This window comes from Pongo pygmaeus, chromosome 2, assembly GCF_028885625.2.
Source record: "Pongo pygmaeus isolate AG05252 chromosome 2, NHGRI_mPonPyg2-v2.0_pri, whole genome shotgun sequence".
Lineage (NCBI taxonomy): Eukaryota > Metazoa > Chordata > Mammalia > Primates > Hominidae > Pongo > Pongo pygmaeus.
Window position 1 is genome coordinate 35,009,588 of NC_085930.1, and position 72,089 is coordinate 35,081,676.

General features: G+C 36.1%; 1 protein-coding gene across 1 annotated transcript; it reads left to right on the forward strand.

Moving 5' to 3' along the window:
• The first annotated feature begins 12,655 nt into the window (after window positions 1-12,655).
• ZPLD1 (zona pellucida like domain containing 1) lies at window positions 12,656-55,293 on the forward strand. The gene is made up of 11 exons (XM_054483027.1): window positions 12,656-12,695; window positions 16,000-16,113; window positions 30,407-30,627; window positions 33,665-33,846; window positions 35,268-35,340; window positions 39,748-39,845; window positions 41,645-41,725; window positions 46,589-46,760; window positions 48,019-48,127; window positions 54,687-54,716; window positions 55,118-55,293. The coding sequence occupies exons 1-11, from the start codon at window positions 12,656-12,658 to the stop codon at window positions 55,291-55,293; spliced, it is 1,296 nt and encodes a 431-aa protein (XP_054339002.1).
• The last annotated feature ends 16,796 nt before the right edge of the window (window positions 55,294-72,089 follow it).

Sequence of the window (72,089 nt, forward strand, 5' to 3'; positions counted from 1 at the left end):
TACAGAAGTGGTGAATTTGAGCAAGAAGAGGTTGTTCTGATAGAAGAGTGTCTTGAAAGAAGAGCGTGGGAAGATTTTTGAAAAGCTGAATGGAGAGATGTCTTTGTGGAGGATTGGTGGGCTTGGGAAGAGCTGCTTTATAGCTGGAAGCAGTAAAGTGAGCAAAGATATGGATATATAAAACAACATTGAATTTGGGAACTGTAGCAAGTCTAGAGTGGATACGATGGGCATAAGGAATAGAAACATGAGATTGGGCAGATAAGAACTTTTTGTTGTTGTTGTTTTTTGCCGTGTCATGGAATTGGATCTTTCTCCTGAATGGTGTTGAAAATAATAAAGGGTTTCAAGCAGGGACATGACATGATCAGGCGGTCTATTTATAGGATTCATCAACCTTGGTGTGAAATGTCATGGTTATTTAAGAAAGCACAAAATTTTATATAATTAGATCAGGAAAGAGCCACAGGGAGAACAAGTCTGTCAGTGGGAAGAAGGATCCCTCCTTTTTTCCTTACAATTGTTTTACTTTTGGTCCAAAACTTTTCACTTTATTTGTAAGGACTCTATCAAAGAAATACAACTGAATTCATTTTCAGTGGGTTCACAAATGCATTATGTTGGTGATTGGCTGACTCCTTCAGGCTTAAACTGCCATGTTGTAGCATCAGGGAGTATTGGGAGTATTATCCTTTCTTGGAAGTTCTGTTTTCAGATTCCAGCTCTGGAGTCATGGTGAGGAAAAAGAAAATATGCTTACCAATGACAAGAGACAACTAGAAATGGAATCTCAAGTATAGCAAAATCTTATTCCTCTATCTCAGTGATTCGTAATCTCAAAAGCTTATTAGAATAACTGTAGGAGAAATGTGGACATTCATATTTCTTAAAACTCCTCAGGTAATTCAAATTAGCAGTTAGGATGCAGACCATTATATTATCTTAACTCAAGGAACTCTCCTATAAATACAAAATATTAATCTTCCAATTTTATTTTGGCTCCATAATGATTTTTTAAAACATTTTTTCTCCAGTAAATTTACCTTCTTATTTCCATTAAAAATTAAAATAAATTTGCATTTTCTAAGCATACACCAACTTTCAAAGAGTAGCTTTCTGACATTGTTACAGTACAAGAGGGACCTCGACTATGATTTCTCACCTAATATTCATGAGTTAGGTGAGTCTCCCTCAAGTAGCAGAGAGATAACTAGAGATTTCAACGTGGAGTTTTTCAATGGTGGCATGCATACTCTTAAAAGGTCTTATTTTGTGCTGCTCAGCTCTGTAATTGATTGGTTAACATGGCCAGTAAGCAGTGCAGTGTGCTAACCATGGAAAGGCTAGGAGTTTGCTTTTCCTGTAGCCCATTCTCTACTCTTCAGCTATAGATCACATACTCCATTCTAGGTAGCTGCTTTGGAAATAGGGGTTTTCTTACTAGAGTGCTGCAGGAGAAACTGTGTACCAATGCTAATTCATCCTTGTAAAAAGGAACCAAAGGTGTCAGTCTTAATCCTTTGTTTACAAATAGTCATTAATTACCTGCTCTATGTAAGGGGATGATTTTCTTTTATCCATCAGGAAACAGAAAGGAAACGATGGCTCAGTCTTTGTTCCCTATGAATTAATTACAACATTGCATCAATGAGCAAAAGAGAAAACACTATTGTTATAAATTGTCCTCATCTCTCCAGTCTCTTGAATATACATATTTTTTGCATTTCCTTTCTCTGCCATCAAGTTTTCCCTTTGTGAAAAAATTTCCTCTAGATACAAATTTCCTTCTAGATACCTTCATATTTTTCTCCTTTCATTCACAAATGAATGTCGTGTATCTGTTCCCTCTACTTCCTTACCATACTATATATTTATAACAAGCATCCTCCCAAGACACACACAAATGAAGAATCAATCAAACTCTATAATCTAACTTTGGGTCTTTACCTAGAACTTGGGAAATACATTTTCTCTCAACATTGTTCTTGTGAGTGTTGTCTTGGAATGCTAATTTCCTCTTGTTTGCTGTGGGTGGGGAGATTCGGCCCATGGGTACCATGTTGCTGTCTAGTTCTAAAACTGGTAGCTTTTAAACTTTTTGACTATGACTCACAGTAAGATATGTTACATAGTGATCTAATATATACACACCTATAAATGCATACAAAACACATATACATTTTACGAATACAGTACATACACAGTGCTCTCTAAGATGTTCCCTTCCATTCCAATACTTTCTATTTGCTCCTATACTATGCAATTCTATTCTATTTCATGAAAAATGCTGCTCTTGACTCATTAACCAATATTCTAGCACATTATTCATTGCAAATTATTGTTCTAGTCTAAACCCATGATTTTCAGCAGGGCCTGTGGAACAGGGAATTAGTAAAACTCTCCAGGGCTGTGTAGGTAGTTTGAAGAATAGCTGGTTTTTTTTTTTTTTTTGTTGTTGTTGTTGTTCCATTACTTTGATTTCTTTTTAGTGAAGAAAGCTAATTTATTTATAAGTTCAAATATCACATACAAGAGGAAATTCGACTATTTTATGTTTTTCAAATACCTAATCCCTGCTCTTCTTCAAGCCTCATTTATATTTCATCTTTGTTTTGTGGCACTGACCAAGGAATAGACCAAACTAAACAGCTATTGTCATTCAATTGGCAACTAGTTATGTATTTCTGGGTGACATCTTTTGTGTAAGTCTTTGGGTAGAGACAGTTTTGCCATGATGAATCCTGGTTTTCATACTATTCTTGATAGAACTTTTACCAAAATACTATGAAATGTATTATATATTATAATATACAGAAAATGTGGGGGTCTTCATGCCTTAAATATTTATGTTCAAATTTGCCAAAAATCCTGATGTATTAGTTATAATGCGACATTATCTGCAATCTCAACCAAAATAATACATCCTTCTGCTCACCTCCTCCCTGTGGCTGGTCCCAGCCTCACTAAAGTAACTTTTCTTTTGACAGAGATCCATTGCTAGAGCAGCTTACCTTGCCTACTGTAGCTCACAGCTATTTCTAGAGCTTGCCTGGTGTTTCAGATGCCAAAGAACATTTTGGTTATTGAGATAGGAGCTGAAAGTTGTGTTTAGCATTATGTCTTACATCCCCAACTTTGACTATGGTAGGGATATAATTTTCTTAGAATTATGTTCGTCTCATCTAAGACACAAAAGCGTGTTAGCTATCTTCTTAAGTAATAGTTTTCCTTCCCTTCAATGCTTTCATTCTCCAATATCTTGACACCATTTACTTTGATCCTTTAAATAACTTAGTCTTATTTCTACTTCTATGCCTTAAGCCTACTAGATGAAATATCCTTTGCAAAGTTCTATAACTTAGTTATAGTTATAGTTATTTAGTCACTTAGATGACGTAGGTCTTTATTTTACAGATAGCAAGGGAGGTAAAGTGAGTTATTCAAGGTACCACAGTTAGAATAAATTATCTACAGGTCACCTGTTTTTAAATTTCTACTACGATAAATTTCAAATATACAAACACTGAAATAGTATAATTAGCGTAATTTTAACATTTTGACATATTTCCTACACACACACACACACACACACACACACACACACACGAACATTTTTTAAAGAGCCATTTCAAAACAGAAATACTGCCACTACTTAAAAATTAGAAATGGGCCGGGTGCGGTGGCTCATGCCTGTAATCCCAGTACTTCGGGAGGCTGAGGCAGGTGATTCACCTGAGGTCAGTGGTTCGAGACCAGCCTGGCCAACATGGTGAAACCCTGTCTCTACTAAAAATGCAACAATTAGCCAGGTGTGGTGGCGCATGCCTGTAATCCCAGCTACTCAAGAGGCTGAGGCAGGAGAATCGCTTGAACCCGGGAGGCAGAGGTTGCAGTGAGCCAAGATTGTGCCACTACACTCCAGCCTGGGTGACAAGAGTGAAACTCCATCTCAAAAAAAAAAAAAAAAAATTCAGAATTCATGCTTAATTCTTTCCTTTTAATTATTAATTTCCAAGGTAAAGATTTGTATAATGGTTATCTTCATTTGTCTGAGTGATTTTATGAAATCCATAAAATAGAAGCAATTAATATGGTGCTAATTGAAGTGTTTAAATGTAAGGGCTTAAATTTTATAGGTTCTCCTAGATTTCAGTATTGATGGTTAAGTAATACTTTTGAGTATATATGCTACTTGATCCAACTGGCTAAAACTTTTATGGATGTGATTTCATCATGTCCAAAAGTATCATATTTTGTGGATGTAGTTTTACTGTTCACAAGCAGCTAAGCTATAAATTTTGGAAATTATTATTTCAGGAGATGTTTTTAGTTGTCTTCTTTTATATTACTTATGGCAATAATGCAATTATCTAAGAAAAACATTTAGCCACTTGACATCAATTTCCAGATCTAAAGAGCAAAGGCAGCTCTGTTTGCTTCAACACCTTCCTGAGTAATGTCATGAAGTTTAATATTACATCCTCCCAAACAGGTCAACAAATAATTAAAAGAAATCATGAACGTTAATGAGAACAGGGTTGAAAACGTGTTTTGGGCAGAATAAAGTACTATTATAAATTACCAGCAGGCTATTTTATTTCATGATTATTGCTTCCTAAAGGCCATTGAGAAACAAAAATGTAGACTCAAAAGGAAATAAAATAAAAGTATACCACCAATAGCGACTTATTTTTTTCACATAATTTTAATTTTACCATTTTTGTCTGGAAGGAAGGACAAAATCATCCAAAAGCAGAAGGGCTAATGTTTTTCTTTAGCAACATGGAGATAGGCTGTAAGATCTCTTGCTGATTTTATCTCTTATACAATGACCAGAGGTAGACATGAGGGTTTTGGGGATGCATCACTTGCCATCTCTTCAATTGTCATGGATAGAGCAAGACAATGGAAGATCTCTAAATCCTTTTGGAATAGTAAAGCCCACATTCTGATAAAGGCGGTGATATTTAAAGGCAGGTCCCAGGGAATGTATTACTATTTTATCCCCCAGTTGTTAAAACATCATAGTTTCATAGGTACTTTATCTCTAGGGCAATACTTCATTTCACATATGAAGTACTTGGCAGTAAGTCCTAGCATGTGACATCCCCAAGAGCACACACACAATTAGTGACAGAATGAGAACCAGAGCCCAAGCCTACAGTTATATTTATTCAAGGGCGTGCCCTAGTATGTGGCATAAATGACATGTTACATGAAATACACAGACAACATGAAGACACAAATATCTCGGTGAGCCTCCAGAAGTTGTTGGCAGGCTCAGCCCACTACTTATGGTGGTAAAGCATTTTTTTTTCTTAAAAAACTTCCACTACTCCTAGATCATAAAGACAGTTTCCTATATTAACTTCTGCAAGTTTTACTGTTTTTAATGCAATTATTATAAAGCTGAAGTGCTTCCCTTTGATTAAAAAGTTTCTGAGGAAGAAACAGATATTCTATGCAATTAGTAAAGTCACATCAAACTGGCATTTTTATTAACAAACTCAACTATACAGTCTCAGAAAAAAAGAGGGAAGTGCAATTAATAAAAACAGTATGTGTAGTCTTTCTGTTGTTTCGGTCAATGAATTTATTTATGACCCTGTATAAATATGAGAGACAATTTCAAACTGATTTCCTTCCACTGGTGTTAGTTCCCATATAACTCTTTTAGTGTGAGCATCTCACCTTGTAGTCTATGATTTTACGGTTTAAAAACGTGAATCTTACATCTAACATGGCTTCTGAAGCAAAGCAACCACTTTTTTTGTGTTCACTATGATGTTTTTGATTCCTTACATTGAATTATTTAAAAATGTATTCTAAAGTTTTAAGAATTAATATTCAAATAAAGTAGATAGGCTCAAATCTAGTCATTCCTCAAGATTTTAAGTTCGAATTCGGACTTAAATTCTAACTTAAAAAATTCAATAATAATTTTTAAGTGGCCTTTGAAAAACGCTTCATCTTATATGCAAAAGCATTTGATTGATGTACTGAAAAGGAAATCAAATATACTACATTTTTAGTAGGGGCAGTTTCATATGTTTACAGGAGTTTAATTATCTGCTATTAAAAAATCTCAAGCATTTAACTAATGCTTAAAAATTAAAAAAATAAATTTGTTCAATCTTAGGTTTATTAAATAACATATGTATATATATGTCTATATATATGTGTGTATATATGTGTGTATATATATGTGTGTATATATATATGTGTGTGTATATATATGTGTGTGTGTGTGTATATATATATATGTGTGTGCATATATATATATATGTATATAACCTTGGTAGCATTTCAGTTTTACATAAGAAGTTTCCATTGTTTACTTGTTATGCATTTTAAGTCATAATAAAAAGACTAACTGGTTACTTAAGTAGGTCAAATTCTTTAACACATTTGAACTGCTAAAAAAAACCAACATGCATAGATTCTTTAACATTAAGACATTTACATAATTGTTGATTATTTTAAACATGTGCTTATATATGCCTGGGGTTAAGTGATACTTATCCACTTGAAACACATTTGTCCTCTAAACTAACTGAAATTACTTATTAGTCAAAGGTTTTGGCTGGGACCATGGCTAGATTCTTATTTGCAGCCATCATGCAACCTAATCCTATTTATAGTCTATGTAAGGGCTTAATAAATTAGGGAAGTTCATGTCATTGTTGTTATAGCCCACACAACTCATCTAACTCATGTAATCTAAGTGTCTAACATCCCTTAGATGCAAATGACACATTACCCAATTCTCTCTGCAACCATGCAGCTTTTAATATTTAATTAAAACTTTTCATTTCTTGATTCTTAACATATTTGAATAACTTGTCATGCCACTTTATTTCTGATTTGACAGAATCTTGCATTTTCTCCCATTCTTCTGGTCTGGTAGGACCATGGAATTCTTACAGATTTAAAATGCTATCTGAGGAGGGGGAATTTCTATATTACAAGAGACTAATGAAATATAACAACCAAATGTAATACATCATCCTTTTCACTTAGTTGTATTATCCCCTTGGACTCTTTTTAGGGTTTCCTGGATTGGGTGGAAAAGCTATGTAATATATTTTTTATGAATTGAGAAAGTTTGACTATGACTTGATATCGGATGCTCTTATGAATTAATTGTGACTTTCCTGAGCTTGATAATGCCATTGTGGTTATGTGGAGAAGGGCCTTATTCTTATGAGATGTGTGCTGGAATATGGATTGAAATGTCTAAAACTAACTTCCAAATGACTCAGTATCTACCACCATCACAACAGATAGATGGATGGCTGGATAGGTAGATAGATGTATATGTGTTTGGATAAATACATAGACAAAAAAGATGAGAAATACAGTATCCGATTGGAATCTCCGTATCTCAAGGCTGTATTAGACTCTGTTATAGTCCTAGTTTCTGAGAATGTAACTTGTGAGTCATTCTTGATTCCTTTTTCATACTCACTCTGAACCTAGAATGCAACAAGTCCTGTTATTTCCTTTTCAAAATAATATTTTAAATATGTTTACTTTAATGCACCCCTAGTATTATAACACTAGCACTCAATTCAAAGGTCTTCAATGATTTTCCATTCCACTTAGGAGAAAATGTGCAGCCCCACCCTGCTGCCTACAGGGAGACTTAACTTCTGGCCCTCTCCTCCTAGCTCAGGATGATGGACTTTCTTCCAAAAAAGTTTCACAAAGTATTGACTGTTTTGACATTTGAGGACCTATGGTCATGTGATGAACGCTACCTAGTTCACCTTGCTCCAGCCTTCATCTGACTAACTTGACTCAGATGAAGGCTTTTCAACTATCGCGTTTCTCAGAAATTTTCTTGACACCTGCCATCTAAATCAGGATCTACTGTGCTTTACTTTTCTTTCATAGCACTTGCCTAAAATATTTTGCAAACATTTTTTAATGTGCTTGATTATTAATTTAATAACTCCCTCTGTCTTTAGTCTGTAAGCTCTGTGTGGGTAAAGCTGATGTTTGTTTTGCTTACTACTGACTTCCCAAGACCTTGAGTCCAATGCTTAGAAACTGCTCACCAAAAATATGTGAAATAAATAAGTTAATTAATTAACAGAAATCTCAAAGAGAGGAGTACTATAGGAAAAAGAGCTGTTTTATTCTTATGAAAGGGTTGACAAAGATGTGAAATTATATTGCCATTATTCATTGCTGGTACCCATGAACATACTTTTGAATATTGGTGAGTGCGTTTATATTCAGCCAAAAGATACTGGCATTGTGTCACTTGTGATTGATTCCTGTGCTGTGCCTTCTCATAAATATTTTGCCTATCATCTCTATTGAGAAAGAAATATTTTTATTCTGAAGTAATAATACCAATAGTTAAGTTTTAATTGGAGGGAAATGAGCAATTAAGATAACTAGTAAAATTATTATGTTATTATTAATTTGTTATGATTACACTTCATGAAAGGCGGAAGGAAGGAAGTCAATATGCTAGCATATCTTCAAACCTGCTTCAGAAGAATAAAATGTGCAAACATCTTGAAAAGGAACCTTGTGAATTATTAAGGGAAAGCTTTTAAAGTGACTTAGTTCCACCTATCATTTCACTTACTCCCCCAAAACTAAAGTACTACAATAAATGTTCTAAACTAAACACTGTAGATCATTTAAATGCTGTAGAGTACTTGAGAAAACCCTCAACAGAAAGACAAATGAGGAAGGCAGGCAAAGGGAAATAAATGAACACTCACTTTGTGTCAGAGAAAATTGGAGTAGGTTTCTCTCTTGGGAGCAGCCTTTAGCATTCATATTTCCTTATGGTATACGTCAGCATCTTAAGAGCCATCAAATTTCTGAATGTCTTCTTGATGGCTAAACATATTTCCTTCTTTGTTTGAGGCATTATTCTGAAAGTACATGGTGTGTTTTTTTCTTTATTTAGCAAGACAAGGACATTCTACATTAATGAATGTATATGTACAAAATAATGAATATTTCCAACGAAGGTCATATATTTTCATTTTTCTTTTAATATATATGTTGACTCTAATGTGCAAGTGCAAGATAAAGGTAAAGAATACAGAGCTTCAGTCTAGACACCCCATCAGAAAACATGTTTCTTTATTAAGGAGTTGTGATCCTTAGCACTTTAAAACTAATGATTTAGGGCCGGGCATGATGGCTCATGCCTGTAATCCCAGCACTTTGGGAGGCCGGGGTGTGTGGATCACCTGAGGTCAGGAGTTCACGACCAGCCTGTCCAACATGGTGAAACCCTGTCTCCACTCAAAATACAAAAAGTAGCTGGATGTGGTGGCAGGTGCCTGTAATCCCAGCTACTCAGGAGGCTGAGGCAGGAGAATCACATGAACCCAAGAGGCAGAGGCTGCAGTGAGCCCAGATTGTGCCATTGCACTCCAGCCTGGGTGACAAGAACGAAACTCTGTCTCACAAACAAACAAACAAACAAACAAAAAACACTAATGATTTTGAAGGGCGAGTTAATAAGTACTTTTCCTGGAGAGAAGACTGTGTAACATCATGATTCTTAGCTGGGCAATACAGTTGCCTACCTGTGTGGCTTTAGTGCCCATTTACCTAGGATCTATTAGTTGTCCAATGCTGGAGTAGAGTTTCATCCTTTGACTTAAACTTTGATCTCTGTTAAAATACACACATTTTTTTCTCCTTTTTCCTGAGAACTTTTAATGTTTCCAGTAATTTAAACCTTAATGAACTGTTGTGATCTTTTCTGCAGAGCAGGTTTGAGTGAGTGATACAGAAGCACTGGGTATGAGGCCATGCCCCTGCAGGAACGGCAACCTGTAGAGAGTAGCTGCTCAGTAAATGCAGTGGAGAGCCAAGAATGAGAGGACTGGGGCATCACCGATGCCAAAGAACTCATTTCACATTTTTGTGAATCTGTATGATAAAAAATTACCTTTAGTTTAGTGGGGAAAAGTGCATGAATCTCAGATTGATGTTTAACATTTGAAGAGATGATATTTAGTTTGAATTTTCTATTTTTCTTTCCAACTATAACAGCAGATCAGCCTATATCAAGGCAATGAAATTAAGGAAATTCAAAAGTTTGATAAACTGTTGAGCTCATTTGTCTCTGCAAAAGTTATTTCTTGAGAGCAGATAAAGGCACTTTCGAACATGTTCACTTTTTTTTTCAGGTCACAGGGGTGCTATTTAATAAATTACTTTTCTCAGGCACTAAGAGCCACCTTTATTCATCTGAAAAGGTTAATGCAGATTTTTAAAGTGTCCAAGTTATTCCCAAAGAGTAATTTGTGCACTAGGAAAGTCTATTTTATTTGAGAAGTACCTAAATGGCAAGAAAAAAAAGCAAGTGAGGTATACATTATAGACACATAGATCTGGGTTGTTCATAATCCATGTTCCCCCCAGCAAGCTTCATTTATATGGGTTAGTTATATATCTCTGACCACTTTATTTAAAACTTCAATATTTCTTCCTTCCACCTTAGAACTTCCTACTATTCTTCTTGCTTTATTCATCTCCATAGCACTTATCACAAATATACTCTATATTTTACTTATAGATTTTGGTTCCTTCTGACTTCTGTTAGAAGTTAGAATGTAAGTTCTATGCAGATATGCAATAAAAATTTTTCTAATTGCTGTACCTCAGCATCCCCCCACCCCCTGGAGAGTACCAGACACATATAAACATTCAATAATTATTTGATCAGTGTACACAAGAATAAATCAATACTGATCAAATTTACCAAGAAATTGCCAAATTTCCATTTGATTTAGCATTATATGCATCATTTTCTGGAAGGCGGTGCCACATAATAGTTGAGGGTGGTTTCTGGAGTCATTGTTCTGGGCATGAATCCTGCTTCTAACACTGGTTGTCTGCTTAGCATTGAGCAAATTACTTCAGATTACTGTGCCTTAGTTTTCTCATTCCCCAGTATAGGGAGAATAAATTGCCTATCTCATAGTTAGAAAACACATATAAAGGTACTTAAAACACTCTGGTGCACAGTCAGCTCTTAAAACTTATAAGTATTACATTAAATCAATTTTTGAAAAGAACAGTATTCTTTTTTTTTTTTTTTTTTTGAGATGGAGTCTCGCTCTGTCGCCCAGGTTGGAGTGCAGTGGGGTGATTTCGGCTCACTGCAAGCTCCTCCTCCCGGGTTCACGCCATTCTCCTGCCTCAGCCTCCAGAGTAGCTGGGACTACAGGCGCCCGCCACCACGCCAGGCTAATTTTTTTGTACTTTTTTAGTAGAGACGGGGTTTCACCGTGTTAGCCAGGATGGTCTCGATCTCCTGACCTCGTGATCCACCCGCCTCGGCCTCCCAAAGTGCTGAGATTATAGGAGTGAGCCACACGCCTGGCCAAGAACAATATTTTTTATGCACTCACTGCCTAAATGAAATAGAGTCATGAAAATTATGTAGATATTAAAAAATATTTTGTCTCAATCATCTAAATTGTTTAATTCAAAGCATATCTTAAGCATACATTATTAATATAATTTACTTTCTGAAAATTAGTAGGACATTAATTTTATTTGAAAAACTCCAATCAAGTCAAACAGAGTAATGTAATAATTCCAAATGTCAAGCTCGTTTTTGAATTCTGCGTTGCCATTTACTATGCCTGTGACCCTGTGCGAGTCAATTAAAATATTTAAGCTTTGGTTTTCACATTTTTAACATGAGTAAAAATTAAATCTATGTAATTAGTTGAATACTAAACATAGCATAGTGCCTGGTACATACAGTAACATCTCAATAAAAAGATTAAACAAAGATTATTTTATATTAAAATCTAAAGAACAATGTTTGTGACAGAACTATATCAATTAATATAAAATTGAGGAGGAATTAAAAGTGCATTATTTTTTTCTGACTCCAAATTTAATTCTAAGCAAAGAAATTAGAGATTTACATGTTGGAAGAAGTTATTTTAAAAAGAAAATTTAGTATGAGAAATATTGACATATTTGACAGCAAATCACTTAGCATATGACTTCCTCTTCTATTAGTAACAGTTTATGAGATGCAGGTGTCTCTTTTTTTACATAAACACTTCTGAATTTCTTAAAGTTCAACATTTTACTTATAATCCTCCTTCTCCTCCCCATTCTCATCAATTTAAACTTATGAAGACTCTAAGTAAGAAACACACACAAAACTCTTTTACACACATATCTTCAAGGCATTATCATCTCAGAATGTGGTATTAATATTTTGTATTATTGGATGTATTAGACAAGGCATTCTTGTAAACCACTATTAAATCCAAGCAGAGACATTGGTTGCTGCACTTAGATGTGGTGGAGAAGGCGAAAAATGCTTCTGCTCAGATTCTCTGTCAAGAGTTTGCTGGAGCCACAGTGGGACAGCAAGCACCTTAGATTATTCCAGAGTAAACCACAGGAATCAGTTTCTACATTCTGAAAAGAAACTCCACTAAACCTTTATAACCAGATCAGAGCTAAAATACACGTCTGGAATTGCACCTGTCTAAGAGCTAGGGAGCCTGAGCAGCCAGGATGATATGTTTTTGAGGAATGTAAAGGGTGTTCACATAATCCCCCGATCCCATACAATTCAATTTCAGAAAAGAATTTAGGGACTGTGCTAAAATAGCATCTCCAAGCTTGCTATGGCAAGATGATGCTCAGGTTTTCCATGTGCAGGGGAAATGATGAAGGTGAGGTTGAGGACGGGAAATTTGCAAGATAATAGTTCATCAGTTTGTTTTAACTTATAGTTGACCTATAAAGAACCTCCAGAAGGCTTGAAAATGTTGTAAGCCCTGCCAAGAGTATAGAAATTCAAAATAGGGATACTGCCTTTATAAGAGATAAGGGGGTCGTTTTAAAATTCCTTGCCTAATGTGCCTTAATATTAAAACACAGATCAGCACAAATATTATTGTAATTCAAATAGAGATTCAACCAATTAGGGATGTCACTAGTCCATGAGACACTTTGTATTGTAGCTTAGCTCTAGAGTACATGGCTAGTCCAAAGAAGTTCAGACCTAGACATTGTTTTCCTGCATTAGATGCCCTTGTGGAGGGTATGACCTGCACATCAATATGTGGTGGCCTTGAAACTAAGCTTTCAATGCCTTCTGTATGTCCAAACTATACTATTCTTTATGCACTTACACTTTGTAAAGTCTATGATCATCATCTTGATTTTTTTTTTTTTTCTGAGACGGAATCTCGCTCTGTAGCCCAGGCTGGAGTGCAGTGGCACGATCTCAGCTCACTGTAAACTCTGCCTCCTGGGTTCACCCCTTTCTCCCACCTCAGCCTCCCGAGTAGCTGGGACTACAAGCTCCCGCTACCACGCCCAGCTAATTTTTTGTATTTTTACTAGAGACGAGGTTTCACCGTATTAGCCAGGATGGTCTTGACCTCCTGACCTCATGATCCTCCTGCCTCAGCCTCCCAGAGTGCTGGGATTACAGGCGTGGCTCACCGCGCCTGGCCATTATCTTGATTTTTAAATGACAAATCTAGAGAATGGCTGAGAAGGGATTTATCTGAATCTACACCTGCTAACATAAAAATCAATATATTTTCTGTTAAAGAAACCTGCCTTCTACTTCCACGTCTTATTCATTAAAAAATGGTTAGGGTATTAATCACTATGAAAGTGCTGTAGGTTTTGTTAAAGAGAGTAGGACAGTGTCATGCCTTTTTGGGACAAACTGAGATGTGATTTACAGCTTTAAGGCTAAGAGTTTACTACTTGTTCTCAGTGAGCCGTTTCAATTAACACGAGTTTTTCATTTATTTTTGGTCAACACATATGTGTCCAGTTTAGTCAATAATAATTTTTTGCTGTTTTCACAATGAGAAATAAACAATTCTCTGTCTCTTTTTTAAAAATAATTTTATTTCTCATAATGCCCCATTATAAAATATATCTATAAAGAAAATTTAATTACGTAAAAATTGTTTACTCATTATAAATGAACAGATCTATTAAAAGATACACAAAGTAAAAAGCTAAAGAAAACAGCTGATGATAAATGGCAATAAAGAAAATCTTAAATTTAATAACATGAAATTTAGGTAGCTTGTTCAACAAACTTTACTATCAGAAAGACTTAGGGTTGAATTCTAGTTCCTCCACTTCATTTTCATGTCATTTAAACCTTCTGAGACTCATTCTTTTCTCTGTACATGCAGTAATAGTTGTAACCTCACCCATCACTATAAAAAATATAAATGAGCAGCTATAGGAAAGTTATCTGGCACAAAGTGCCTTCTTTGTGCAAAGTGTACATTCAATAAATGTTATTTTCTCCTGTGAAAAAATATGTCAGCTAGAAAGCATTTCAGAACCACAAAATAACTCACCAACTTAAATTCCTGATTCTGTAATTTCTTAGGATACACCTCTATGTTGGGGACAACAGTGTGGGTCTAGAGTTTCCAATGTCTTCCAGGAGTTCTTGGGACCCATCATGAGAAGGAAGTGGTGGGGCATGGAATAAATGTGGGTGCAGTGGAGTGTATTGCTTATTCAGGCTTCTTTCTTTTCTAGTGTCTTCCAAAGACTCCAAAAGAGCAAGACTGTCTTATTGTATTTGAAGTATCTTGACAAGCTAGATAATGATGGCGCAGGTATGGCCAAGAGCGCCTAGGGTCTGGGTCAGCCACTGGTGTGAGCCTTTTGCTTATGGACTGTTACAGGCAATCAGAACTAACTAGGCATATGGCTGTTCTCTCCAAAGTCTTTAGATCTGTGCCTGAGTACTGTGTGATAGTGCCAAAGGAAGGAAGCGCCTGCTGAATTAATATTTTTTCAGTCTATTTTTGAGAGTAAGCATGCCTTTCTTTCCCACATCCTCACCAAAGTGACTTTATTCACTGTAAACTTGTTATTCTGAAATGATGATTCAAAAGCAAGATGTGTTTCCTTCCTTTTCCTAAAGACTTGATTAATTATCTAAGGGCAGATCTTTAAGGACAGCTAAAACACCATTTTTCCTCCAAAACCCAAGCTTTTAAAATGCACTAAATTATTTGAGTAAACCATTTGCAATTTTATTTTCTTTTTGCTTTTTATGCATAGACCAAAACCACCAACCCAAAAGATTCTTTTCAGTGTACAAACTATGCTCTGAGAATAAGTTAGGTATTCCTGAAAGATGTTTTAACTCTATCAGGCCAATGAATGGGCATCCAGGAAAAATAATTATTAAAAGCAAAACTGACCGGTGTTTAAGTAAAAGTCCATTTCTATTTAACTGTTCAACCCACACTGATACATTTAGAAAAATCTTCCATTACTTTATCCTAAGAATTCAACGTTTTCTTATGTCTGTATCAGTCCTTACTACCCACCAAGGAGCAGTCGTGGGAAGAACTGCAATGTTGTTCACACACACAGTATTTTCCTGTTCTTCCTTTTGCTTTATTACTATGTTTCCTAAGAAAAGGACACACAAACCATTGATTTTGAAAAGTGGCAGTAGTCTGGAGTTCTTCTGTTGGGGGAAATTTTTTTCTGTTGAGGGAAAGTTGTTATTTGGTCATTAAGATTATTGAGATTCCTCTTAGAATCAAGTATTCAACATTTAAATCCCTCTGACTATATATTTGTTGATATTATAAAAAGTAGACTCATCTCCAAATTAGTTAATCTGCCTAGTTATGCTATTCCAATCTGCTAGATACTTGGTTTGAATTCTTCTTATGCATAATAAAGAATTTTCCTTTTGTAAACTTTATGATTTATACCTTAGCTCTTCTACTATGAATATCCAGCTTTGTCACCCTTAGCCAACAGAAGCTAACAATGAAAGCAATATTGAAATGTCATAACCCAAATATCTGCCTTTACTACCGATAATCCTCAGTTATTTCGTGAGCTTTGGCTGCATGGATGTAGACTGCTTATCCAACAGTGAGCTGAGATCAGCCTCAGTTTTTCCAGTCAGTAAGAGTGAAGGAGTAAGTGGGAGTGTCCACATGATAGATATCTCTTTTCCAGGTTTTGCAATGGAACAAATATGGTTGCTGCTGCTTCTAACAATTAGAGTGCTTCCAGGGTCTGCTCAGTTCAATGGCTACAACTGTGATGCCAGCCTCCACAGTAGATTTCCTGGTAAGTGTAAGCCTAATCTATTCTCTAATTGCTTCTGGAAGAGTGATTATATTTGAAGAGCAAGTCATTTAAATATATATGGAGAACGGGGGGCTATCTCTTTACATTAAGTGGATATTACCAAATGGCAAATGACAAGACATTTTTCTGGAGCTGTAATATTCATCATAGTTAATATTATTATAATGGCTGCTCACAGATATGAAGAATATTGCCTACTGTGTAAAAAATTGGGAGAGACTAATTTCATTCAAAATTCGCATCTTTTTTTTCTCATAAATTAATTCAGACTTTAAAAAACTGCTCTTAAATGCTAATATATTTATTTAGGAATAATCTTAAGAAAATGATTGTGAAATATTGTACAATACAAAAAAATGCTATTTCAATGAAATGTTGATTACCACCAAAGTACACAGGTGAGCTTCAGAATGAATTTCACCAAAACCCATCAACATTGTGACAAATATGAGATTTGGCAACATTGATGGGCATGTCCCACAGTTTTCTAAAACCTGCACCCAATGAGAAGTTACTCAAGGTTTTACCTAGGTATTCATCATTTTATATTAGCTAAAGTAATGGAACCACAGTTCAACATTTACAAAATAAATATTAGATAATTGGAAACACTTTTCCAAGTCTGCCATGCAAATGGAATCTCTTTGGCCGTGGTTTACATTCTCAAAACCTGTAGTCCTCCTGTGTTTGGAGCATGCTATGAAACAGCAAACCTGCATAGAGCAATCAGTAGGTAGTTACGTAGATAAAGTGCGATTTCTACAACAGAGCCCACATCAGAAATTGTCTGAATGTCTTCATGAACTTAGACCTAGGATGTAAGTGCTTGGTTTGTTAGTAAAATATGAAGGTCATGGTGGGAAAGACCAAAGGAATTCAAGAAAAATATGCTAAGGCAGAGTTGTTAATGGCTTTGAATATCAAAAATGAGCTTTTTTTACATTTATTATTATGGAAAATTTCAAACATATACAAAAGTAGAGGTTAGTAGAAAGAGCACTCATATTGATTATCTAGCATTATCAATTATTAACATTTATAAATTTTGTTTGATCTTTGTCCTTACCACTCCCATCTCTGGCATATATAAAATAAATGTATTATTCATGCTTTGGTGTTTATATGTGATGGAAAAGAACTTAAAAATCATTATCCTTTACGTATATGTCTAATAGGCCCAATAGCAATTTCTTAATATCATTAAATTCAGCCAAGTTGCCTCTAAAATCTTCACACAGAGTATTTGTTGATATATCTTTTATTTCATTTTGTTTTATAACAGTTCTCCTCTGTCCTTTGCTTTTAGAAAGTGCTGTTTAACTCTTTGAGCAGTTTGGTCATTGTCTTTTAGAGTTCTGACACCGGATTTGGCCAACTGCAACTCTCAGGTGTCATTGAACAGGCTCTTCTTTCCTGTCTATCCTGTAAACCAATGAGAGCTAGAAGTTTAAGTAAATTCAGGTACAATTATTTTGGTGAGAACATGTGTTATGTAGTGTAATAATAGTGTTTTCTCTTAATTTTGAATGCAATCAAGAGTCACTGAGTCTTTTTAAACATACCTTTTAAGAGGTTTGATGTGGTCACATTTTGTTTTAGGAAGAGACATTAGGACAAGTGTGCAAGATAGAATCAAGTTAGAATAGACCAGAGGCAGAGAGAAATGTCCTGAAGGCAGTGGCAGTGGAAGCACTACAAGGGGACAGTTATTAAGAGATATTTTTGTGGTAGACTCAGCAGAAATGGAGAATTGATTTGATTTGGGAGGTGAGAGAGAGAAGATTAAAGGATGTTTTTAACTGGAACAACTGGATGTTGATGCTATTAACTGACAAGAAAAACATAGGACACTTGCATGTTTTAGAAAGGAAGTTCAAGTTTGGAAATAATGGGCTTGAGGCATTTTTAGAATCTATAGTGGCAGTTTCTTTCTATTCAGTAGTAGGAAATATGGACCTGGGTCTAAGAGAGATCAAAACTGAAGATTGCTGTATGAGAGTTGATTCCCTGTGCAGTGGATAAGCAATGAGTAGAGAGTAGGAAAATAAAAAGTATGAAAATAGACTACTATTTAGATAACTTTTGTAGTTGGAAAAAAAAAAAAAAGAGCAACCTGAGCCAGGAATTGAAACAAAAGAAAGGAGCAACCTGAGGCAGGAGTTGAAATCAATTCCTGGGACTATGGAGGCCTGAGCATACATGAGTAAAGGGAGAGTATTAAAAAAATGGAAATTCTAATAAAGAATAATTGATGAAATGAGAAAAGAAAATACCGAAGCAATCAATGGTACAGATGAAGGAGTTAACCTTGGAAAAGTAGTAGTTGTTTGTTTGATTTAAGTGAGAAGGAGAGATAAAGACACAGTTGGAGAAGGTGAAAGACGCTACTTGTGTTCACTCCCTCAGTGTAGTGGGAGGCAGTGGCTCTCATCAGAGTCGCTGGAGGCCTGGGAAGGGTGATCAAGCCATGACCCTGTTATGGATGGATAAGAAGGCCAAGTAATAAAATGATTGCTCAACAGAGAAGATCTGACTGGTGTGGTAGTTATATACTTGTAAAGGTGAATAAGACATGTTAAAGAGCCCTGAAATAACTATGACAGGAAAACGAAGTATTTATCATATGGTGAATTTTTTAAAAATCATGTTAAAAAGTCTGTTTACAATGGCATCTACTGACCACCTGTATCAAAATCATATGGGTTAGTTGTTAAAAGTAGGGACTCAACCTGTTTCACCTCAAATAAGTGATGTTAGAATCTCTGAATATGGTCTTGGGAATCTGTATCTTAAACCCTGCAGATGAATCTAATGTACATTTATGGTTAAGAACAACTGATAGTGTACTCTATCTTTTTCTTGAGCCAATTATGCCAATTAAAAGCACAATTATTTGTTGTGGAAATATAACTAAAAACAAAATCTTCTCCCAACCTAGAAATCCTCTCTGCCTAGGTAGTAGAGAAATAAAAACACTTTTATCATTAAATAAGCATTAAACCGGAATGTGATGCACATCACGGGTAATCAGTAAGAGATAACAAAAACAGAAAGAAACCTCACCCTTATATATAGCCAAACAGAGACAACTCATTACATATGTTTTCAATATAGACAATAACTAGTCCTCAAGTAAGAGGATTTGACAGGACCATTTGTCACACATATGAATCCTCACTTTACCTGGTAAGTAGGGTGACCATCTGTGTTAGCTGGTTTGTTTTATCCAGAGGAAAAAGTAACTTCTCATATCTTTATGACAGGAGGTAATTCTGCAATTTGGAGCAAGGCTCACATCAAAATTAGGTTCCTACCCTAAGCACAGAAACTGGGACATAAGGCTACCATCTCCCTTGATGTTTACATTTCAAAGAGATGACTCTCAGATCCTTGAGAAAGACATTCCTAGGTCATAAAGCTTACAAGAATCCTGTCTAGTTTTCAAAAGGATTAATACACTCTTCAAAGACAGGAGAAAGTACTTCTAATTACAAGTTTTCTAAAGTAAATGCTGTCAGAAAAAGGGAGGGAGAACTCTCTTCCTCTATTTTTGATTATATTTGTGTTTTGTGTTTGTATTTTTTCTTACACACATTAGCACTTTAGGTATTATCTGGCTTAGGCAACAATCACCCAAACTTTCCAGACATATATCCATAAACATATATATCCATAAACACACACACACACACACAGTTACAATTTTAAAATTTGTATTTAAAAAACACTAAATTTGTATTTTAATAAAACAAATGTTAATAAAATCCAAATAATGCTGAAGTCCCAGGAGAGACTTTATATTTAGATGGGTATTATTTAACCCATTTTTTTGGAGGTTGTTTGCAAAAAGAAGTTCAGAGTGAGCAAATAAAGCCTAAAGATTAATTGCTTACTCCCCTCTTCACTCTCAGTCTCTTCCACATCACGAGCATCCTTGATGTCATCAGGAGCTCCACAAGCTGCTCAGAGTCTAAGCAATGGGATGGAATGAGAATGAGTCTGGCAAAGGAAAGGGGCTATCTAAATGCAAAGCAATGTTAATAATGATGAGAGTAATCATCTCACCCTATCTGACCTTTGCTGTTTCATGACATTAGAACTATTTTCTTTAATTTCCATGGCATTTATCCTGGGGCCAAGAGACGCACCATGGTCTAATTCATTTAAATTTAAAGGAATGCCATTTAATTTTAGAGGTGGTTAACTCTTGGTTATCCAAGCTAACAGCAAAAAGCAGACTCATGAACCACTAAAATTACAGTTGTGATGATTCTAGAATAAAACTCAAAGTATAGTTGAATTTAGAGTACCAAGGAATTATTTGGTTAAAGTAAAACATACAGATGAATGTACTTGGCCTTTGTGACTGGTGTATATTTTCTGAAGCCAGCCCCCCTTCTTTGGAAGTATATGAGGATTAGGCTAAACTTTCTGGCCTCTAGAGAAATCTTTAATGATAAAGCCACATCCAAGGAGAAAAATGGCCTTATAGCACAAGAAACTTTATGGCTTGACACTGTCTTATGGTGAACTAAGTAGTCATGGGAAACTGAATATGAGTCAGTGTTTCATAATGTGTGATTTCATATTATGTTGTAAATAATACTAATAAGGAAACAAGCAATAAGTTCCGTGTTTTGGGTACCAGGCACCTCACAGAATTCTTTCATTTCTTACAATAAACTTACAAAATCTTTTTAAATACCCCCTTTACAGTAGGAAAACTGAGGATATAAATTTGTTAAATATTGCAAATCTGAAAATTAACAGAGATATAAAACTAGGATTCTTTCCATCAAACAATGATGTCTAAAAATGAAATTTGAACAGTAAGTTTTAAAAAGGATGTATGTATGGAGATTCTCAATGGAAATTGCCACATCTAAGGATCTGAAAAGTCATGTGTTAGGGGAATTTGTTTAGTCTTTTCAAGACCTGCTTGACTAAGGAAATCTTTTATTCAGTAATATTTTTAATATTTTAATATTCAATGAACACAAGTGTTCCACAGGAGGTAAAATTGAGAATCAATTATTTAATCAATAGAATTCATGAGTGAGTTCAGTAAAATGAACTGTCTAATTTTGTGTTAGGCTTCGCTTAACCATGGCATTTTTCTGTGCCCAAAGACAAAGTAAGAGAGATTAGTGGAATAGTTATCCCAGGGAATATGTTCTGGTTCTCTGTGTAGAAAGGAAAGGCCAATTCTCCTTTATTCCTACTTTTTAGTGGTAGTGCTTTTGTCTCCAAGTTGTCAAGAGGATGCCTGCTTTCCACTTTGCACCTGTGACTGCAATTACTACAACAGATGAGGCAGAAGAACAGATCCAGGCAGCTATTGCTGATCACATTCTGATTAATTTACAACAATAAAGTGCAGTGGAGAAGATAGCAATTAGCAAATTCAATGAGTAATTCAGGTTCCATATTCTCCCATATTTTAATAACAGCATTCTTTATTGCATGAATTTTCACTTTTTCTGTTTTTATAAATAAAACCCATTTGCTTTTTCTTCTGCCTGAAAAAGATGACCAAACTTTTCTGGTTCCAAAGAATGTGGAGCAGTAAGTGTGATTATAAGTCTGTGAAGTTTGCCTCAGACTGCTTATGAATTTCCTAGAGCACTGGAAACAACAGCTTGCATTTGCTAACAAGAAACAGATGTTGTGATGAAAGACTGAGGTGGCACAAAACCTGTTCAATATACAGAGGAAACTTGAATTCCTAATCTACTTTAAGTTCTTCCTTAGCTGTTGGTATTTCGTGTAGATGAAATATCAATACCCCTTTAGGACTTCTAGCTCTTTTAGCGCCAAAACCTCAATCTTATATAAAAACTTGGTAAGAGCAAATTTTAACTTTCAAAAATGAATTAAAACAACATATGTAGCATCTGTTCTCTAGGCAATTTGTAAGCCCATGTAGTACCAACTATCACCACTCTCATTTTAGAGATAAAAGCAGAACTGATATCTAAATTATTATTACGGTCTACAAAGATGGTATAAATTAGTATTGGAATATTTATTGGAGCCCAGAATGTAAATTATTTTCAGCTGAGATTTTCTACCATGCTACAAAGCACTCTGCAGCATACAGAAAAGTTTCCTCCCACTATATTGAACAGATTGCTGTTTATACTATCAGTTTTAAACCAATACTACTTTTAAGTACATGCAAACCAGTACATCAATACTAATGTGATGATATTCACAAGAATCTCTGCATCTGAACCATACAGAGCCTCTGCCTGCTCGCTGTGGACTAGCCACTCTACCCCCGTCCTCTCCAGTTGCTTCCGATTCCCCAAGACTGCATGTCACACATGCTCAGGAAAGATCCACTTAGGTTCTTTGCTCTGGACTCCTTGACCACAGCGTTACAGGCACCACCACTGCCAGAAATGCTTTTTTATGAAAACACTGCCCCGCTTGGCGTAGCTGCCTTTTGATGTGGGCTGCTCTGCTTCCTCTGGGTATTAAACTGCTATGGTTTACAGAATGAGACAGAGATGGGGGTAAGAGAAGAGGCTGATCCTGTTCCCAATTTTGTTTCACACATTGCCACTGGAGCACTAAAGGAGGCTTACTTAGACTCAGCCTTACAGAGCATTTTATGAGCCTTCTTTCATTGAGATTCAAAACCAGTCAGTTCTTCAGACGAGAAAGGGAGTCAGATGCAGTTCTAACCCCTTCATGATTCTTGTCTCTCTCCCTCCCGTCCCTTTTACAACCAAACTTTTCTCTCTTGTAAGCATGTAAATCAGACAAATAGATATTTGGTGGGAGGCTTAAACTCACCAGGTGAAATCCACCTATGAGCTGTCTTCTGTCCAGTCAAAATACAAAGCTGTGACTTAGCACCTGAATTGACTGAGAAGTTGTAACATCAGCATCACCTGGAAGCTTGTAAGAAATGCAGAAACTCAGGCCCCAGCTCAGATCCACTGAATCAGAATCTGTATTTTTATAAGATTCTTTGGTGATTCATCTGCACAGTAAAGTATAAGAAGTGCTGGTTAGAACATGGTACCCATGATGGTCTGCTAGCTTTATGTTGTTATAAAACCACAAAGTATTTACACTAGCCCCAGCTGGCCATCACACACTTGCTTGCTATTAATAGTAATAGGTATCAACAAACCTATCACTGTTAAAAATTCATTTTTAATGGGGTAAGATAACTAGTCACCAAGGCTAATACACTTAAAGAGATAAAATACAAATAAACAAATTGCAAGAATCTATTAATTTTATATTATTTAATGAGTTACATTTTCTCAATTTGAAGTTAGACATTAAGGATTTTGATGTTCATTAAAAACTCTGAAAACAGAGGCATCATCTCAGGCAGCTGGCAGAATACAGATATATGAACATTCAAGATGAACCCATATCAACTGTACACATATTTTGTTTGTAAATGTTGGAACTTGATATTAAAGACTTACACACCATTGAAATAAATGTATTTTAATAAATATTTGCTGAGTGTTTGTTATACACTCTAGGAAAACCCAGAATATCTATTAGTTTGTAATTTAACAGGAAAGTAAATATCCACTCTCAGACATAATGTAAGTGAGAGAGTAGACCCACGGTTAAAGTGAGATAGGATAGAACATGAGGGGATGATTACACTCCATTGGGAAAATTACAGAAAGGCTCATCAAAGGTCAGCTTTGAAATTATTTTTCTGTTTTAAGTTTATTTCTCTTCTTATCTGAATACTCTCATTGGTAATTTCAGCTATTACTATTATTATTGATATACTGGGTATTTGGTGATTCTCAAATTTGTATTTCTTGTTTTCTGTCCCCAAATATTAGATTCATATTTCCAACTATCTGCTGTACATTTCTGCTTGAATGTCTCATATGTAACTCAGCCTCTCAAAGACTGAGCTTATCATCTTTCTCCCTGAATTTTTTTTATCTTAGGGCATAATCCACCCACTCATCAAAGCTGGAAAGCAACACATCAGTGACATCCCTTTTTCTTCATGGAGTCTTCTAATCACTTCCTTATAGAATCTAACCGGTTGGAACTATTTTATTTCTTCCTAACAATCTCTTTCAAACACCTCTTTGCTACCAAGACAAGGTTGTTTATAATGTTGTTTACAAATCTCTAGTATATTATTAGCAGGCTGTATTGTAATTGCTTACTTTTCTTCTGTCTTCTTTATTCAGTAAGCTCCTTGAAGAAACAGGGTCTTTTGTTAATGTTGTTATCTCAAAGTCTAGCACAGAGACTGGTACATGATATGTACACAATAAATGCTTTCCTGAAACATGTTGTTGATATGAAGTGGCATGGAGTTTAGATCTTGAAAATAAATAAAACCAATTGCCTCTAGACTAGTAGAAAATTTATGGTACTGATTTTTCATGTTTGATTCTTGTGCATCTCATCTTTTTTTTTTTTTTTTTTCCTTTGAGACAGAGTCTCGCTCTGTCGCCAGGGTGGAGTGCAGCGGCGCACTCTCGGCTCACTGCAACTTCTGCCTTCTGGGTTCAAGCCATTCTCGTGCCTCAGCCTCCCAAGTAGCTGGAATTACAGACATGCGTGACCACACCCGGCTAATTTTTGTATTTTTAGTAGAGATGAGGTTTCACCATGTTGGCCAGGATGGTCTTGATCTCTTGACCTCGTGATCCACCCACTTCGGCCTTCCTAAGTGCTGGGATTACAAGCGTGAGCTACCACACCCGGCCTCCCCATCCTTTTTCTTTTACACTATACACTAACCTCCAGAATTTCTTTTCATACAGATGTTTACTTTTTCAGATCAATGATGAAGAAATATCTTGAGTCATTGCACTACAGTGCTGAGTACCAGCCTACAGCCAAATTTTGGAGTGTTGCCATCTTTGTATTGCAGAATACATATGTGCAAATTCTTTGAATAATTTATTAATCTGTACTCATTATTCTATAAAATAACTGGAAAATATTAAACATTCTGATGCTAGTGAAGGGAAATGAAGGCTCCAACAGTACTGAGATGATCTGAAAATGATGCAGTCTATCAAAAGCCTCACCATTAGCCTCAATTGAATGCTGTTAGATTTAAGCAAGTTGAGTATAAAATTGTTAAAACAAGAACAAAGTTAGATGTATTATTAGATATGTAAATAATACAATGCAAATATATTTTCAGTAATTGTGTGTAAAGGAAAAGGTGTAATTAAATGTTCTATGACTAGAACTTTATTGGGGGTAAAGAAGTTGAATGAATCCTCATTCATATATATAGAACTGGATCCATACCTTCTTTACTTCCATTTATATAGTAACTACATTCTATGAACCTCCGATCAGGACACATTTTATACATGGAGAGACAGATGGCTGACAATGTGACAGGATATTTAAAATTTGCAAAATTTTAGAACATCTGAGATACATAAAACCTTGCCCGATAGATGGATGACAGAGTACAGAACATTATTTTCACCCTATTCAATTGAATATTCAATTATTGTTAATTTCTATGAAAAGCTTAGCTTGATTAATATCAGGGGAAAAAACATTGCTGTTTTGGCAATGTAACTGCACATAAACTCTGTCTGCAGGCCTGCCATTTGACATACTTAGTATCTTTAAACATAAAACATTAAAAATCAAACTCCTAAAGATATCTACTCATTAGGTTGTTTAGTAGTCTTGAACATCATAATTCAGGCCAGGGATTGGACAGTAAAAGGCTTAAAAAATGTAGCTGTTGAGAGCAACTGTTATTCAGTAACTCTAAAAAAACTCTCTCTCCTTTCGGCAGAAATTGCCCTTTGGCAACTTCAGGTAGCCTTCTTTTTTCCTCCTCAAAGCCTCACAAATGGTAAAGTTGTGCTGAATGGATGTCTTTAGTACCTACAACCAGGAAAAGAATGTGTTTGTCTGAACAACAGTGAAAAGTCCTTAGAAAACTGGGTTAGGAAAGATTTGGACAGATCTCTTTTCTTACACTGCAGAAAGCCTTTAGTTTGTCATCTTATCTTAAAGTGGGATAAGCTTGTAGCAAATTCAGTTTCATTGCAGGAGTTACAAATTGGTTATAGGAAAACAGAAAAGAGCACTACATCTGGTCACAGTAATCATTTGCCATTTGTTAAGATATTCTAAGCATTAATTAATCCCCTTAAACAGAGCTGAGGAAACTGGTCTTTAGTTGGTTTATGTTAAGAAGAATGATGCCTGTCTTTTGTGACATATTCATTAATAGGTATTCACTTTGGTATATTTATGGTATATCAAGGAGTGCAATGATACTTGTTCTATTTCACCAAACATAAAGTGAAGTTGTAGTGAACTCTCTAACAGCTGAGGATTTGATTTCACATTCAGGCAGATGGTATCTCAGGCCATTTGATATATAAAGGTTCCCTGCAATCTCACCTGTGCCTAACACGTGTCCTCATTGCCTGCTATTTCCTCCTTTGCATTTTAATTACAAATGGATGGGAACTAGCTGGCTCCCAGCCAGCCTGAGCATATTTCATTATTCACATTTGTCCCCTCTGTGTTATAAAATTTCCACTCCTCTATCTAGCTAACTCCTACTGATACTTCAAGACTGAGCTAATGCCATCTTCTCCAGGAAGCCATTCCTAACCAGCTGGTCTGGGCAAAGCTGGCCTTCTATGCTACTCCATAGCTCTCCACGCAATCTTTCTGTCAATGTGGGTCACGCTAATGTGTCTGTCTCCTCTAACGGACTGTAATATAAAGGAGTTCCCTTGATCTGCAGTTTCATTTTCATAGTTTCAGTTAACTGCAGTCAACTGTGTTCAGAAAATACTAAGGGAAATTTCCATAAATAAACAATTCACACATTTTAAAGTGTATGCCATTATGAGTAGTGTAAAGAAATCTCATGCTATTCGGCTCCATCCTGCCCAGGATGTGAGTCATCCCTTTGTCCAGCTTATCCATGGTACATTATCTATTAGTCACTTAGGAGCCATCTTGGTTATCAGATTGACTGTCTCAGCATTGCATTGCTGTGTTCAAGTAATCCTGATTTTACTTAATAATATTTTACTCATAATAATTATTAGCATTATTGTTAATTTCTTACTGTGCCTAATTTATAAAATCAACTTTATCATAGGTATGTATGTAAAGGAAAGAACATACTATATATAAGTTTAATTATAATCTGTGGTTTCAGGCACCCACTGGGAGTCCTGGAATGTATCCCTAGAAGATAAGAGAGGACTCCTGTGCTTGGGAATATGACCACTATGTTTTGAATCCTCAGTGCGCTCTGTTGCTCCAGTACCTTATATGATCAATTAGCTAATTACTCACTGGAGTACGTTGGTTAATATAAAACCTTTCCTGCCTATGGGACTTACAGTTTATTAAGAAAAATATACAAATACATATATGATTCTAAGGCAATACAACAGCATAAAACAGAGTGGCATACCTTAGACTTGGGATCAGATCAAGTATTTGGGTAAATAAAATTTGAAACCTGAAGAATGAGTAGGAGTTACTTAGGCAAAGCTTTGGGGTAGGCAGAGCATTCCAAACAGAAGAAAGAGCACTGATACACGTAGTTGTGTGTGTTCTTGTATTATGTTTTTAAAAATGCCCACAGTACTTTAGTAAGGAATAATTTACATATAATAAGATGTGCCAATCTTCAGGGTACTGCTTGAAATGTTAACACTTGTACATACTTATATACCCTCCACCCAAATCAAGATAGAGAACATTTTTATCTTTCCCCCAATCGTTCTCGTGCTTCTATTGTAGGCAATTCCACCCCAGGAGGTAACTACTTTTCTGGTTTCTATCACTCAAGGTGATGCATTTAAAGACATGAAAAATGTTCAGATTCAAATTTAGGAAGCAAGGTTGACAGAAGAGACAGAGAGGGAGGAGCATGCAGAGGTAGGCAGGTAACAGATTATGGAGAGACTTTAGCACCTAGTTCAAGATTTGGGCTTTTGGCCTATGTCAAAAAGTAGCTGTTGAAAATCTGAGCATGAGGATGACATGACTGGATTAATATATTAACAGCTGTACTAATTGAAGGGCATTAAGACTGGAAATAAAGGAACCAGTTAGGAAGCTAGTACAATAGTCCAGGGGAGAGAAAAGGATGGCATGAGCAAAGGAATAGCATGTAGATAGAGAAAAATCAGTAGATTTAAGATGTAGTTCATAGATACTCATAAACATTTATTAAAATAAACTGTATTATTTTAGAAAAAAGGATCATTTAGAAATTATCTTTGCATTTAGATAGTTAATGTTGCTGAAGGCTGTGAAGATAGCCCCTTGATTTTAAGTAGTGTTTATTATTTTCTAGGTTGGCAAAGTATACTTCATAATTAATTTATCATTTTTCCACCAACAAAGGAAATATTGCATCGAATTTCCTATAACACCTAGCCTTTTGCCTTTTGGCCATGAAAAAGATTTTTCATCTTTCTTTATAGGTAATTTTAATGAGTTTAAACTTATTACAAAACATAGACATTTCCATATTGCTTATTCACATTCCCCAAATATGACTCACTTTGCTAGGAAAAAAACCCAGTATGTATATAGAATAAACACTCTAAAGGGATAAGGCTATTGAACATTTCTACTGTTAAATTAGGACTGAATTATTTAAGAAGATTAATTCTATGCTAAAAACCTTGAATGAAATTTACATACTACTTAGGTGAACATGCCATCATTCACCAAAAATATGTGTTATTTTGTTTGGTTTTCCTCTTTTGAACAATCAAGATCATTTCCCCATTGAAAAGCATAATCAGTTTTTGTTTGTTTCTACATGTTGAAAACTTGAGACTTGTTTCAGGCTTTTTATCTAATTGGTATAATAGGGTGATAAAAAATGGTAAAGTCACTCTCTTAGTTTTCTAGGGCTGCTGTAACAAAGTATCACAAACGATGTGATTTGAGACAACAGAAACTTGTGTCCTGGGGTGATTTGAAACACAGAAATTCATTGCCTCACAGTTCTGGATGCCAGAAGTTCAAAATCCAGGCAGGGCCATGCTCCCTCTGAAAGTCTGGGAAGAATCCTTTCTTGTCTCTTCCTAGCTTCCAGTGGTTTGCCAGCAATCTTGGGTGTGCCTGGGCCTGTAGATGTGTCACTCCAATCCTCTGCCTTCACATGGTCCCTCCCTGTGTCTCTGTCTCTTCATTGGATGTTTCTTTTATAAGGACACCAGTCATATTGAATTATGGGTTCACTCTACCCCAGTATTACCTCATCTTACCTAATTTAATCTGCAAAAACCTATTTCCAAATAAAGCCTAAGGCACTGAGGGTTGGGGCTTCAGCATATCTTTTTTTTGGGGGGACATAATTCAACCTATAGCAATTACCAAAAGTGATGAATGTAAAATAATCTACCACTAGAGAATTACCTACTAGCCACTCTCCCCATTTCCTTTTTACATTTTCTACATTACATGTAGAAAAATAACTAAATAGAGATTTGAAGACCTTGTGTGTGTGTGTGTGTGTGTGTGCGCGTGTGTGTGTGCTCACTTCTATAGACATGGACTAGACCCCATCACAGATAACCCATGGAGTCATGGAGAACCATGCAAATTGTGTTTTACATTTCCGTGTTTAGGTCATTTTTTTTTTACTGAGGCATGCATAGTCATTGGCAAAATTTTCTTACAGTGAGCTGTGCATTTTTGTTCGTAATATCAACACTATTTTTCATTCCGTTTCTCTCTAGTGTGATTTAATTTAGGCAAAATAAAATTGAATTCTGATGGATGGATTTTATTTATACAACCCATAAGATGGGTTACCAAATACCAAAGCGCTTGACAATTCGGTTTAGGTTGGATTTCAACTGCTTTCTCCTTATACTTGGGAATATGCATCATTTGTAGTGATTTTCACTACTCTTGACAGGTGATCTGAATAATCCAGTTGCTCTAGTTCTGAATTTCCTCAGTAACCTGATTGGTTTCCACTCAATTCTCTGGTCATTTGGCAATACTTGATCAACACTTAATGTACATCCACTGGACATCAAGCACAAGGAAACAGAGGTGAACTGTAATCTCTACACTCAAAGATCTCTCCTGAAATAACTAAATAAAAGGCTATTTTTCTTGTCTACTTTACTTAATAGTTGGCACATTGGATTATGGCGTATCAAATATAAAAACGAGTTAAACAGACAAAGGAGATGAGTAAATATATCAGTGGGATGTTAATGTTATTTATCTTTCTGCTTTTCTGACTTATGTTTTTTTTTATATATTTTTATTTCAGCTGAAAGAGACATCAATGTCTATTGTGGAGTGCAGGCCATTACGATGAAGATTAATTTTTGCACGGTACTTTTCTCGGGTTATTCGGAAACAGATCTGGCACTGAATGGAAGGCATGGGGACTCCCACTGCAGAGGGTTCATTAATAACAACACCTTTCCAGCAGTGGTCATTTTTATCATCAATCTCAGCACCTTGGAGGGCTGTGGAAACAACTTGATGGTAAGATTAGTGTGACATTGTGTGCTAGGTCTGGGGTCATAAATAAAAACCTCCCCATTTCATGAAAGAATAAGAAGCCCAATCTATCTCTTGAGAAAAAAAATAAATTGAACAAATCACTTTCCTTTGCCTGCACTACCAAATATACAATTCTATCTTCCAATAATGGTTATGTTTATAGTAGTGGGGCAGTCAAAGGGCCTGAGGTCAGCTGTGCCCCTCTAAGCAGCATTATTTTGTGTGAGTGACACTGATGGATCTGTCTCTACAGTTTAGCATTAGCCATATTCCTCAGGCTTTATAAGAAAGTATCTGACCATTCAAACAATGTTTGTTCCAGTGAGTCTGGCAGTGAACCGCTTGGCCTGTTCTTTCAGTGACCTCATTTAGAAAGAAAGACGAAAGATAGAATGGGAAGCTTGTAATCTTCTTTCATGCTTACCATTGAATGATCAGCGCGAGTGCTTTGTAAAAAGGGGCTGTCAGTATTTCTGGTATAATATTCTTAAGTGTGTGGGACTGTGCTTTGAATTTCAAAATGTTTATCATATCCAGTCTTACCATGAAATCCCAGTAGCACACTTTCTCTAGTCATTGTGAAAATTGAAACATCTCTTCAAACATTTCCACCCTGAATTAGAAATACGAGTTTGTAGCATTCATTTGTTTATTAATGCACTGAACACCAAAAATAGAGTTGAATAAGGAATTTACTCTCCAGTGAATTAAAATTAATAGAAGTGAATATATTGTGATTTGATGGGAGTATTAGTTAAATAGTTATACTGAAATTCACTTAGTACTATTTTTTATTTTGCTTATTTAAATATAATCTTATTGGTAAATTTGCAAATATAAAAAGGAAGTGCAATAAACATAATCACTTAGCCCAGGGAAGGAGATATTGACTTTTATTCTTCACAGGTTATTATTTTGTATTAAGGAGAAAGGATTGATTATTCCAAGGCCAGGGTTTCTAAGACTTAGTGGGAGATGAAGACAGAGAAAATAGATTTCTTTGAATCTTGTTCTTTATCTTTTCCCAGAGGGCAGTTAGAATATTGTGCCCGTGACCATTTCCAAGCCTGCAGCTTGAGTATTGTTGACTCTTTTTATTAAAAACGTTTATTCAACTCTCTGAGTTGTGGGCAGAGAGGTTATGAAGTGGGCCTAAGGGAGAGTGATGCAGGTTGATTATTACAAGTCCCTGTTCTGTGTGGAAGGAAAGAGCCTATGTGGAGATGAGCAGCATTTCCCCATCTCCCACCATGCCCTGAAGCCTTTCCTTCCCTTACTTGTCTGGATGTGTCACCTTGCCCTGCTGCCTAGAAAACGATTCAGGAGAAAAGCCAGGAAAAGTGTGCAATGTGTGTGCTGTTTACCTTTTTAAAAAGCTGAACAAGTCCGCTATAAAAATTGCTAGGCTGGGCACAGTGGCTAACTCCTGTAATCCTAGCACTTTGGGGGACCGAGGTGGGCAGATCACCTGAGGTCAGGAGTTCGAGACCAGCCTGGCCAACACGGTGAAACCCCACCTCTGCTAAAAATACAAAAATTAGCTGGGCGTGGTGGCGTGTGCCTCTAATCCCAGCTACTTGGGAAGCTGAGGCAGAAGAATCATTTGAACTCAAGAGGCGGAGGTTGCAGTGAGCCGAGATTACACGACTGTACTCCAGCCTGGGTGACAGAGTGAGACTTTGTCTCAGAAAAAAAAAATTGCTATATATATGTGTGTATGTATTTTATTTTCATAGACAGAATTGGTTTGTTTAGCTATTCAATCAAGCAAGTAGTGGGAGGAGGGGAAGATTTGCTTGTCTTTCATTTTTGCCTTAGGTGCTACCAGCTTTGGCAACTGCTCTAAGATCATTCCTTCATGGGAAAAAAATTAAGTAGGCTACTAAGTCTCTGGATTGGAATAATGATGTTTTCACTCATAAAGATTCTTGTCCCATTTATAAATTAACTAGATAATTGCCACAGCTTTGCCCATGTGCTGTTAGGTTCATGCATAAAGTTTACTCTATTGTTGAAAATTATCACAGATCTTAGTAATATAGTAGTATCTGCTCAAATATTTATTGAGTGCCCACTTGTATTTGACAAGGTCGAAGAAGCTAGAAGAACTCTCTGGTATTATGAAGGTCAAAAAATTATTGATTATTCCTAAAGTGGTGGATCTTAAATTTTAGTAAGACTGGAGAATTCAACAAAAGCTAAGCAGACCCAAGAAAATACAGATGGACAACATTTTTACATAACTTCAGAAAGTTCTTGAACCCCCAAAACCCATCTATAAACTATTGTCCTAGAAGTAGATAAGTATCTGTATGAACTAGAGAGGAAGACCCTGAGAAGATTAATCCTCAGAAAATTTATAATCTTCATTCATTTGTTTGAAAATCCTTTCTGGGGCCCAAGATGCTGGTTGCTGTGCTATGCTGAGTTTGCAAAGGTGGACAAGATGGTCCCTGCCCACAAAGAGTGTCGATGATGGCTGAGGGAACTGCCCAGCGAGCAGGCTGCTCTTGCTCTGCCTACTAATATGATGGAGATACACATTGCATATGGGGAGTCAGAGGAATTTCCTAGGGAAGGTGAGATCCTGGGGAGGAGTAGGATACATCATGGGAAAGTGGGGAGAGTGTCAGCATTATCATCAAGAGTTGGAGCCTGGAGGTATGAAGCTAAAGGGAAAAGGATCAGATTAACAGGGTTTTTTTCAGCCATGCCAGAGAATTTTGGCTTCATCCATGAGTGTTTTCAGATTACTTGTTGTAATCCTCCGAACCTATAATCTCCTTTCTTTTTTATAAAGTATGAGTAAAGTGTCTTTGGTAAATATGAAGTTTCATTTACTTACATGTCACTTATAAATTGCATTTCTCACTTATAAACTTGCAATTTCAAAACCTTCTCATTTTATAGTTGAACTAGACTCTAGAATAGATCTTGCTTAATGTTTTATTTTGCATATGAAGTGCCTAGATGTATATATAGCCACTTAATCATTAAACTGCATCTAACATTCTAACAGGTATCCACAATTCCCGGAGTCAGTGCTTATGGAAATGCAACTTCAGTGCAAATAGGAAATATTTCAGGATATATTGATACTCCAGACCCACCAACAATCATCAGCTATCTACCTGGGCTTCTTTACAAATTTAGTTGTAGTTATCCATTGGAATACCTGGTTAATAATACCCAGCTTGCCTCGTAAGTTTGCATTTTATTCCTGCTTTCTCATATTGCATTTTTGCTTCAGCCATTTTGTATCTTTCAGGGACTTAGAAAGATAGCAGGATTTATTAAAAATAGTTAAATTCAAACAATGTAATGGGAAGCTTATTATGTCTAATATATTTACCTCTATCTGTTTATCTATTATCTCTATCTATCTATATCTATCTATCTATCTATCTATCTATCTATCTATCTATCTATCTATCTCTAATTGTTATGATCCATAACAGACCCAAGCCATTTTTTTCCCCCAAATTAAGCTGACTCAAATTAGCCAGTTGTCTGCCTTGGGTTCTCTTCACTCCTTTTGCCCAAGAGCCTTGGGTGTTTCATGGCCCTGAAGGCCCTGTGGTGTCTCCGGTGTGTATGACATTTGGTAACTACATTGCTGAATTTTGCCTGGCTTCCCTCTTGGCCATATGCTTTCACTGCTGGGCTGTGCTACCCCAGATTCTGGGATCTCCATTCCTCTGTTGAGCTGTCACCTGGAAGGGTGCTCATGATTCTCCCACAAACGTGGCATGGCCTATAGGCAAGGAGCTCCAAATACAGACTGAGGGTGTAGCCTTTTGTTTATATTCATGTATTCATTATTTCCAAAGCACATACTCCAGGAGAGGGCTATGTCCACATTACAATATAATCACCTGGATTTGTTGAATATTTTTGACAAAATGGGATGATTAAGAGAACGCTTTCTCCAATTTTAGGATTTGCTATTATTAAGTCTTAGTTATTGCTTAATCTTAGTTATGAGGAAATGTGGAGGCCACATTCTACTTCATTGAAAGAATATTCATAGCTGGTTTTAATAGCACAGTGTTATAAGCACCTTGGGCGGAAGTAAGACTTTGATGTGGAAAATGAGAAAGGAAAAGCTTTGAGTCAAAAGAATATGGGTGTACAGGGAAGCATCTCTCACTCTGCCCCCCCACTCCTCAAGCTGAACACATTCCTGAGCTTCAATTCCATGGAAATTCATTGATTATTCAATTTATCACTTACCTACTATTTACCATCCAATGTTCTAGCAATGAACAAAGTAAAACAAATTTCCTGATTTCATGAAACTTCTATTCTAATGGAATTGATGAAAGTGTATTTGCATCAGATTCAAGCCCTTATCTGCCAAAAGTCCCTTAAAAGTAATGCAAAAAAAACAAAAAAGATTGCTTTAAAAATAAAATGATCATAAAGAATAGCTTGTCTTTACTTGTTCCCTCTTGCTTTTTTATTATTTTATCTCTTCAGAGATTTAAACAGTATAACAACTCCGAGCATAATTAACAGTATGTCAAAATTATTCAGGGGTTTTAGTGCTTTAAGTCTAACATCTAGGTATCACTTTTACTTTAAATCTCATCAGTGCTTTCCTTTTTCTAAATGTGTTTTAGGTCCTCAGCTGCTATTTCTGTGAGAGAGAACAATGGCACATTTGTCAGCACTTTGAACCTGCTCCTTTACAACGTAAGTTGATGGGTGAAGGATGTTATTTTCTCTTTCACTGTTGTGAGGAGTCGTTTATGTAAATGGCTTTTATATAAAAATCTACTGAAAGCCACATTAACCCTGTTATGCCTTGGTAACATTTACGTATTTTTGCCGCCATTTTCATATATCACAGTGATAAAGGTATAATAACATCTCCATTAAATTTTCTAAAAGTTGATAAAAGATTTAAATTTTATATCATAAGTGTGATTTTAAATAATTACTTCAAATGTCTACCTGCATTTACATGTATTTATTTGTTTATTTAGGTAGGGGTGTGTGAGCAGCTACAGTTAGCTTCAAGATTTAGGAAATTTTTTTTTTATCTGTGATACAAAGATTTTAACGGTACAAATGGTGTTTCCCTTGGAGGCATCCTTGGTGATGAATGTGTTAATATTTTCGATATGGGTTTTGGCTGATGACAGTTCTGTCACATCTGAAATAATTTGGATTGACTACATAGCATTATCTAAATTTTTGTCATGTAAATATCGACATTGGCAGCAAAACGTGAAAAATACATGGATTTCTATTTATAACTCTAACATTAATCCCCCAAATGATATTTTCATGTTGATTAAAAATTTTTATTCATACATTTTAAATGCCTGATTTAAATATCAATTTTTCAATCTATCAACCAACATTTTTGTAAATTATGAATCGGATTTTTGCATTATTATTCATGTCATCGTGGCACTGAGTTATAATTCATGCAACTGATTTAAAAGTCAGTGCTTTATGCTTTGAATATAATGAGCTATAAATATTGTAGTAGGACATTTTCCAAAGGCATTTAAAAAAATCATGTTTATAAGTTTGTAGTCTGACACCACAGAGTTCTAAACAACAAATTAAAATGTGTTAGAATCAAGATTGCCTTTCTGTCGTTTCTAAACTTTCTTCTGCAAAGAGAAGCTGTCGGCTGGGTGCTGTGGCTCATGCCTGTAATCCCAGCACTGTTGGAGGCTGAGGCGGGCGGATCACGAGGTCAGGAGATCGAGACCACCCTGGCTAACACGGTGAAACCCTGTCTCTACTGAAATTACAAAAAATTAGCCGGGCGTGGTGGCAGGCACCTGTAGTCCCAGTTACTCGGGAGGCTGAGGCAGGAGAATGGCGTGAACCTGGGAGGCGGAGCTTGCGGTGAGCCGAGATCACGCCACTGCACTCCAGCCTGGGAGACAGAGCGAGACTCCGTCTCAAAAAAAAAAAAAAGGAAGCTGCCAAGATACTTGGTTCTACAATACTCAGCAAGCGTGTGCCAATATTCACTTTTGATATGACCAGATATTTACTATTGTTGTTAACAATATTTATATAACTTTAAACTGGAAAATTCCCATCTGTTAATTTATATGCATAAGCTCTCTGAGGTTGAGTTGAGATTATTTGTTGGATTTAATATTATTTGTTATAATTGAGTGAGACAAAGATGAGAATTCCTGATTCTAGAAAACTGAAAAATATGATCCATATGACATTTAATGATACTATTATTTTCTGTGAAATTAAACTATTCTCTCAGTGAAATAGCAGAAAATCAAAATTTAGAAGTGTGGATTTCAGGAAGGCTTTGTTATTAAGGTCTTTCTTTTATCATTAAGAGATGGTACTGTAGTTCTGTTGCTAACAAGGTATAATCCTTCAAAGAATCTCTGAAATTGTAATGCTTAAAAAAGCCTATAATTAGATGATAACCTTAATATTTGAATTATACGGTAACCAATTTTTTGATATTAGACTACAAGTGAAATAGATGGTGCCAAAATACTTCTCCTTTTAAATCAATTATAGAGCAGTTTTAGTTTGACAGAAAAGTTGATTAGAAAGTACAGAGTTCCCACACGTATCCCCTCCCCTTGCACATATTTTTTTTCTATTATTTACATCTTGTGTTAGTGTGAAACATTTGTTACAATTAATAAACCAATATTGATACATTATTAACCAAAGTCCATAGTTGACATTTCTTTTATGTTTAGGTTACTCTTCCTCTTGTACATTCTATGGGTTTTGACAAATATAAAGTGGCATTTGCTCATCATTGCTGTATAATACAGAAGAGTTTCAATGCCTCAAACTAAAAATTTTTTAACACAGTGTCATCATAGTATTTTGCCATTTTACAGGATATTTAAAAATCAGTAATTTACACTAGAAAAAAGTTTGATATACTGTCATTAGTTGATCCAAAATCATACTTATTATTTTTTGAAATATTAACGTGTAGCTAGCCAGAGGTAATTTTATTGTAGCATTCCAAATAAAATATTATAATCTTTTGAAGCCATTAATTCCTATTTCATGTGGAACATTTTTTATTTCTAATCCTTGAGGATAATGAAATTTTATAGTACATCCCTACTACTTTCATTTTCTGATCTGTTGTTTGGAGAGGAAAAGTTGTACTCAGTTTGATGTAGCACAATTGTTTATTTTTATGTGCTCTGGAATTCAGTAAGTATACTGAGGGGAAATTATATTTAGAAAACCAATGACTTCTATCAGCTATGTGATTTTCATATATGCAGATTACTAGTTGAACTGTGGCTTTATTTTGTGCAATATAAATATGTCAGTTTTGTTGATTGTGGAAATGGAAAGTAAGGATGCCTTTGTGTATTGGAATTCTACCTAAATGTTAGATTCTTCTGGGAGGGTGGAGAGTCAGCAAATATTAGATAAGGTTATCATAATTATGAACATTTTTTAAATGTTGGAGAAAAATTAAAATGGATATAATTGATTTTAGGGACAATATATTACTAATGCGTAAAAGCCACCATACAAATTAAAGTCAGAAAATTACCTCTTAGAAGCAATTTCAGTAGGAAAAAATTGATGATTCATAATTAAATCACAGCTGGATCATATGTAATTTGCAAAATGACTCAGCAATATAACGTTGTAAAGAAAGTTAGCATTCTTCTGCACAATACTGATGCAAATATAAGATGAAAGGGCTGTAGAGTTAATGAAGTGTAGATTATTTGGAGAAGTTGGAAAAGGGAGCCTGAAAGATAATCACATAAAAATACTACCTATCAGACATGGTTAGAGGAGCTAATCATTTATCACCAAAATATAGAAAACAAAAGACTGGAGAGTATCAGTTTTTAAGTATATCTCATATATTTGGCTTTATTTGGCAATAAAATGTTCCATATTAACATTTTTTTCAAAAGTGAAGCATCCAAACTATTACTGTCTTAAATTATAAAATTCAAAATATTTCGCTTTCTTCCAAGCCTTCTAAAGATATTATGGTTGATATGTTGTCTTTCCCAATGATTTTAAGATTTTATAATGAACATTAAAAATTTTTCTGCCAAACAGCAATGTCTTCAGAATTACTAAGTTTAGGGAAACAATTGGCCTCTATGTTAAATGATGTGACTGCTTAAACGTGGAGGGTGTTTTTGGTTTGTTTTTTGCACTCTACTTTTTCTGGTTTTCTTCATTATCAAATTATACCTGCTACTTCTTAATTTCTAATCCAATGCTTTAATCTACTGTGGATTTGAGAATGATACAAATAAGCTCTCTAGAATTGGTCTAAAATAAGGGTAGAAAAGTAAAAATGAAATCCTGAGATACCCTTCTGTAAGTGACCTCTAGGGAATTTGTGCAGGAACCATATGGCATGTATTTTAGCAGCTTGGAGTCTGTGTTTGTCTCAAAAGCTGAATCTTGCCCTATAAAAAATGTAATGTGTAAATGTCTCATTTTGGTTTTCTGTGTATTATTATTTAAAGCTTGCATCTTGAAGATATTGATATATTCTAGAAATTTGGTTCTCCTGTAGTTTCTCCCATTCTCCCTAGAAGAAAATTTCTCTTCTTGTGTGACTTTAAAATGGTCTTACTTTGGTTTTCAATTAAATTTTAACAATTTCAAGTTGCCAGGTAAGTGATTTTGGGTAAATAAAATATTATCAGAAGTATAAGAACTACAGTGCCTACAGTAAAGGGCTTAAATTTAAGCAGATGTAATTTAAATAAACTGAATATTAGTCTCTAATATAATCAAATAAATGGAACATTAAGTAAACTAAATATTGACCATTGAATATTAACCAAACTGAATATTAACTAGTGACCACTGAATACAATTTAGATACACTGAACATTAGCCACCATATATGGTAAACTAGGAAACAAAAAGATTCATTCATGGAATCAATTTGTTACATGGATATGGCTTAATAACAGTTCTGCCAAGAAACCAGAGGGTCATGTAAATCCTTTTTGGATTGATTCTGTAGGTTTATGTTGATTTACTTTCTTTTTTTTTTTTCTCTCTAATATTGTTGTTTTAAGTAGTAGGTGTGCTGTTGTTGGGGAGGTAATAATAGATTTTTTATTGTTTCATCATTAGGATTCAACCTACAACCAGCAGTTAATTATCCCCAGTATAGGATTACCTTTGAAAACCAAAGTATTTGCAGCTGTCCAAGCCACTAATCTGGATGGCAGGTAATTTCAAGCTCTTATCTTTTTTAGGTTAAAACTCTTTGACTGCCTAAACCCTCATGAGTCATAAAGTTGGGCCATTCATTTTTAAATTCAGTTTGAAAATATTATCATTACCACACCATTTAGGCATGCTACTAAAAAGAAATAACAAATTACAAAGTTTAAGAGGTTACACTCACGTTCTGTCATTAATTGGAGAATAACATGTCTTCCCATAAAGAAGGGGGGTGGTTCTTGGAACGGCATATGGGAAGATCTGGGATGCCGAAATGTTGTATCTCTTCATTGGAAAGATGATTAACCAAATGTAGTCATTCTGCGAACACTTGATTTGCTTGCTTTTCCATACGTATGTTACTCTTCAATATGAATTTATTAAAGAATGAAAGGACTCTGCATAAGAGTGTGTCAAAATTACATAAAATGATCTCCAGAAACATCTCTATAAAAAAACTATTAAATTTCAGATGATACTTAAGAAAATTCAGAGCAATCAAACTGAAATGGAACTCAAAAGCTGAAGCTCTAATCCTGCACTATAAAAAAATGTAATGTGAAAATGGCCTGTTTTGGGTTGCTCATGTATTATTATTTAAACTTTGCATCCTGAAGAGATTGGTATACTCTAGAAATTTAGTTCTTCTTTACCTTCTCCCTTCCTGTCCTGAAGAATATTTCCATTCTTGTATGAGTCTTTAAAATTGTCCTTTAATAATGCAGGAGTTTTTTCCATTTCATTGGCATTCGCTTCCCATGGATTAGTATTTTTTTTTTATAACATCGGAGTTGGAATGGACTAATGTATAAATGTGAGCAAAATCTAACCTTGTGGAGGAAGGCTGTGGATATGTATGTGCCTCATGGCTTTCTTCACCCTAACACAGTGTCTATTATGGACTCCTCAATCACCAAACCACTGATTCTGATGTACAATTTATGCTCTAAACTCCTTTGCTGTATTTGGTATTACAATATTCTCTGATTCTGTTAGAGACAGTAATATCTAGAAACAAAAAGCTATTATTTATAGTGAACATATAAGCATCTATGTAGCTCATTTTAAAGTTTACTTCTCAGAATTTGACCATTCAGTTGTCTTGTACACAATTATTTTATGGCATTAGACTTGACTCCCCTTAATGTGAAATTGACAATTTGGTGCAGATTTTCAAACACTTTGAGTTTAGGAGAAAGTTATTAATTTTTAAAAACTTGTATGGGTACATAGTAGGTGTATATATTTATGGGGTACTTGAGATGTTTTGATACAGGCATACATGTGAAATAAGCAGGATGGAATAAGAGAAAGTTTTAATAAACAATAAACCCCTGCAAATAACAAGTAATAAACAATTATATTCCATGAGATAAGAAGTTTGTCAGGCAAGCATGGTGGCTCAGGCCTGTAATCCCAGCACTTTGGGAGGCTGAGGCGGGTGGATCACGAGGTCAAGAGATCGAGACTATCCTGGCTAATCTGGTGAAACCCCGTCTCTACTAAAAATACAAAAAAAAAAAAAAAAAAGAAATTAGCCGGGCGTGGTGGCGGGCACTTGTAGTCCCAGCTACTTGGGAGGCTGAGGCAGGAGAATGTTGTGAACCCGGGAGGCGGAGCTTGCAGTGAGCCGAGATGGCGCCACTGCACTCCGGTCTGGGTGAGGGAACAAGACTCTGTCTCAAAAAAAGAAAAGAAAGAAAGAAGGTAAAAGAAGTTCCTCAATATTTACTTCCCTTGTATTAGTAACTAATACCCAAAAGGAAATTCTGACTCTAGATTATATTTGCTTACATTCTTTCAGATGGAATGTTTTAATGGATTATTGCTATACTACCCCATCAGGAAACCCAAATGATGACATTCGATATGATCTCTTCCTTAGGTAAGACTTAGCTGTCTAAGTATTGTATTGATACCAATGACCCAGTTGTAGATAATTGAAATGGAATATCTAAGTCAGATAAATTATAAAGCACTATTATAGCTTTTGAATTTCAAGTTTTACATTTTGAACTCTGAGTCCTTATAAAGCTGAAAGTATAAAATTTGAGAGCAGTTTTCAACACAAAATGCTGATAAAGCTATTGTTGAATCAGAGTTGTAAGTAAGTTAGGTCCACCAAAGATGTTTTATTCATGTTTAGGAGATATGGGAATATTTCACTGTCTTAGGAAAAGCACAGTTAGGATATTATTCGCAGGAAAAGAAATGCAATAGAGGTTACTATTTATCTGCAACTAGACTGTCTCATATGTCAAAAGGAGAGTAAAATTAAAGTAATGGTCTGGATAATTTAGACCCCAAAATACTTTTGTTCATTTATCAGTATTTAGTATAAAACTATAATATAACCTACCACTCCTTTTCTTATTAGAGCCAATAACTTCATCCTTCTTCCCCAATAGACAGTGATAGAGCGAATGTAATATACATTTGGGGAAAGAGGACATTGATCATAAAACCATTCAATCATCTCAGTTCCTTTTCAGCATTTTTATCTGACAGCCCAACAGACTTGAGAGTCAAGCAATGTCTTCTAATCCTGCTTATAAATTGCAGTTGGCTCAGCTCACTGCAGCTTATTGACATGATGGAAGTAATATAATGGGAAACCAAAAGAATACACTTTACTGGCTAATCAAGGGCAAGATGATGTTCAGAGGGTATGGTCAAACTGTTATTCTTACATATCCTATTTCTGTAAATGTTAATTTGGGCAACATTTTTGGGAAAAAATGTCAGTAGGTATCAAAAGCCTTAAAAGTTTCATATTCTTTGATTCTAGCTTTACAAATTGGGAAATATAGTTTAAAATATTTATGATATTCTGGTCTATCAGTGAAATTTAAAATAGTAAAACATGGGAACAAATTACACATTCAGCAATAAGGAAATAGCTAGGTGAATTATGGACAACCAGTAAGTTGAGAGTCCGTACAGGCACTACAATCATATAAAGTTATGTATTAGATAGAAAAAAATGGTTGGCTTTCTCCTACCTTCTCCCTTTCTGTCTTATTGGTATTTCTATCTTTGAAAATAATTGATTCTTTAACATTTAAAGGTATTAATATATCAAGGAAAAGGATCATAGTATATAATTGTATATATAATGAACTTCATTTATATAACATAAAAGACTAAAGAGAAACAGCAAAAGGCTCACAGTGGTTACTTATGCTTGGTAGGGTTATGGATTTTTCTTTTTTGACATTTCTCTTATTTTCCCAAACTTCTATAATCCTCATATATTGATAATCTGGAACACGATCATCAGACTTCTAGTGTGAATATAGAAGCAGCTTAGTTCTGAATCTTTTCAGTTTTCGTATTGGAAGCCATTCAGAGTGAAATATATAACTAAAGAAAAAAAATTTCCCAAATATCCTTTTTTGTGAATCTAGGAGGAAAAGAAAACCTAGAAATTCTAAAGTAAATGCTAGTGTTGGTGAAAACAGTTCAGATCAAGAGAAAATGGTGTAAAAAACAGTGTAGAAGAGTCAGTGAGGAAGGCAAGGAAGAAAAGTGGGTGCTGAGGGGTCCTAAGGGAGTCAGCTCCCAGAAGCAGCTGGAGAAATACACACCTAGGTATATACCTAATGCTAGATGATGAGTTGGTGGGTGCAGCGCACCAGCATGGCACATGTATACATATGTAACTTACCTGCACATTGTGCACATGTACCATAAAACCTAAAGTATAATAATAATAATAATAATAATAATAATAGTAATAAAAGAAAAAAAGAAAAAAGAAATACACACCTAGAAGGAAAGGGCACTACTTTGAAAGGAAACTGCTATCCCCAGAGCTGGGGAATCTGAAGAAAAAACAGTAGAGAATGCTCAGAGCCTCAGAAGTGGCAGATCTCATAACGTACCAGGAAAAGTATACCTTCTAAAGGTAAAGGAATCGCCTGGGAAGGCAGGGGCTCTGCCCTTGGTGGCAAGGTTGGTGAATAAACCTCAGGAACCCAGGGCTGATGGTAGAACCCTGTGAATATCTTTTAAGTTCAGTCAGCTGCACTGTTCTGCTATATTCAAAACAGAGGAGGGAGCCCTTGAGTTGGGGAAACCCTTAAGGAAGGTATTTACCATTCCACATTGCCTTAGGGGTCCTAAAAATTTTAGGTTTAGGGAAATCCAACTCTTTCAAACTTGAATGATAAACACATGCAGGTATTTCTTGCAGTGTTCCAATATTCTACAGGAAAAATATCGAAAATGGCATAAAAGAAAATTTAAAGATGAATTAAACTCACCAGAAAAATGCTTCCATGGAATATATAATATATACATTCCCACATTAATTTTTAAAAAGCGAAAAGCATCATGGTTATGAAGACAGAATTATGAGAACTTAGGTAAGTAAGGATAGGACAGTAAAAGCCATGGCTATGGAAATGTGAAAAGGAAACTGGGATAAGTGAAAATAAATAGAAATATAAAAAAATGTGTGAGAGGAAGGGACATGTAATTAGAAGGCATTCAAAGGAGTACAGATCACAGCAGAAACAGTGTGGGACATGGAAGATAAGTATAAGAAATACAAATAAAAATAAACGAATATGAAGGAAAATAAAAAGAGGATTAAGTAAGAAAGAAAGAAAAAGGTGAGAAAGGGAATTCAATATATGTATAATATGCATAATTAGAATTGTCCCCCCAAAAGCCAAAATAATAGAACACATGTTTAAAAATATAATCCAGGAACACTTTCCTGAATTAAAAAAAAAATCTTACATTGATATAATGAAATTATGCCCTGGATGAAATTGAAGATTTCATTAAGTGGAAACCAGGGGAAATATAAAAAGACATAGAAATAAAATTAAAAAATTAGAATTTTACCTCTTACAAAACTTACTTCTTGTGGCTAACAAGTAAGTAAGGAGGTAAGGATACAGAAAATCTAAATGATATAAGCAATAAGCTATATACAGTGAGACAGCAATTTATAACGATATCAAAAACCAGAAAGTCCTCACCACTTGGAAGTTGTAAAACCCATAAATAAGGCTTGTATCAAAAATGAAAATATGAACCAATGTTTTGGAAGAAGTTAAGAAAAAGTAGGTTCCTTGAAAAAATACATTAGTAGAGAATCATAAGCTAATCACATCAAGAAAAAAAGGGATAAATGACAAATACAAAAAGATAAGGGGGGAATCAACATGGAAATGAGCAGAGTATGGTTCTATCAGATGTCACAATCAATAAAATGTCTACAGTTATTAAAGGAATGTGATATTATGCAAAGCTAGACACATAGACAAAAGTCACAGAACAGTAAACTGAGAAATAGATCCCCAAACATATGAGAATTTAGTGTAAGATAGAGTGTGGTACCACAAATCAGTGGGATAAGTAGATTTTTTAAAACAGTGTTGGACATGGATAACAGTAAGATAAAAAATAGTATTGGACCTATACTTCACTCAATATACCATAATAAAACCTAAATAGATTATTAATTTAAAGGTAAAAACTACAACTTTAAAAGTGGTAGAATAAAACAAGAGAAATACCTTTAAAACTTTGGAGTAAGGAAACTGTCTTCAGTCTAAATACTAGAAGCCACAAAATGACATATTGAAAATTTAACTACGTAAGAATAAAACTGTACACACACACACACACACACACACACACACACGGAATGTCCAAAGCCAAATAACGAAGTGAAACAATTTGCAACTTATATAATAACCAGTAACCACTCTTCTTAATACATAAAAGAACTCATAAGAATCAGAAAGAAAATGGCCAAGAACACAACAGAATTTGATCAAAAGATATAAACCATTTTCAGATAAAGAAATGCAAATGACTATAAGGTATGTGACGATACACAAACTCATTAATTATAAGAAAAATATAAGTTAAAATTATAGGGTGATAGTTCATTTTTACTCTCAAATAGGGAATGATAAAAAATTTTATCCATACATTTTGCTGATGTAGCTCTGGAGAAGTAAGCATTGTTTTCATATATTGCTTGTGAAGTCCAAAATTGAACAATATTTATATAGGGCAACATGACAATATCTATTAAATGATTATATGGATGTATTCTGTAGATAATCCTGTACATGTTCAACATGATATATTGTAAGGTTATTCATTATTACTTTGTTTTTAAAAAGCAGAAGATTCAAAAACAATGCATGCACATAAATAGGAAACTGATTAAATAAACTCTGAAACATGTCCATGATGAAATACTATACAGCTGTGGAAAAAAATGAGGAAGCTCTCTAAATATCGATACGGAAAGATCTCTAACACTGCTAAATCTTTAAAAGGCGAGGTACAACATAGTGTAGACAACATGCTATCATTTGTTTAAAGAGGGAGGGCAATAAGAATACATTGCTTCTGTTTCTATTTTCATATACCCTGAGAATGATGTGAAAATAAATGAAAATAAAAGAGAATGAAAATAAATGAGATCACCTCTGGCAGGTTTCTACATATTTTAAATTGTTTGGATTTTTGAACTACATGAAAGTATAATTCTTCTATTAATGCAATCAGAAACTGATCTGTTTAAATTTTATGATCCAGGTTTTATTGTCATATCTGTTGAATTAGCTTATGCTATGATTAAATATCTGTAACGTGGCATGGTTCTGTTAGCTCTTAATGTAATGGCGGATCCTTAATACGGTAGAAATTAATTTACAAGTCCCAGTAGGTTGGTACTTTCCAGTGATGTCCTGTTTTCACGTTCCCTAAAATTTAGCTGTGACAAGGATCCTCAGACCACCGTCATTGAGAACGGCCGAAGCCAGCGGGGCCGGTTTTCATTTGAAGTGTTCCGATTTGTGAAGCACAAGAATCAGAAAATGTCCACTGTCTTCTTGCACTGCGTTACCAAGCTCTGCAGAGCAGATGACTGCCCCTTCCTTATGCCGGTATGTTTTTAAGGAACTTCATTCTAAGTTGTTGAATTGATTTAAGCTGAAAGGTTATCAAATGTCAGAAACTAATTTCTGCATGGAAAGTGAATATATGTTAGGTCAAATAGTTTGAAGTAGGATTTATTCATTTGTCTAGTAAAGATCTGCTAAATATCCTGCTTTGTGCCAACCATTATACCGAGGATACAGAGATGAGGTGTGCACAAATTCTGAATTTAATTAGATTATACTTTAGGATCATGAGCTAGTCACAGAAGAAATCAAGACAAAAATCTTATGGTGCAAAGGCAGACAAATATATGGGTTGTAGTAACAGGCAGTATTCACCATTGTGAGAGAGATGAAGCAGGAAAGGTTGAGAGGATTGGTGGAGATGAACTCCAGCTGTTACTTCGAAGAGGACAGAACCTCAGAGAACCAAAACCAAGAGTGTGAGAGACATTGCTGGCCAAACGATGGTCAAAGACAGAGACACATAAATTAATGTGATCAGAGAGCTTCTAGTTCTTCAGTAGGGTTGTAGAGCAGAGATGATTGGAAAACCCAGGGAGTGGACTGGGCTGGTGCTGGAAAGGTAGATTGTGGCCAGATGGTCGGGAAATCACTGAGCTTAAAAGTTAAAAGTAATGAAAGGTGTGCATCTGAATTGCATACAGCCACTATTAAAATAAAGATCCATTTAAAGTAGTGAATAAAAAAATTTCTATTCTGACCGGCTCTCTAGGGTCACATCATTATTAACCTGAGAAAAAATGCATGCCCTTTTTAAATTTGAAATACCGTTAATATGTTTATATTTATGTTCAATTTATGCATAAATGGAAAGCTGTTTCTTCATACTCATTGATCCCTTTGGACTAACTAATAAGCTATGTCAGATGGGGGTAAATGGAGAGTCCACATTACCTTGAGTCCATGCTGACCAACATTTCCGGGAAGTATTTATTAAAGGCTTGAGAGAAATAAAAGTAGAAAAGTTTGATAAACACAGCACTTTTTCAAGAGAGCCATAGAGCTATGTAAATTAATGAGGCAGTGCACAATTACAGCAGGAGGAAATAAGAAATGTGGCCCAAGCCAGGGTAAGAAACACTGTAGCAGTTACATGCAAAGTAATTAAATAAATGCACGGAAGGAAATGAATAAAATTAAACATGTGGTATCTCTTCCAAAAGAATCTGCTTTCCAAATGGCCATAAAGAAAAAATTCTGCGCCGGTGTGGAATTTCATTTGTTTTCATTAACACCTCAGATTTGCAGCCACAGAGAAAGGAGAGATGCTGGGAGGAGGACGACTTGGAGCCCCCAGAGCTCTTCTGGCAGCGCGGTGCTCTCTGCTGGTCCCATCATTACTCGGAGTGGTAAGTGTGCTCCGCCTTCTGTATGTAGTAATAGACGGTTCCAAAATGCCTCATTACTTGGCTTCTAAGGAGAACTCAAAGTGGTTCCTAAACAGCACTAATTAACTGTGAGACAAGATAAACTACGAAGCAACTTTAATTTCACAGTAGTTTCCCTGTTTACTCAACTTTCACACAAAGGGCAATATTGTCTTTGCTGCATTTCCTGTTTTCACACACACACATACACACACACACACACACACATACGAGTATGCCACGCTGGACCTGTTTTATTTATTTATTTATTTTTATTTTTTGAGATGGAGTGTCTCTCTGTTGTCCAGGCTGGGGTACAGTGGTGTGATCTCGGCTCACTGCAACTTCCGCCTCCCGGGTTCAAGAGATTCTCCTGCCTCAGCCTCCAGAGTAGCTGAGATTACAGGCGCCTGCCACTACACCTGGCTAATTTTTGTATTTTTAGTAGAGATGGGGTTTCACCATGTTGCTCAGGCTGGTCTTGAACTCCTGACCTCGTGATCCACCCACCTCGGCCTCCCAAAGTGCTGGGATTACAGGCGTGAGCCCAGACCATGCTGGACGTGTGTATCCGCTTGGATACCCTGTGGATCCGCTTCTCCGTCCTCTGCCCTGCTGTCACCCATGACTACTAATTTGAGTGTACTGCAGCCTCTAGCTCCCTTGTCCTCTAGTTTCTGGTTGGGCTTGACCAATAGGTGGTGCTGTAAGCAGATGGGAGGGCACAGAAATTGTGGAGTCCACACGGCTCCTCCCAGACAATTCTCTCCCTAGAACTACTCTGAAAACCCTCTCCTTATCCCTTAACTCTAGTCTCTCTTGTGAATTCTCTACATCTTTATAAATAGCCTATTAAACACTCCATATATGGCCCAGTTTGAGTACCATTTGTTTCCTTTCAGAATTCTGCATATTATATACTCTCACCTACTGCATTCATTTGTGCTCATGAATTTATATGATCTAATGGACACAACTCTTTATAACTCTTTATAAACATATTCTCATGTATACAGATATATGTGCATATATGTACCTACACACATACACACACACATACACACACACACATACATACACACACATACATACACACACACACAATGTAAACGGACATAGATTTTGTAGATTTAAGTCAGTGTGAACCCAGAGACTTCCAGAGTCCATTGGATAAAACAGATACAGCATAAAAAACTCTGAAACTAAAGCTGGAAAAACTGGTTCTAGGTTTAGCTTTTGTTTTAATATGCTATATGACTAGAGGTTTTATTTCATTTCTTTGGGCAAATGTTTCTTCGTTTTTAAAGTAAAAGTTTTTAACAAGTTTATAAAGTTTTAAAATATTTCTTCGTTTTTAAAATAAAAGTTTTAAGATTTTTTTCTAACTCTGTAGCTCTAAATTTTCCCCAAAAGAAGAGAATAATTCTGATTTGGATTATATGCTAATAATGTTTTCTGCATTTTATATTAGCCTTAATGCTGTTATGTTTCAGTTAGATTTTCGGTACCTTTTCTCCGTGCTGCCCATCCCACGGTCAAAAGAAAGTTTTACCTGAAATAGGCAAATCAGCAAAAAGTGATTTTGGCCGAAAAAATTCAGACAATTGCTCTAATTACTTTCCTGCCTGTGTTTGTGTAGACCTAACATTATTTAAAAACAAACTAATAGGCCCTTTCAATAATGCAGAAATATATTAAATATAAAATTTCAAACTTAGCCCATAATCCCTGAAGATTATTGGTAAACCAGTGCTTTGACTGGTTCAAAAATGACTGGTTTGGCCGGGCGCGGTGGCTCACACCTGTAATCCCAGCACTTTGGGAGGCTGAGGAGGGCGGATTACCTGAGGTCAGGAGTTCGAGACCACAGCCTTGCCAACATGGTGAAAACCCATCTCTACTGAAAATACAGAAATTAGCCGGGTGTGGTGGCATACGCCTGTGATCAGAGCTACTTGGGAGGCTGAGGCAGGAGAATTGCTTGAGCCAGGGAGGCAGAGGTTGCAGTGAGCCAAGATTGTGCCACCGCACTCCAGCCTGGCTGACAGAGGAAGACTCTGTCTCAAAAAAAAAAAAAAAAAAAGACTGGGTCGTGGCTTGTGAAATTTCCATTTTTGATCTCTATCTAGCTTTCAGAAATGGCTCATAGAATTACATTGAATGGAAACTCAGTTCTTGTTGCCAAATAATTAGGATTGCTTTTGGGTAGGCACAATAAAAGAGATTTTTATTTCCATGGAGCACATCTAGAGTCAGTTTGCTATAAGAAAAGAACTTTTAAAGTGACATTTCTTCTGTTCATCTTGGGTAGATGGCTTTTCCTCCTTAATTACCTTCTTACTTCCTTCTTGCCTACGCAAAACTAAGTATTACAAATTTTAAATAATTTGTTAGCTGTATTCATCCATTCTCATGCTGCTAATAAAGACACACCCGAGACTGTGTAATTTATAAAGAAAAAGAGATTTAATGGATTCACAGTTCCACATGGGTGGGGAGGCCTCACAATCACAGCAGAAGGCAAAGGAAGAGCAAAGTCGTATCTTAAATGGTGGCAGACAAGAGGGCATGTGCAGAGGAATCTCCCTTTATAAAACCATGCGATCTCGTGAGACTTATTCACTATCATGAGAACAGCGTGGGAAAAACCCACTCCCATGATTCAATTACCTCCCACAACATGTGGGTATTATGGGAGCTATAATTCAAGATGAGATTTGGGTGGGGACACAAACCATATCATTAGTGTAAAATAATTTTTAAAAATACAAAAAAAATTCTAAGACCCCCGAAATCCCAGTAGAGATAAATAAGTAGAAGTCTCTAATTCTAACATAAGTAACCAGCTCTCCAGGTTTATAGGTTTCATCCATCCCACATCCAGTTGCCCAAAATATCTATGTTAACACCACAAAGAGCTATCACAATGCCTCTGATGTCATGCCTGGATTTCTTTCCAATTTTCAACCAGTTTCCACCTCAAGAATGTCACTTGTTGTCCAACATGCTAGAGTTGTCTCGGGGTCACCTCAGGTTTCTCCACCAGCAGAGCCCCCAGAGGAGCACACTCAGCTTTCTGGGTCCCCTTGAATCCTCTCTCATTCTCTCTCGAATTATTTTTAAATAATTTTGATAAATAAAATTTTGGTGTGGTCTTCTTTGGTCATCATGGTGGTCTCACTGCCTAGAGGAACATATATAAGATGTTTACATTGTAATACTATGATATCCATGAAAAAATATATTTTTAAAAATTCCACATGAACACAGAACTCGGAACTCAAGCCATATCCATCCACATACAAATCCTATGCAAACTTCATGTTCAACTTCATGACTAGAACTACCTTTTTTCCTTAGTTTCACTTTATTTTTACCTTAGGTCAGCTAGAATTTATCTCTTCAGGTCCTGTGGCCAATTTTATATAGACAAGTCCAATTTCAGGCTTGATTTGCTCTCTTCAAAGCTCTCTGATGCTTGGAAGTTTTGCTCTATTTGCTCATTGAACCACTCCTTTTCCCTAGACATCTAGCTTAGGTCAAGTTCAGTAAGTTGTGAAACCTCCGAACTCCTGTTTTGTTTTGCTTTTTAATGAAATCAAATCCATTCTGGATATTTTTTACCCAACATAGTTAATAGTTTTGTTACTTGACTTAGGAAAATCTTCACACCCTCATAATGCAACCCCTCAAGAAAAATTCTCTGAAGTGTTCTTATTTAAAACTTCAAAATGCTAAAAGTGCTTGGATAGGGAAATGCTTATCAAAGGGTACAATTCTGGAAATCTAAAGGCACAAACACCAGAAAACAATACCTAATTGTTTTGTTTACTTAAATTCCTGTAGAGAAACCCAAGCCGTATTCTTGTTCAATTAGAACTCTTGAGTTTTATGAGTAGTTAATAATTCATTTGAGCATACTTGTTTGTCCCTTCATGGGACTGGCACTCTTCTAGGAACTGGGAGTACAACAGAAAACAGGCCACAGACTTTGTCCTCAGGGATCTTAGAGTTCAGAGGTAGAAACAGACTATTAATGAACATAACACTGTGAAAAGTAAAAAGGTCGGTGCTTATTCATTTGAGATGTGTGGTCCATTTTACTACATAGGTTATTAAAGTTTTTTTTAAAAAAACTTTTCTAGTACTAAGAGAAAAAAATTATTCTGCATATATCTTTGGTGGTCATTTTTTTATTATTATTATTTCAACTACTTACATGAGAAAGCAGAGAATGACAATTTATCTGCCACTCTGGCTTTCAAATGGCTATGGCATTGCTGCTATCACCTTTCTCCTATAGGCTTTCAAATAGATAAATATACTCTTGGAGAGCCCCAAAAGTTTGGTATTCCAATCAGTTCTAATTCCAGAAGGCTTCAGGTGTTTCTTTTAGCATATATGTACATGTCAAGACCAAGTGGGTTGAAGGAAAAAAAAGTGTGGTGGGATAAAAGTCTCCTGAAAACATGTCTACCTTCTGTTTCAAGGCTATACAGTGCTTTGATTTTTTGTTTGTTTGTGTGTTTTCTTTGCAATAATACAAAGATTGGAGGCTACCAGAAATAGCAACCAGATAAAGCAATTCTCTCTACCTTTATTCACTGTCAAATACAATTCCAAATAGTATTCGAATATCACAGGTTTCAATTTCAACCACCTGCCAAAGGTAGTATGCTTTCATTTTTTCAGAGTCCTGGAACCTGGATTTTGTCATTCCAGTCTTATTTGGAAAAGGGTGTATCTTTTCCCCACACACGGAGATTTTTGTCCACAGGGAAGTCCTCATTAATGACACCTGAGATACTGTTTCTATGAAAGTGTTGGCGGTAATACGGGGAGTGTGGGGGACAGTCTGACTTTTGTTAACCTTAGGATGCAGAAAATAGCAGAGAGGGCATGTAGTCATAGCACTTTTGTCTTATTTGGAACGCTTATTAGAAAGGAACTTTCTATTTTTTAGTTGAAATATTTTAAAGCAATTAAGTGTGATTTCTAAAAAAAAGAATAGCTTTCAAAAATAAATTTTTAGCATTATATATTCCCTTCCTATGTTCCAGTGAGGCAGCTCACCTTGGGAAAAGAGCACATGGATATTTTGGAAGAATTGACCATAGTCCATTCATCCCACCTGTTTCCATGAGAAGGAAGTGTTATTATAAAGTAGTGTTAGTTAGAGGTTAGGATTTTTCTGAATGTTGTATAATAAAAATGTGTGCTATTTTTCTTTTTGTCCTATAGCGATCCATTGCACCATTCTAAAGAATCCTATGAATGAGTGCTGTATTAATTTTGAGCATTGTACTTCAGGATCAGACAGCAGAACCATCGTTTCTGCCAAGATTCATGTGTCCGAAAAAAAATGGTGTCAGATATTTTATAAATATCTCACCAGGTTCTCCCATTACTTGTTTGAAATACTAATCCTAGAGTTTCATAGCTTGAGATATTCATCTTCATAACCAGAAATATTTTTCATACTTGGTCAGTTTATATTATTTTAGAAAAAGGACTCTGAAACTGAGCTTTGTTTTAAGCATATGTTTACTCTGTCATAAAGGCTGTGACAGATGGAAATTTCTTTATCTGTAAAATGGGGGTAGCAATAATATCCAAACCATATGGCTTCTGTGAGAATGAAATGTGATAATATATGAAATAGCAGTTTATGAACTATGTGGTTTTATACACATATTGATTGTAATAATATTTATATTCCAGAAATAAACAAGTCAATTGCACACATTATATGGTTCAAATAACAAACACAAATATTAAAACACAAATATGAAATTATTGTTATTTCAAATATGAAATAGGAGCTCGTACAAGCTCAAGGGTTGATAGCAACATGATGACAAATTGGACAACAAAAATTGGGAAATCAAGTAATATGTTTATCGCATCTATTATTGTGTTTGGCAGGGAAAAGTCAAAAATCAACAGCTTCAATCTTTTACTTAACAGATGCAAATAAAAGTACAACTCAAGCTCAGGAGTCATGTTTTCCTTTCACATAGTTATTAAGTGTAAATGTATCTTCTTGGAACTTAAAATGATGTGTTTGCAGATTATGTTGGGCAAATTGGCAATACTTAAAATAGAGTGGCACTAAATAATGAATATTCCGCATAACAGAATAACAAATAGCAGGTTATAGGGCCATAAAAAATGTAATAGCTATTAACAATTACTGCCCCCACTAACCTGACTGGAGAGCAAATGATGAAACAAAGTTGGCAGGCAAGAAAACAGCACACTATATATTTTTTTCTATTACATTTGTATAACCTAGGGCAGGGGCAGGATGTGGGCTTAGGGAATAGAAAGATGATGAAATCCAGGACATATGAAACAGGGCATGGAAAAGCAGAATGGTTTAGGAGGACTTTCATTTTTGCCTTACTCAAGGAGATTATGGGTGGAAGTAAGAGGAGATACAGGTAAAAATGTAGGTACAAAGTAATTATTAATCAGAATAAACAAAGGTAAATATTTGGAGAGATGATGTCACTTCTCTTTTTCTGTTTTTTCCCCTCAGATGAGACTCCAACCAACAATTCACAACTTGGTAAGATAATTAACATATTTTGCAACGTTTTTTACATTTTTGGTGATCAGTTACAAAGCTGTAATCATCTAAGTGTAATGAGCTTGAGTTTTCCAAGTTTGGTACATTTTAGATAACAGTTCACTGAGGGTTTTCAAACTCATATGTGATCTATTGGTCAATTTTTATAGCATTTGATAGCTTTTTGGTATTTTTGATTTTGGCTGCCCATGGGCAGCCTCTAAACCATACAGTCCTTTGGTATTGGGTTGAATTACAGTCAAATAGATTGTAACACAGTTCAGTGCCATGCTGCTATTCTATGAGATGCTGATGAAAGATGTTTTACAGGTAAAGTTGGGTTAAGGTGAGATAAATATTATATGGGGCCTTTACAACCGGGTGTGTTTCATTATCTGCAGGTTCTCCAAGTGTGCCTCCCTTCCAGCTGAACGCCATCACCAGCGCACTGATATCAGGAATGGTCATTCTGGGAGTTACGAGCTTTTCTCTTCTTCTGTGCTCACTGGCCCTTCTGCACAGGAAGGGACCCACCAGTTTAGTATTGAATGGCATAAGAAACCCAGTCTTTGACTGACTGTAAGAGGTCCCTGCTCTCTGGAGAAGGCTTCACTGACTAAACTATGTGTGACTGCAGTCAGTGTTCCATCTGAATTTCATGTCAGTCCACATTCAATATTTGTAGGTTTGATAAATTTCACAGTGTAGCTTGTCAGCATAATGATAGTGAAGGAAGTTTATAATATTGCTATTGTCACTTACATACGTGGCCAGCTGAATTTTTAGGCCACCAATGAATATATTGACAATAAGTGAAAAATATTCAGGAAGGCTTATAGGATCAGTAATATTTCATTTTACTTCAGTTTTCTTTTGATTGTTGTTTAAAAGATAAAAGGTGGGAGTAGACAAAAAATGAAATGTGTTGCATTTCCCCCTGAAGCATTAATGGCATTTAGATTTGCGCACGTGGTCCTAGAATAAATGTTGCTTTTTGTTTTAATCCAGATATTCCCAGCTTCAGGATGTGTTTTAATTGGACTGGCCAATTTGGATACCTGAGATTTAACTACTCATTCTGTGACCTCCTGTTTTTGGCCGATTTTCATATCTGATAATATTCATTTTAAAAGAAACTCTTGGGACCTATCTCTTAACCTGGGGCACCCTTTTGTGTAGATAGTGAAAATAGTTGTTAGCTTCCAAGGCTAATACTAAGTGGCCCTAGGTCATTATTCATTAGAATAGGAATGGCTGTGATCAGTTTTCTTCTTCTGGTTCAAGTGAGAACACCAGCACATGTTAACTCTCCTCCCAGGTAAACAGTTCAGCTGCTGTTGCAGCTGTGCTTCCAGCAGTGAGGTAACTATGCAAAGATTATTTTTAATTCAAGAATCATTATATGTGAAAACAAGCTGTAGTTGTGAAAAGAGAACATTATCATCAGCTCATAAGCATACTGTTCCTAGAAGGGTTTTTAACAATTTAGATTCTCTTTTTCCTAAAACAAAAAGGAAACTTAGGTTAAGTGTAGTTTGCAGAACATTGTTGGAATCTACATAAAAAGATATTCCTTCCCCCATATTTTTGATGCCAGGCAGTAAATAAGCAGGAGAGGGTTTCTTTTTAAGGTATCTTCTTGTAGGTGTCATAATTGCCATTAATAAGCAATATTTTTCTCTAATAGTAAACTGCAAGAAGCATTTGATCCCTTATCAGTTTTGCAAAAAAGCAAGTTTTAAGCAGCCCACGTTCTTACAAAAAAAATCAACATTCTCTTTGTTTAAGCTACCTATGCGCTGAACAAATAAAACAATTTAATAGCCAACCCCAAAACCCAGCATGTGAAGTTACTAGAAGCGCCATGTTAACTATAAGCAATTGCTGTAATCACTAATTTCTATTCAACATTTGTGACCCATTAGTCGGGACTTAATTTACTATACCGCATGCAAATCATCAAGCAATTGCTTCAAATGAAATGTCTACAATGTGAGTTAATAATTAAATCAATCCTCAAGTCGAAAAACACTTTTTCTCCAATTTGACTGAATATTTCAGGATGAAGTGTTTATATTACAATAATTAGCTATATAACTGCATCAACTTTTTATTCCAAGGTGTAGACGCCAAGTGAAGTGGGATCTGGAAAGTCTCTGGATAATTTCTTTACAAAAAAAGTGTAAATCACATAAAAAGCCAATCTACTCTTCCCTGTGTGACTTCAAAATAACTTTGAAGTGACTATTCTGAGCATTATCTGTGTTAACATGATTAACTGACCATACTACTAATGTGACCGTGTATGTACATGGATAGTATTGAAATATGCTGGTAAATCTATTTCAGATACTTTAAGTGAATTGCCATTGATTCTACGATTCAGTTCTGTGAATAGGACATTATATCATTTAAGCTGTTTTGTCAATTTGATTTTTATGCTTTTGGAAAGGCCGCTGTTTCAGCTGTTGGCCTTTTCAATTCTATACTCCATTTTATAGAATCGAGTAATGGACACATATCACTTGGGAAGCAACTTAAGTTATCACATTTTTTTTGCCACCCTTTCATCATAAATGGAAGAATCAGAGTTATAATGAGATAAACCAGGTCTGTTTTTTACAACTTTGTTCTTATAAATCTGCAGTTATATGGAGTATTTAGTTATACTGAATTTTACAGTTATCATAGTGTGAAAAACCTTACAAAATATGTGCAAATGTTTCTTCAGTTTTAATACCTCAAACTGTTTTTTGCACTTCAGGGGTAAGGTCTGATGACATGTAAAAGATGATCGTTTAATAAAATAATTGTTTAAAATGTTTACCTGTTGTTGTTTTTTTTAATTTTCTCCTTCCTGCTCTCAACATCCTATTCCTACTTTCACAAATACAGAGGGTCTCCAACTTATGATGGTTACATTTACAATGTTTGACTTTAAGATGTGTTTATCAGGCCATTAAATGCATTTTTGACCTGTGATTTTTTTTTTTATTTATGATGAGTTTTTTGAGACATAACACCATTGGAAATTGAGGCGCATCTGTATTGAGAAAGATTTAGTCTACAATAAGTCTTCCCTGTTGCTGCCTAATGCAACAGGGAAGGTCGGTAATCTCTGGAAGCAGATGAAGTCTGCCCTCTCAATACTGAGCCCTGTGTTGGGAGACACATTCTTGATATCAGCTAAAGGTAAGGAAGTACATTTTTCTTTGAGCTTGAGCTCTAACTAAAATGGAACTTACAATTTTAAAAACTTTGGTAGGGACAGAAAAAAAACTGGAAAGACAGGGAGCTTGGCTTCTGCCTGGAATGTCACAGTCTGTCTTAAGTGCCAGCAGGATCTGGTTGTCCTCCTTTGTCTTGGGGGAGGGTTGGTAGGAAAGTGACACAGTGTTGAGGCAAAATCCTTTTCCTGACCCAGAGGTAATCCAATCTCACAAAACTGGGCACTACCCTGAGCCCTAAGTATTGACAATTAGCTTTGGGGGCATCATAAGACATGATGGTTCATGAGGGACATTGTCAGCTGTGGAAAATGTAAGGCCACTTTATGAAGCCTCACAGACAGTAAACTTCCAGAGGTTAGAATAGAGCAGAAGTTCATGGGAGACCCTTTTTCGTGAACACAGGTCATGAACATAGTATGAAGAATAGTTTGAAGAATTGCAACAGGCTGGAGGGCCAGCACACATTTATTTTGATTTAATATTTATAAGAAAAAGAGAAAGCTGATTATAGAACAACTGCCTTTGGGAATGAGGTTCTTCAATTATTTACAAGTGGGGAAACATTTAAAATAAAATAATCTAAAGTCATGATTTAGAAAAAAAATTTAAAAAATACTTGGATAGTAAACAAAACAAATATCAGAGTGAGCTGGAGTTGGTGTCAGTCAGGGTTCCCCAGAGAAAAAGAATATATAAGATATTGGTATATATGTCACATATTATATCTATATAATATTTATGTGTATAATATATATTATATATAGATATATATGATATACATAATATACCTTATATATATAATATATAATATTTGTGTGTGTGTAACATAAGGAATTGGCTCACATAATTCTAGAGACTAAACAAGTCCTAAGAATAGAATCGCAGTTGGCAAGGTCGGGACCCAGGACAGCTGACGGTGTAGTATCAGTCCAAAAGCTGGTAGGCTTAAGGCCCTGGAAAGGTTGATGTTTCCATGCAATCCAAAGGCAGGAGAAACAAAAGTCCAAGTTTGAAAGGCAGGTAGGCAGAAGGAAATCATTATTATTCACAGGAGGGCCAAACTGATTGTAGGTATCATACTGCTAAAAGACAAAACTCCCTAATCAGTCCAGTATATTAGGCAATTAATAAATAAAAGTGTTACAAAATCTGACAGTGCAAATGAAATGGCTTAAAAATATTTACGTCTGGAGGTAAGGGTTCATGAATTGAGGGTCCTCTTTTATATTACCTGAATAATATTGATCCAATGAAAGAAAGACAGGGCCATGAGTAGGTGGGGAGTGATGAACTCTAAAGTTATACAAAATTATTCCACAGCATCAAGAGAAACAGAATACAAGGATACATGGCCAGGCGGTATTTATTGGACCCATATCCTACAGGGTTGGCATTGGGGGTGCTGGTAGCCAAGGAGAAGAATAATGACATCAGCAGTGACAACACACTAGAAGCAGTAAAGAACATAAAACAGAGTAGCTGAGATAATAGGGGGCAAATGCAACAAGGGACCACTGAACTCTGGAAGAAGAGGCCGTTGCCACTTCTTAGGAGGAACTTGTTCTTTGGTGGGAGACAAAACGAAAATCATTGACAGCTGTTACCCACGTTCCTCGTGACAGCTGCCCATCCTCCAGAAGTTCAAAGGTAAGTGGAAACTGAATTAAAAAGTTGTATTTTCATGTTTGTGAGGGTATCTTGCCTGACAGCTCATTGGCAAACACAGTCTCTGAAAATTTGAATAACACAAGAAAACTGAAATAGCCTTAATTAATGCCACGTTTTGCTGAGATAGCCAGAAGAGGATTCATTTGGGGACTTCTGCTCATGTGGACTAGACATAATCTTTGGAAATCTCTGCTCGGTAATCTTCATTTATAAAATGCTTTATATTCTTGGCAAAGTGAAATTGAGAACTCAGATTGTTATCTGCTTAGTTCAAATCTCCAATTCCCCTTTGCCTCAAGTATCTGGATATTTCCTTTTTTACTAAAATTGCCAACGTAATTACTTCAATTTTCTCTTTCATTTTCAGTGTAGAAAGGAGCAGTGCTAATCATTACATGGAGCTTTAGTCAAAGGCAATGCGGCCCAGGTTTCGAGGTTAGTTTTCATCAGGAGCATAGCTGTGTTAGCATTGCCCAGAGCAAAATCCATTACTGAATATTCCTGCTGGTTTGACTAATCAACTAACACTAGAAGATCTTGGGAGAGCTGTGGTTTGACAATTTCATGCAACCCTGACTCAAAGTTATATGGGTCCTGAAGCTATTTCTTCTCCTGTATGTAGTTTTGTAACTTATTTATTTGTTTTTATAGTAGTGAAAAATTGGCTAAACTGAAAAATTACTCTCGAGGAAATATGGTTGTGTTTAGCAATTATTTACAACTTGGAAATTAGAACTCATTTATTTAAAAGCTATCATTTTGCTAATGTATATTTTGTGGCTGATAAAATAAGATGGCAGAAAATAATGTAGGGTTCTCATTGTAAAGAAAATGGAACCCAATAATTTCTTTTGAATCCTGTAAAGATAAGACATGGGTGCTTCTTCAGTATCTCATCTCACTCTATAAATACAATGTGGAACAAAGGCAATTCACTAAGGCTCACTAAAAACTTTAATGCAGGCTGGGTATGGTGGCTCATGCCTGTAATCCCAGCACTTTAGGAGGCCAAGGTGGGCAGATTGCTTGAGCCCAGGAGTTCAAGATCAGCCTGGGCAGCATAGTGAGACCCTGTAACTATTTAAAAATTTAAAAAATTTAAAAATTAAGAAAAACTGTAATTCTTTCTACCTTGTCAATGGATATACATCGAGAGTTTCTCTTATTTCACAAATGAATCATCAACATGGGTGATTCATGCCTCTAAGACTTGATCAGAAACTCTTTTGAAAGTTACCATGAATATTGTGATTAAATCAGTAGGAGCTATGGTTATTTTTACAAAGATATGCCAGGCTGAAGAAGTGTGCGCACATTTGGCCTTGGATTCACAGCTGGATGTGTAAAGAACTTTGCCTGGTTACCATCGCAGTGGTTTCCAAATCCATGTGGCCTACTCCCCAAGGATGGTATTTCCACAGACCCACAGGAATTCTCCTCAAACTTGTCTTCCATAATTTCCATAATTTTCTTCTTTTTTTCATTCCTGAAACTTTCAAACTTATAGAAAACTGCAGACAGCAATGTAACAACCACAGAAGTTTTACTATCTTGGATTGACAAATATGCATTTTTTTAAATTGTTTCAGATCTATAAAAAAATTTGCATGTAAGTTGAAGTCCATTTTGTCCTCCTCTCTACTCTAATTCTTTTAGCTATGTGACCAGAGGAATCACTGTCAGTAAGTTGCATGCTTTCTTTCCATCCATTTAAAAAATAATTACTACATGTGGATATTTTTCAAACAACAGAGTTTTAATGTCATCATATTTTATACTTCCTTATCACACTATATGTTTTCTTTTGCATGCTGATTTTTGAAGTCAACAGCATGTTACTGAAATCTCTTTATCTGGAGACAGATTAGTTTCATGACATCTTTACATTCCTGCCTTAATAACTTCTGGCTTGAATTACGCTCCAATAATTATTGCTTTGTGTATCTTACAAGAAAGTCCTTTTCTCTTCCTCTCTCCTCTTTGGCCTTCAAAATTGCCTTGGCTCTTTTTGCATCTTACTTTTATTCAAAGCTGATATCATGAGAAAAATTATGTTAAATACTTTGATTGGATTTCATTGAAGTTGTAGATTAATGGGGAAAAGTTGCCACATTTTTGATACTGAGGGATTTTTCCATCATCAATCTTGTTTTATTGATCCATTTATTCAAGTCTTCCTGTAATACCTTCAATCAAGTCTGGTACTTTCTCTATAAAAGTTCATAATATACAACTTTTGTTAAAGTTATTTGTAGGTATCATAGGTTTTGGCAGCTATTGTAAATGAAATCTTTTCTAGAAACTAAACTTTCTAATGACATATTGCTGTTGGATACAAATGTTAGTGATTTTGTTTTTATATTTTATTTACTACTATTGACAGAGTGTCAGGTTTGTATTATAACCCTTTGGCTGTGGATCCCCTCAGATCTGTTCAGGGCACCCAAAGGCCACAACGAGGCCCTGGAGCCAAACGCTTTCATTCAAAGTACCCTTTATTTTTCTCAGCAACATCCTTGGAATTTTTTTTTTTTTTTAACAGATTATTGCTCTGTCACCCAGGCTGGAATGCGGTGGCATGATCTCAGCTCACTGCAACCTACACCTCCCGGGTTCAAGTGATTCTCATGCCTCAGCCTCCTGAATAGGTAGGATTACAGGCATGTGCCACCATGCCCAGCTAACTTTTTATTCTTAGTAGAGATGGGGTTTCACCATGTTGGTTAGGCTGGTCCCAAACTCCTGACTCAGGCAATCCACCCACCTCAGCCTCCCAAAGTGCTGGGATTACAGGCCTGAGCCACTGCGCCTAGCCCGAATTTTTTGTTTAATCACATTTTATTATCTTTATCTCTTACATGAAGGTTTCTCCAAACGGCTTTTTGGAGTGCTACTAAATAGTGTTAGTCACTCAGGAAAGTATTTTGTGTCATGGGGAACTTCTGGAAGTGTTATTAGCCCAAGGCTAGTTCTGAAAGTCAAACTCTGCCTGGAAGAAGTAGGTGAATGACAGCGATCAGGGGACATTGATTTTTGCCAGCTCTTACATGAGTCATAAATGTGATGATATTTGTGGATGCATTTGGTAAATACATATATGTTGATTGTTATTATGTTTTTTCATCAAACTTACCTTATGTTTTAAAATTTGCTTTCAGAGGTCGGTGTTAGTGTACCATCAGCCAATGAGGATGAGTTACATGCTGCATATGTTGTCCCTTAGCATCCATCCCAAGCCAAGTGATATTGACAGGGATGAGGAGTTCCATAGGGAAACAGTCCATGCACTTGGGTCACTTAAGGTACTAAGATCAGCCATCTGTCTCTTCTAATGAGGAAAGCAATGTTGGAATAGAGGGCAGGAACATATGGCCAGGGTCGGACTTCTCAGCCCACATTTGCTGAGGGAACAGATGAAGCAACAAAGTTGGGAAGTAACAGACTGGGCCACTGGGTGCCCAGTAGTGATGCTGGTGAGTGCTTGACTCAGTGTGTAGTGTTTTATTTGATGCCTACATGATGGTGACTCTTGTTCCCTCACTTTAATCTCTTCAGGTTGATAGGACATGGGGAAATACTAAAAGGCTGGTTGCCTTTATATACTTTTATCTAGAGGTAGTCACTTACAAATCACCCATTTTTTTCAGTTTGTAAGATAAATTTTACAAGCTGTTAAAACTTACATTGCTTTTCCCACAGATTGTCAAAGAACAGTTACGGTTACATTAAAGTTCCGAATTTCCTGACCTCCTTGAGAGATAAAGGAACTGTAAATAAAGTACACTGAATTTCTCTTAAAAGCCTTATCTTAGGGGATTAGAAACAATATCACATTTTTCAGAAGCCTTGGGGCAATAAAATCTCCTTAGTGTAATTGAAATCTAAGTACTTATCTACTAGAGAATTATATATTTCAACAGCTTTTAAAAAATTATGTTCCACTCTTAAAATAAATCTGAATTTTTAAATTTATATTAAATCTTTTTATTCTAAGGCAAAGACAAAAGGCAAAATCTACATACAGTTTAATTTGACCTCATAATTTTTTTGCAAATTAGATTTTTTAAGAAAAATTATGAATTATAATTGAATCATCTAGCTTTTCCTATTATATAAGTGATATTTTAATCTATATGTAATAGGGGAAAACTAAGAAGAAGAGAATACTTACCATTTGCAGATACTTTTTATATCTAGTATGTATTGTAATAACCTCACAAAGTAGATGATATTTTCCTAATTTACTTAGAAAAATTTGAGTCATATTTTATTTGAATATATTGGAGGTGTAATATGCCTTCTAAGTTTTATTAATTAGCTAGTTAAACTTTTGGAGTCATTGTTCTTTTAATGTTTTAATTGTTTCCCTTGACTAAGTTCTCATTCACCACTTGGGATGTGAGAGAAATGGAGGGAATAAAGAACTCCAGTTTGCAGAGTTGATCAAAGTTCCTTGTACATTAATAGGTGTGGGTTAATGTGTGTGAGTGAGAGATAAAGGTTGAAGAGCTGAATATTGATTACAGGGAAATTCGTTAGCATTAATATAGTTTTATAGATATTGTACCATTAATAGACAGCTGAGTAAACTAATAATAACTTAGCTGTTTAGTAAAATTTTAATTATTATCGATAACATTAATTTGTGTTAGATTACTTGATTGTTAGTTTCATGTCATTTTAAAGTACACATTTTTGTATTGGTTAGAATTACAGTCCATTGCAAGTAAAAGAGATGCAAAGTAGCAATAACTTAAATAAAATAGAAGTTCCATGTAAATATCTCAGGCAGACATGCATTTCTGCCCCATGAAGCCCTCAGTGACAAATGTTCCTTTAGGCTCATTGCTCTACCATCTCCGGCCTGTAGCCCTTGTGTTATGGTTCAAAATGTAGAAAGATCCACAAAGAGTCAAAGGGTATATACCATTAATAGTTCAAGGAAGGTTCCTGGAAGCTGCCACAGGACATTTTCATATTGCACTTAGTGATATAGTCACCTTACTGGCAAGGATGTTTGGGAAATGTAGTCTTTACTGTGAGTATCCTTGTGTCCAGCTATCAACAGAGGCTCTGTTTTACACCTATGTTACTCACATCATTTACTCACGGCTGTAAAATGTTATGCGCATTGATTCATGTACAAGGATGTTTATCGCTGTATGGTTTTTAATAACAAAGTATTAGATAACATGTGTTCCCAAATACAGAATTCATAGATAGATCAGGATTTTTTTCTGTGATATAGTAATATGTAGACATTGAAAAATCAGTTATAAAAACTTTTAGCAAATAAGAAAATGTTTATGCTATAGTATGTAAAGAAAAAAAGCAGGATAAATAACTTGATATGGTTTTGCTCTGTGTCCCCACATAAATCTCATCTTGAATTGTAATCCCCAGGTATTGAGGGAGGGACCTGGTGGGAGGTGATTGGATCATAGGGACTGTTTCCCCAGGCTGTTGTCATGATAGTGAGTGAGTTCTCATGAGAGCTGATGGCTTTGAAAGTATTTGGCAGTTCCCCCTTCTCTCTCTCTCTCTCTCCTGCCTCCTCGTGAAGAAGGTGTTTGATTCTCCTTCACCTGCTGGCATGATTGTAAGTTTCCTGAGGCCTCCCCAGCCATGCAGTGCTGTGAGTCAATTAAACCTCTTTTTTAAATAAATTACCCAGTCTCAGGTAGTATCTTTATAGCAGTATGAAAATGGACTAAGACAGAGAATTTGTACAGGGGATAGGGCACTGCTATAAAGAAAACCTGAAAATGTGGAAGCTACTTTGGAACTGGGTAACAGGCAGATGTTGGAACAGTTTAGAGGGCTCGGAAGAAGATGTGGGAAAGCTCGGAACACTCTAGAAACTTGTTGAATGGTTTTGACCAAAATGCTGATAGTGACATGGACAATGAAGTCCAGGCTGAGGTTGTCTCAGGTGGAGATGGGGAACTTATTGGGAACTAGAGTAAAGGTCACTTGTGGTATGCTTCAGCAAAGAGACTGGTAGCATTTTGCCCCTGTCCTAGAGATCTGTGGAACTTTGAACATAAGAGAGATGATTTAGTGTATTTGAACATAAGAGATGATTTAGTGTATCTGGCAGCAGAAATTTCTAAGCAGCAAAGCATTCAAGAGGTAGCCTGGCTTATTCTGAAAGTGTCCAGTTATATGTGTTCACAAAGATGCGGTTTGAAATTGGAACTTGTTTAAAAGGGAGGTAGATCATAAAGGTTTGGAAAATTTGCAACCTGACTTGGTAGAAAAAAAAAACAGTTTTTCGGAAAGGAATTCAAACTGACTGCATAAATTTGCATAAATAATCAGAAGTTGAATGTTAATAGCCAAGACAATGGGGAAACTGTCTCCAGGGCATATCAGAGACCTTCGAAGCAGCCCCTCCCATCACAGGCCTGGAGGCCTAAGAGGGAAAAATGGCTTCTGGGCACAGACCAGGGCCCAGCTTCCCTGTGCAGTTTTGGGATTTGGTGCCCTGCATCCCAGGTGCTCCAGCGCCAGTCGTGGCTAAAATGGGACAAGGTATATCTTCGGACTTTGCCTCAGAGGGTGAAAGCATCAAACCTTTGTGGCTTCCATGTGGTGTCGGGCCTTTGGGAGTGCAGAAGACAAGAGTTGAGTTTTGGGGACCTCCACCTAGATTTCAGAGAATGTATGGAAATGCCTGGATGTCCAAGCAGAAGACTGCTGCCATAGTGGAGCTGTGAGAGGAGGGCCACCATCCTCCAGACCTCATAATGGTAGCACTGTGCACCTCAGAATGGTAGCACCATGCACCTCAGAATGGGAGCACCACCATCCTCCAGATCTCAGAATGGTAGCCACAGACACTCAACTCCAGCCTGTGAAAGCAGTTATGGGGGCTGTACCCTGCAGAGTTACAAGGGCAGAGATGCCCAAGGCCTTGGGAGCCCACCTCTTGCATGGGTGTGACCTGGATGTCAGACATGAAGTAAAAGGAGATTATTTTGGAGCTTTAAGATTTAATGACTGCCCTGCTGGGTTTTGGACATGCATTGGGCCCGTGGTCCCTTTGTTTTGGCCAATTTCTCCCATTTGGAAGGGGAACACTTATCCAAAGCCTGTTCTCCCATTGTGTCTTGGAAGTAACTAACTAGTTTTTGATTTTACAGGTTCATAGGTGAAAAGATCTTACCTTGTCTCAGATGAGACTTTGGACTTGGATGTTTGGGTTAATACTAGAATAAGTTAAGACTTTGGAGGACTGTTGGGAAGGCATGATTGGTTTTGAAATGTGAGAAGGACATGAGATTTGGGAGGGGCCAGTGGCAGTATGATATGGCTCGGCTTTGTATCCCCACCCAAATTTCATTTGGAATTGTAATCCCCAGGTATTGAGGGAGGGACCTGGTGGGAGGTGATTGGATCATGGGGACAGTTTCCCTATGCTGTTGTCATGATGGTGAGTGAGATCTCATGAGAGCTGCTGATTTTTAAAGTGTTTGGCAGTTCCCCTTTCTCTCTCTCTCTCTCTCTCCTGCCACCTTGTGAAGAAAGTGTTTGCTTCTCCTTCACCTTCCTCCATGACTATAAGTTTCTTGAGGCATCCCCAGCCATGTGGAACTGTGAGTCAATTAAACCCCTTTTGTTTCTTAAATTATCCAGTCTCAGGTAGTATCTTTAGAGCAGTGTGAAAGTTGACTAATACACAACTGTATATATAATATGAGTACACACAGAAAAAAGACAGGAAGGAAGTTGATAAAAATATTGACTATGAACAGTAAGGAAAAAGAATTGGTTTTAATACTAGTCCTCAAGATACTATCTATAATGCTATCTTTTTATGAGAAAATATTCAGGTAATTTAAATCAGAACAGTTTTAGTTGTCTGATAATTGATAAGCAGAATAAAGTGTTTTATCTATACTGTTGAGATAATTGCATCAATTTTCAACTTCATTTAGTTTTGCCCACTGAAAAAAATTATTTTTACCTAATCTAATAAGCACACACAGCAAGAAAATAAATTTCCAAATATTTTTTGAGATATAGTGAAAACACAATGGCTTTGTTTATTCCCAACCAGTTCTAACATTTTACTCAATGTGAAAATGGTCTGCAACGAGCTTCAGATTATACAATGGCAGCATATTAAGCAGATTTGGGGAGCTGTGGCTCCTACTGACAGCAATGAATGAGCTATTTGACTCATTGTTTTTCATTTGTGCATTTGTTTTTCCCACATCACTAGCATTTGTTATGGTCACACTGCCAAGCTCACACAGAAAATGAGTTTATGCTTTGGGAAATGGTTGAAAAGCAGCATCATCTTCATTATGTCAACAATGAAAATTATGTTTCTCCATGCTCTCTGGAGCTGATGGCTAGAATGTTTGAAAACAACATCCAGGCATTTTCTCACTCATCCAGAAAAAAAATCCACGCCAGTGTTATTGTTTTTTATTTTACAAATAATTTGTTTTCCCCTTGCCCTTTAGAGCTGAGAAAAGCTGCATGTAATGAATGCTATTTGTACATAAAGACAATTTCCAGAATGAGTATACCACCACTGCCTGACGATTTTTGAGAGAAATGGCATGTGGAAAAGATACAGCAGCTCTTCAGATTGTCCCCTTCAGTTGAACACTATCCATTTTTTGGAAGTAAACGACTATTTTTTATGCATTTCCACCTTACCCCATCTCCCCATGAGAACAGTGATAATTGCTTTGTTGACTCTCAAATGTTTCCTTCATTACCTATTAAATATCTTAGAATGGGTGGCCAGGACTCCACTATAAAAATATCTATAATATAACTGCATTGTAATATAACTGTAATTCCTGCATGTCGGAAGAGAAAGGCTACAGCAGCTTTCCTTCATTGACTCTATTCATGTCAGGGTTTTTCCTCAAAATGGCAACCAGTAAAAGTAATTTTATACATACCCAGGGGATTTAAAATAGTGCTTTGAAGACTGTGTGGTTTTCTGATGTCAACTCTACAGTTCAAAAGGGATCACATTTTTTTCTCAGCTTAAAATCAACATTATTTTTCTTCAGATGGGATTAACAGAGTAACAGAGCCAAGGATAGCACATTAATATGTTTATTCTTTGCTCTTTAATCAAAATTACTTCTCCCAATATGTAAACTCTGGGCTAACTCTAGATGGAAGGCAGGAAGTGAAGGATAATGTGCTGTTTTAAATGTAGATGGAAGATAAGATGTTGAGACTAAATTTTAAAAGCCACACCAAGCTATATTCATTCCACCTTCACATTTAAATAATGCTCACATTAAATAATTGTTCCAAAGGAACTGTCAGAATGAAACAGTCAGTCATTGCTTTTCCTAGCCATATTTTGACAACTATACAGGTCCAAGGCTTGCTGTGAAGCTATGGAAACTATTTTTAAAAAATTTGCAAAACATGAGCAAAGTCTTATTTCTTTTTGATTATTGGCAGAAAAATGAACAAATTCTACAATATCGATTAGGTGAAGCTTTCTAGATTATGTTTATTTTGCAGGGTTACCTCAAATAATCTAAAAAGTATAGGACCTATGCATACATTGCATTTGTATGCATTATTATTTTTAACTTTTAGTTATCATCTATATCCATGCTTTTTAGCTTAGGGAAAATGTGGAACTCACTACGAAATGCATAAGATCTGCAAATCAGTACTTAGTTTCCTAGAGGCCTTGTTCTACTTGAAGTCAAGGAATTCAGCACTTTGCTCAAAGAACATATTGCTCATTCCTAAAAGCTAATATTGTGTCATGGTGAACATGGGTCTGGGGTAAAAAGGAATAAATTGGAAACTTGTAATAACTCTAGAATCATAGTCTTCAGAGCATTGTCCCCTGACCAGTACAATAAGTATTACTTGTGAACTTGCTGGAAATGCACTCCCTCAGGACCAAGTTCAGACCTTCTCAATCAGAAACTGGGGGTAAAACCCCATATTTTCTGTTTAACAAGCCCTCCACTTGATCCTAAAGTTTGAGAACCACTGTTCTAGAATAAAGTTGAAGTCAATTCTAGAAAGCTAAAAGGAGATCATCATAGATATGTGGCATCATTTGTATATCCTCAAATACAAAGAAGTATACACACCACGCAATGTCTACAACTGTGTTTTTTCCTCATAGCTCCTTGTTCATTCTTGGGAGGCATTAATATATATGTTCCATTAAAAGTGGTGAACTTTTCAAACTGAGAAAGACTGTTCTTTGGTGAAAAATACACTTACATGAATTCCTCTACAGATTACTTCCATAGATTATTACATATAATGAAAAAAAAATGATCTGGTGTGGAATTGTACCTGATACGAACCACAATTCTGTCATTTGTTAGTTGAATGACCTTGAGGAAGTCATTTAGCCTCTGACCTTCAGCTTCCTTATCTATGAAGTAAGATTCTCATAACAATTTTTAGGGTTAACTTGAGAACTAGGGATAATCTATGTAAAGCAGCTAGCTGTAGGCCAGGCACATGGTAGATACTAGACCTCCCGAATTCTTGGGCTTCCCCTTGCTATTCCCAAGGCTGCTCTTTGCCATCGTTGTGACTTCTGACTTTTAAATTTGATTCTACCTGGAGTAGTGGGAGCTAAGAGCATGGGCTGTGGTGTCAGCCTATCTGAGTGTGAATTCCAGCTCTAAAACACATCCTGTGGTTTCCTCATGTGTATAATGTAAAAAATACCACTACCCACCTTCATAAGTTCTTCCAAGGAATAAATTAGCATAAGATGCTTATCAAATGACTGACATATAGTAAGCATGTAATTAATGTTAACTATGACTATCACCTTCATTCATCAGGTTGGTATGACTTCACATCTCTACCTTACTCTGCTTGTACCCTAAAACCTAATACTTTGGTGGAAAAAAGTCATCCACTACTTCACTCATTTAGCAAATAAATATTTTTGAGAATCTACCACGTGAAAGTGTGTCTGAAATTGGTGGGTTTTTGGTCTCACTGACTTCAAAAATGAAGCCATGCACCCTTGCAGTGAGTGTTACAGTTCTTCAAGACGGTGTGTCTGGAGTTTGTTCCTTCTGAGGTTGGGATGTATTTGGAGTTTCTTCCTTCTGGTGGGTTCGTGGTCTCGCTGGTTTCACCTTCACAGTGAGTGTTAGAGCTCATAAAGGCAGGTGGTGCGGACCCAAAGAGTGAGCAGCAGCAATACTTACTGCAGAGAGTGAAAGAACAAAGCTTCCACAGCATGGAAGGAAACCCCAGAGGGTTGCCTCTGCTGGCTGGGGCAGCCTGCTTTTATTCCCTTATCTGACTCCACCCACATCCTGCTGATTGGTCCATTTTACAGAGAGCTGATTGGCCCATTTTACAGAGAGGGAATTGGTCCATTTTGACAGAGTGCTGATTGGTGCGTCTGCAATCCCTGAGCTAGACACAGAGTGCTGATTGGTGTATTTACAATCCTCTAGCTAGAAGTAAAAGTTCTCCAAGTCCCCACTAGATTAACTAGACACAGAGCACTGATTGGTGATGCGTTTACAAACCTTGAGCTAGACACAGGGTGCTGATTGGTGCGTTTACAAACCTTGAGCTAGAAACAGAGTGCTGATTCGTGTATTTACAATCTTTTAGCTAGGCATAAAGGTTCTCCAAGTCCCCACCAGATTAGCTAGATACAGGGTGCTTATTGGTGCATCCACAAACCTGGAGCTAGACAGAGTGCTGATTGGTGCATATGCAATCCTCTGGCTAGACGTAAAAGTTCTCCAAGTCCCCACCCAACTCAGGAGCCCAGCTGGCTTGGCCTAGTGGATCCTGAGCCAGGGCCATGGGCGGAGCTGCCGCCAGTTCTGCACGGCGCGCCTGCACTCCTCAGCCCTTGGGTGGTGGATGGGACCGGGTGCCCCGGAGCAGGGGCGGAGTCCGTTGGGGAGGCTCGGTCCATGTGGGAGCCCACCGCAGGGGGGCTCGGGCATGGCAGGCTGCAAGAGGACTTGAGCACAGACAGATCCTTTGCCTAATACTATTGAAGCACAAATTTGCCTTTATTACTTTGTACTTCTTCAAGTTAGTTTCCTAATCTGTAAACTGGGGATAATAATAATTATCTCGGTATCTATGTTAGAGCATTGTGAATAAAATGAGGTAATGAATGTGACTCCAAAAACTGAAATAAAAAGTTCCAAGGCCATGTGCAGATAATTGAACCATCAACACCTCCCCAGATTATACAACATGAAGGCAGAGGAAGATAGCTATAGCTGCTTGTTTCAAATCACATTCCCCAGTTTGCTATTTGCACTTTCTATTTTATTTTATTGTTTTATTTCAGATTCATGGTATACATGTGAAGGTTTGTTACATAGCTATATTGCCTAATGCTGGAGTTTGGGCTTCTAGTGAACCCATTACTGAAATAATAAACACTGTACCCAACAGGCAATTTTTCAACCCTCATTCCCATTCCAGCTTCCCTCCTTTTAAAGTCCTCGGTGTCTATAAT

Bases quoted from the DNA above. Each gene is read 5' to 3' on its own strand.
- ZPLD1 (XM_054483027.1), top strand. From the start codon at position 12,656: ATGATGCTCAGGTTTTCCATGTGCAGGGGAAATGATGAAG. The intron at 12,696-15,999 runs GTGAGGTTGAGG...TCTCTTTTCCAG, and splicing joins GTGCAGGGGAAATGATGAAG to GTTTTGCAATGGAACAAATA. The intron at 48,128-54,686 runs GTAAGTGTGCTC...TTTTCCCCTCAG, and splicing joins TCCCATCATTACTCGGAGTG to ATGAGACTCCAACCAACAAT.